At 53.2% G+C, this 65,918-nt stretch overlaps 2 protein-coding genes across 2 annotated transcripts in view; one reads left to right on the forward strand and one right to left on the reverse strand.

Moving 5' to 3' along the window:
• The first annotated feature begins 12,849 nt into the window (after nt 1-12,849).
• On the forward strand, nt 12,850-60,650 carry LOC140492653 (disks large homolog 4). Its single transcript, XM_072591692.1, has 19 exons — nt 12,850-12,900; nt 14,507-14,557; nt 17,905-18,053; nt 20,939-21,108; nt 24,215-24,351; nt 29,369-29,513; nt 30,892-31,030; nt 31,708-31,864; nt 34,734-34,836; nt 39,797-39,911; nt 43,106-43,282; nt 46,869-46,911; nt 50,726-50,762; nt 53,392-53,442; nt 54,006-54,107; nt 54,484-54,656; nt 56,069-56,178; nt 56,760-56,851; nt 57,585-60,650. Exons 3-19 carry the CDS (start codon nt 17,905-17,907, stop codon nt 57,689-57,691), a joined length of 2,007 nt encoding a protein of 668 aa, XP_072447793.1. The 5' UTR covers nt 12,850-12,900; nt 14,507-14,557; the 3' UTR covers nt 57,692-60,650.
• Nucleotides 60,651-61,477: 827 nt separating this feature from the next.
• dnah2 (dynein, axonemal, heavy chain 2) overlaps nt 61,478-65,918 on the reverse strand; it is a 330,858-nt gene continuing 326,417 nt past the window's right edge. Inside the window, exons 82-85 of the mRNA XM_072591365.1 lie at nt 65,381-65,557; nt 64,524-64,598; nt 62,193-62,343; nt 61,478-62,033 (exon numbers count right to left, since the gene is read on the reverse strand). Of these exons, the coding sequence (XP_072447466.1) occupies nt 61,879-62,033; nt 62,193-62,343; nt 64,524-64,598; nt 65,381-65,557 (558 nt within the window). The 3' untranslated portion in view covers nt 61,478-61,878. The remainder of the gene's footprint in view (nt 62,034-62,192; nt 62,344-64,523; nt 64,599-65,380; nt 65,558-65,918) is intronic.

Genomic DNA, 65,918 nt, shown 5'->3' on the forward strand with positions numbered 1-65,918 from the left:
GGGTGGATTGGCCATGGGAAATTGTCCCATAGTGCCCAGGGATGTGCAGGTTAGGGTGGATTGGCCATGGGAAATTGTCCCATTGTGCCCAGGGATGTGCAGGTTAGGGTGGATTGGCCATGGGAAATTGTCCCATAGTGCCCAGGGATGTGCAGGTTAGGGTGGATTGGCCATGGGAAATTGTCCCATAGTGCCCAGGGATGTGCAGGTTAGGGTGGATTGGCCATGGGAAATTGTCCCATAGTGCCCAGGGATGTGCAGGTTAGGGTGGATTGGCCATGGGAAATTGTCCCATAGTGCCCAGGGATGTGCAGGTTAGGGTGGATTGGCCATGGGAAATTGTCCCATAGTGCCCAGGGATGTGCAGGTTAGGGTGGATTGGCCATGGGAAATTGTCCCATAGTGCCCAGGGATGTGCAGGTTAGGGTGGGTTGGCCATGGGAAATTGTCCCATAGTGCCCAGGGATGTGCAGGTTAGGGTGGGTTGGCCATGGGAAATTGTCCCATAGTGCCCAGGGATGTGCAGGTTAGGGTGGGTTGGCCATGGGAAATTGTCCCATAGTGTCCAGGGATGTGCAGGTTAGGGTGGGTTGGCCATGGGAAATTGTCCCATAGTGCCCAGGGATGTGCAGGTTAGGGTGGATTGGCCATGGGAAATTGTCCCATAGTGTCCAGGGATGTGCAGGTTAGGGTGGGTTGGCCATGGGAAATTGTCCCATAGTGTCCAGGGATGTGCAGGTTAGGGTGGGTTGGCCATGGGAAATTGTCCCATAGTGTCCAGGGATGTGCAGGTTAGGGTGGATTGGCCATGGGAAATTGTCCCATAGTGTCCAGGGATGTGCAGGTTAGGGTGGGTTGGCCATGGGAAATTGTCCCATAGTGCCCAGGGATGTGCAGGTTAGGGTGGATTGGCCATGGGAAATTGTCCCATAGTGCCCAGGGATGTGCAGGTTAGGGTGGGTTGGCCATGGGAAATTGTCCCATAGTGTCCAGGGATGTGCAGGTTAGGGTGGATTGGCCATGGGAAATTGTCCCATAGTACCCAGGGATGTGCAGGTTAGGGTAGATTGGCCGTGGGAAATTGTCCCATAGTGCCCAGGGATGTGCAGGTTAGGGTAGATTGGCCAAGGGAAATTGTCCCATAGTGCCCAGGGATGTGCAGGTTAGGGTAGATTGGCCATGGGAAATTGTCCCATAGTGCCCAGGGATGTGCAGGTTAGGGTAGATTGGCCATGGGTAATGCAGGCTTACAGGGATAGGGAATGGGTCTGGGTGAGATGCTGTTTGGAGGGTTGATTTGGACTTGATGGGCTGAATGGTGTTTTTCTGCACTGTAGGGATTCTATGATTCTGTGTGCGTGTGTCTGTCTATGTGTGTGTGTGTCTGTCTGTCTGTCTGTGTGTGTCTGAGTGCATCTGTCTGAGAGTGTTTGTGTGTGTGGGATCATTATGATACAGCATGGTCTCAGTGATGGTGAAACCACCCAAGATTTGGGCTGTGAATATTGTGAGCACATCCCCAGTCAATCGGGTTGACGATGAGCCTGTGAACTGTCCTGCATTTCTAGCCTCGAACTTGAGTCCTGTTCACTGAGACAGTCTCATTTAAACTGATTTTTAATAGCAGGCTGTTATACTGAGGCATCTGCAAATGATTCATGCTGTGAGTTATTCTGTGAATGGGAGGGAGTGCTGATATACAGGAGAACACAGAAAAGCAGGATCCCACAGACAGCATCTTGCTGGTGCCAGTGATTGATTTCAGAAAGACAGGATTTGAATTTCTGCTGCATTTATCGTAGCCTTGACTCTTCACAGAGTGCTTCAGAACTGACAAAATGCTTAAAAAAAACCTCTAAATGGTAATAATGTAGGAGCACAGCAAGATCCCAATAAGACTTGTTTGATTTGTCCATTCATACAATGTGGCCATCTGTGGCAAGGTCAGCATTTGTCACAGTGCCCACTCCCTCAGCACTGACCCTCCGACAGTGCCCACTCCCTCAGCGCTGACCCTCCGACAGTGCCCACTCCCTCAGCGCTGACCCTCCGACAGTGCCCACTCCTTCAGCACTGACCCTCTGACAGTGCAGCACTCCCTCAGCACTGACCCCCTGACAGTGCCCACTCCCTCAGCACTGACCCCCTGACAGTGCCCACTCCCTCAGCACTGACCCTCCGACAGTGCCCACTCCCTCAGCACTGACCCTCCGACAGTCCGGCACTCCCTCAGCACTGACCCTCCGACAGTGCCCACTCCCTCAGCACTGACCATCTGACAGTGCCCAATCCCTCAGCACTGACCCTCCAACAGTGCCCACTCCCGGAGCACTGACCCTTGACAGTGCGGCACTCCCTCAGCACTGACCTTCCGACAGTGCAGCACTCCCTCAGCACTGACCCTCCAATAGTGTGGTGCTCCTTCAGCATTGACCCTCTGTTAGTGCCCAATCCCTCAGCACTGACCCTCCGACAGTGCCCAATCCCTCAGCATTGACCCTCCGACAGTGTGGCGCTCCCTCAGCACTGACCCTTCGACAGTGTGGCGCACCCTCAGCACTGACCCTCCGTCAGTGTGGCGCTCCCTCAGCACTGACCCTTCCGACAGTGCAGCACTCCCCCAGCACTGACCCTCCGACAATGTGGCACTCCCTCAGCACTGACCCTCCGACAGTGCGGCGCTCCCTCAGCACTGACCGTCCGACAGTGCCCACTCCCTCAGCACTGACCCTCCGACAGTGCGGCGCTCCCTCAGCACTGACCCTCCGACAGTGCGGCGCTCCCTCAGCACTGACCGTCCAACAGTGCCCACTCCCTCAGCACTGACCCTCCGACAGTGCGGCACTCCCTCAGCACCGACCCTCTGATAGTACCACTCCCTCAGCACTGACCCTCCGACAGTGTGGTGCTCCCTCAGCACTGACCCTTCGACAGTGTGGCACTCCCTCAGTACTGACCCTCCAACAGTACAGCACCACCTCAGTACTGACCATCTGACAGTGCAGCACTCCCTCAGTACTGACCCTCCGACAGTGCGGCACTCCCTCAGCACTGACCCTCCGACAGTGTGGCACTCCCTCAGCACTGACCATCTGACAGTGTGGCGCTCCCTCAGCACTGACCCTCCGACAGTGCGGCGCTCCCTCAGCACTGACCCTCTGACAGTGTGGCGCTCCCTCAGCACTGACCCTCCGACAGTGCGGCGCTCCCTCAGCACTGACCCTCCGACAGTGCGGCGCTCCCTCAGCACTGACCGTCCGACAGTGCCCACTCCCTCAGCACTGACCCTCCGACAGTGCGGCACTCCCTCAGCACCGACCCTCTGATAGTACCCACTCCCTCAGCACTGACCCTCCGACAGTGTGGTGCTCCCTCAGCACTGACCCTCCGACAGTGCGGCACTCCCTCAGCACCGACCCTCTGATAGTACCCACTCCCTCAGCACTGACCCTCCGACAGTGTGGCGCTCCCTCAGCACTGACCATCTGACAGTGTGGCGCTCCCTCAGCACTGACCCTCCGACAGTGCGGCGCTCCCTCAGCACTGACCCTCCCAACAGTGTGGCGCTCCCTCAGCACTGACCGTCCGACAGTGCCCACTCCCTCAGCACTGACCCTCCGACAGTGCGGCACTCCCTCAGCACTGACCCTCCGACAGTGCCCACTCCCTCAGCACTGACCCTCCGACAGTGCCCACTCCCTCTGCACTCTTATGTGTACCAGTTTCTGGAATGGGATTGCAATCTCATGACCTCCTACCCAGTTATGGGTAATATTGGGCTGAGCAAGTGGACTGAGTGTAAAGTGAGCAGGACCTTGCACAAAAACCAATCAGCTGTTGGTGCCGTTAACATATCAGCGGCTTAGCGAGGTGAGATTCATTGTCCATAGATTGTAAGGTGTTAACCAGCGAGTGAGTGAACATACTCATATTCCGAGTTCTACAAACTGATGACGATGGGCATTTGAAGATTGTGACTTTGTCAAGCTGTCATGAATCAGAATATGGCACAGAGCAACGTAAGGTTGAGATCAATACTTCCACGGTTGGGAAACATTCGTGATGAGAGTCAGTTGGAGAGTTTGGGACTGTTCTATTTGGAGAGGTCAGGTGGTGGGGTGGTGGGAGCCGAGAGGAGATCTGATTGAGGTTTTCAAGATGGTCAGTGGTGTGGACAGAGTAGGTCAGGCACAGCTGTTCCTGCTCATAAAGGGAACAATAACAAGAGGGATGTAGGTTGATAGTGGGTGCTGGAGAAACACCAGTGATGGTACTGAGGGATTACAGACAGAGAGATGTACAGCACGGAAACAGACCCTGTGGTCCAACCTGTCCATGCTGATCAGATATCCTAAACCGATCTAGTCCCATTTGCCAGCACTTGGCCTATATCCCTCTAAGGTCCTTTCCTCAGGTTGACCGAGTCTAAACCTACAGCGCACAGGTTTAAGGGGAAACATTTAACAGAGGCTACTTTTTCACATACACAGAGGGTGGTATGTGTATGGAATGAGCTGCCAGAGGAAGTGGTGGAGGCTGGTACAATTACAGCATTTCAAAGGCATTTGGATAGGTATATGAATAGGAAGGGTTTGGAGGGATAGGGGCTGGGTGCTGGCAGGTGGGACTAGATTGGGTTGGGATATCTGGTTGGCATGGACAGGTTGGGCCGAAGGGTCTGTTTCCGTGCTGTACATCTCTGTGACTCTCTGAGTGATGGGAAAAGTCCTGTCACAGGATTCCAAATGACGAGAGGTTTGGCCAGAAGCAGTACTTTTATGGGAGCCCTGTGCCTGAAAGGAAAGCCAGAACCCAGGGAGAAATATTTTGATACAGGGGGTTGCTATGATTGGAACTCTCAGTCCCTGAAATGAGGGTGCCATGCAGCAATCCTTTTGAGTCAGGCTGGGAAAAGCTTGTGTGTGAGAGATTACATTAGAAGAGACTGTGGAAGGGTTGAAATGTGCCACAATGCAGTGTTCTCTAGCTCTTGGTTTCTATGATCTCATGGCTCATGTGGCGTACCGGTGCTAGCACGGACTAGTCGGTCCAAATGGCCTCCTCTTGTGCTGTAGGCTCGATGTAACTGTCCCTTGTGGGAAGGCCCATCCTGCACCGCAAGGTTGCCAGGACCTGTTCGGGGAGTTGGATGTGGATATTTCTGGCTCCAACACTGCTACCAGTGTATCTGTAAAGTACACACTGGTTTGGGAACAAGGTGTTGCTGATCTGCTAATTGCATGATGCACTCTCATTCCGCTTTCACATCAGCACGGTTTTCAGAGCGTTCTGGCGGATGTCCTGTTCTCATAGTTTGAAGAGAATTGGTGTACATTTGGAGTCCGTTAGCACATTTCAGCGAGACAGATCTCACCTGAGCACATCCTGGAATTTAAATACACCGAATGAAATATCTAAAAGGTTGGTCTCACTGATGGTGACTCCTGGATTCTGATAAAACCCTCCAGCGTCAGTGTCCTGGAGGGAAGGGAATCTGCTGTCCCCGCCCAGTCTGGCCTCTGCAATACTCCAGACCCACAACAACGGGTTTCAATCTTACCTGCCGGTTGAAACGAAAACAGAAGTTGCTGAAAAAGCTCAGCAAGTTTGGCAGCATCTTTACAGAGAAATCAGAGTTACCATTTCGGGTCTGTTGACCCTGCCTCAAAACTGAGTCCGTCCAGTTCTGAGCAAGGGTGGCCAGGCCTGAAGCATTCATTTTGATTTCCCTTCCCAGACGCTGCCAGACCTACAGGCTTTTCGAGCAACTTCTGTGTTAGTTTCTGACTGACAGCACCCAGAGTTCTTTCAGTTTTTATTTACTGTAGTGCCCGTTGGAATAGTTGAGCGAGCCAGAAAGATGTGTTCAAGAAGGCAGCGAACAAAGCTGCTCAAGGAACAGAGGGAGGAGACAGAAACACTGGCCTCGTCAACAATTCACACACCCTGTGAATAAAGAAAGGAAGGTTCAATGCTATCTTCAGCAATGTCAAAGGAGGGTCAGTGCTGAGGGAGTCGGCACTGTCAGAGGGTCAGCGCTGACGGAGTGCCACACTGCCAGAGGGTCAGCGCTGACGGAGTGGGCATTGTCAAAGGGTCAGTGCTGAGGGAGTCGGCACTGTTGGAGGGTCAGTGCTGAGGGAGTGCCGCACTGTCGGAGGGTCAGTGCTGAGGGAGTGCCGCACTGTCGGAGGGTCAGTGCTGAGGGAGTGCCGCACTGTCGGAGGGTCAGTGCTGAGGGAGTGCCGCACTGTCGGAGGGTCAGTGCTGAGGGAGGGCCGCACTGTCGGAGGGTCAGTGCTGAGGGAGTGCCGCACTGTCGGAGGGTCAGTGCTGAGGGAGTGCCGCACTGTCGGAGGGTCAGTGCTGAGGGAGTGCCGCACTGTCGGAGGGTCAGTGCTGAGGGAGTGCCGCACTGTCGGGGGGTCAGTGCTGAGGGAGTGCCGCACTGTCGGAGGGTCAGTGCTGAGGGAGTGCCGCACTGTCGGAGGGTCAGTGCTGAGGGAGTGCCGCACTGTCGGAGGGTCAGTGCTGAGGGAGTGCCGCACTGTCGGAGGGTCAGTGCTGAGGGAGTGCCGCACTGTCGGGGGGTCAGTGCTGAGGGAGTGCCGCACTGTCGGAGGGTCAGTGCTGAGGGAGTGCCGCACTGTCGGAGGGTCAGTGCTGAGGGAGTGCCGCACTGTCGGAGGGTCAGTGCTGAGGGAGTGCCGCACTGTCGGAGGGTCAGTGCTGAGGGAGTGCCGCACTGTCGGAGGGTACTGTCTGTTTAACCTGTGCAGCTTGCTGTCCCATGCCGTTTATCAGGGCTGATGTTTCACTGTGATGCCTTTTCTCTGCCCAATGTTTGCATCTCCTGGACGTTGTCAGCATCAATAAATCACCCTGTCTGTCCTGAACACATTCAAGCACAGTCCCTGTACCTCACCACCCTTACTGTAATTGTACAAGGTGCTGGGGAGATCACACCAGGAATACTGTGAGCAGTTCCGGTTTCCTTATTTAAGGAAAGATATGATTTCATTGGAGGCAGTTCCCAGAAGGTTACCCGGGATGATCCTGGATCGGAGAGATTCTCTCATGAGTAAAAGTGAAACCGGCTTGGACTCTACTCCCTGGGATTCGATGAATCTCATTGAAACATATCAGATTCTTAGGGTCAATGCTGAGAGGATGGTTCCCTCATGGGAAGGTCTAGGACCAGAGGGCACAGTCTCAGAATACATTCATCACTGAGATGAGAAGGAATTTCTTCTCTGGGGGCTGAGAGCCTTTGGAACTCTTCGCCACAGAGAGCTGTGGGGGCCAGAGTCATAGACTAGACTGCCTACGGTGCAGAAAGAGGCCATTCGGCCCATCAAGTCCTCGCAGACTGTTCAAAGAGGATCCCACCAAGATCCAATCTCCCACACAATATACCCTACCCTGTACACTATAGAACGGCCAATCCACCCTAACCTGCACATCCCTGGACACTATGGGATAATTTCCCATGGCCAACCCACCCTAACCTGCACATCCCTGGACACTATGGGACAATTTCCCCATGACCAATCCACCCTAACCTGCACATCCCTGGACACTATGGGACAATTTCCCATGGCCAATCCACCCTAACCTGCACATCCCTGGACACTATGGGACAATTTCCCACAGCCAACCCACCCTAACCTGCACATCCCTGGGCACTATGGGACAATTTCCCATGGCCAATCCACCCTAACCTGTACATCCCTGGACACTATGGGACAATTTCCCTTGGCCAACCCACCCTAACCTGCACATCCCTGGACACTATGGGATAATTTCCCATGGCCAACCCACCCTAACCTGCACATCCCTGGACACTATGGGACAATTTCCCCATGACCAATCCACCCTAACCTGCACATCCCTGGACACTATGGGACAATTTCCCATGGCCAATCCACCCTAACCTGCACATCCCTGGACACTATGGGACAATTTCCCACAGCCAACCCACCCTAACCTGCACATCCCTGGGCACTATGGGACAATTTCCCACAGCCAACCCACCCTAACCTGCACATCCCTGGGCACTATGGGACAATTTCCCATGACCAATCCACCCTAACCTACACATCCCTGGGCACTATGGGACAATTTCCCATGGCCAATCCACCCTAACCTGCACATCCTTGGACACTATGGGACAATTTCCCATGGCCAATCCACCCTAACCTACACATCCCTGGACACTATGGGACAATTTCCCATGGCCAACCCACCCTAACCTGCACATCCCTGGGCACTATCGGACAATTTCCCATGGCCAATCCACCCTAACCTGCACATCCCTGGACACTATGGGACAATTTCCCATGGCCAATCCACCCTAACCTGCACATCCTTGGACACTATGGGACAATTTCCCATGGCCAATCCACCCTAACCTACACATCCCTGGACACTATGGGACAATTTCCCATGGCCAACCCACCCTAACCTGCACATCCCTGGGCACTATCGGACAATTTCCCATGGCCAATCCACCCTAACCTGCACATCCCTGGACACTATGGGACAATTTCCCATGGCCAACCCACCCTAACCTGCACATCTTTGGACTGTGGGAGGAAACCGGAGCACCCGGAGGAAACCCACGCAGACACAGGGAGAACGTGCAAACTCCACACAGACAGTTGCCTGAGGCGGGAATTGAACCCGGATCCATGTGCTGGGGGGCAGCAGTGTGAACCACTGAGCCACCGTGCCACCCATTGAGTCCTTACGTCAATTTAAGGCCGAGTTACTAGATTCTTGATCAATCAGGGAATTAAAGGCAGGAGTGATGGGAAAAGGGCAGGATAGTGAACGTGAGGAATGTTGGATCAGCATGACCCTGTTGAAAGGCAGAGCCATGGATTTACAAAGCCCCAAATAATTTAGACAGAAGGAGGGAGGGTCTGACCCTGTCCGCCGACCGTATGCTCCCAGTTCCAGTGTTAGCATGAATTCCAATCAATCCACCATCAGTGAAACTGTCCCCTCATGCTGCTAGGGCCTTCTGGGTTCAGGACAGTATTGACAAGCTCCTTCTACACCATCCACACTGGCACACCAGCAGGAGGAATCTACTGGCTCTGGGAAGCTTCAAAAGGGACTTGCATTTCTCTGGCACCTCTGACCAGCCCAGGACTCCCCTCAGAATCTCACAGTCAGAAAGAAACTTGTGGAGGTGCCCTCGCTGTTGCAATTGAATTAGCAGCCAATTGTACTACCAGCCACGTCCCAACAGCAGCAATGGGATCATCAGCAGTGGGCTTGTTCGGTGTGATGAATATTAACACCACCACAGTGAGGAGAAGGCTTCCCACCTCCTTCAACTCAGTAGCCATGGGTCTCGTGAGCCCCAGAGTGCCTGGGGAGATGGGATCCTGGTTTAATCTGAAAGCTACCCCCTCCTGACAGCTTAATTGTACATCATGCCAGTTTCTGCAGCTACAGGAGTCTGAGAGAGAGAGAGAGAGAGAGAGAGAGAGGGGTGAGAGAGATCTCCCCAGATACAGGAGTGTGTGTGAGAGAGAGGGGGTGAGAGAGATCTCCCCAGATACAGGAGTGTGTGAGAGAGAGGGGGTGAGAGAGATCTCCCCAGATACAGGAGTGTGTGAGAGAGAGGGCGGGGGGGGGGGGGGTGAGAGAGATCTCCCCAGATACAGGAGTGTGTGAGAGAGAGGGGGGGGGGGTGAGAGAGATCTCCCCAGATACAGGAGTGTGAGAGAGACCTCCCCATATACAGGAGTGTGTGTGAGAGAGAGGGGGTGAGAGAAACCTCCCCAGATACAGGAGTGTGAGAGAGAGAGAGGGTTAGAGAGACCTCCCCAGATACAGGAGTGTGAGAGAGAGAGGGGGTGAGAGACACGTCCCCAGATACAGGAGTGTGTGAGAGAGAGGGGGGGGGGGGTGAGAGAGATCTCCCCAGATACAGGAGTGTGAGAGAGAGTGGGGGTGAGAGACATGTCCCCAGATACAGGAGTGTGAGAGAGAGAGAGGGTTAGAGAGACCTCCCCAGATACAGGAGTGTGAGAGAGAGAGGGGGTGAGAGAGATCTCCCCAGATACAGGAGTGTGAGAGAGAGAGAGGGTTAGAGAGACCTCCCCAGATATGGGAGTGTGAGAGAGAGAGGGGGTGAGAGAGACCTCCCAGACACAGGAGTGTAGGAAGACAGTTAGTGCGACCTACTGAGATGCAGGAGTGTGAGGAAGATTGTTGAGAGACTCTTTCTGGGATCTGGGGGACATGTAAGTTTTAAATTACCTCATGACTTGTCAAATTGCCAGAAGCTGCGTGTGGGGAGCTGGGGGTTGGATTTCTCTGCAGAACACAAGAAACAACAATGAATTTCCTAGCATCTGCACTGAACCTTGGCAGGTCGTAATTTTCATCAACAGCTGATGTTGTGTTTGATTAAAAAGTGAGAACTGCATAATAATAGGGTAGGTGAGTATGACAAGACCAAGTCTTCCAATCACCACTCACCCTGTCACAGCAGGAGGAATGAGAACACTTTGTTTCCTCTGGTTCTCTTGAATAATTGAGTGAACAGCTTTAGAAAGATGATATAAAAATATACAAGGGAACACAGCCATTGTTTTCTCTTAAAGGAGCCAGCCTTATCCATCAGCTCCTTGTGAGCAGATTGCACACATTTCTGCTCGATGCCATTTCAATATCAGCTCTCAGTGACAGCAAGGTGGGATCCAGAGACTGGACACCTGAATCTCTGTGTTTATGTGTGTGTGTTTGTCTGTGTGTGTGTATATCTGTGTCTGTGTGTGTCCATGTGTGTCAGTGTGCGTGTGTGTGCCTGTGTGTATGTCTTAGAGTTTATATGTGTGAGAGTGCTTGTGTGTGTATGTGTCGGTGTATTTGTGTGTCTATGTGTGTATATGTGTCTGTGTGAGATTGTGTGTATCAGTGAGTGTGAGAGTCTGTGAGTATCTCCCTGTGTGTGTGTATCTGTGTGTGTGAGTGTGAGAATCTGTGTGTCTCCCTGTGTGTGTGTGAGTGTGAGAGTCAGTGTGTCTCCCTGTGTGTGTGTATCTGTGTGTGTGTGTGAGTGTGAGAGTCTGTGTGTCTCCCTGTGTGTGTTTATGAGAGTGTGCCTGTGAATCTGTGTGAGTGTGTGTTTCTGTGTGAGTGTGTGTATCTGTGTGAGTGTGTGTATGAGAGGGCTGTTTGTTTGAATATGAGTGTGTATGTGACAGAGTATCTATCTCCTGTAAACACAAGGTCATCCAAAGCCCCTACCCCTGTGTTTGCACTTGCTGGGAATATCGGAGCAGGAACAGGCCATTCAGCCCTTCTCACCTGTTCTGCCATTCAATGAGATCATCGCCGATCTGGTCTAACTCCATTAACCTGCCTTGGGCTATGCTTAATATCCTTGTTTAGCAAACATGTATTAATCTCTGATTTAAAATTAACAAAGTATCCAGCATCCATTGCAGTTTGTGAAAGAGAGTTCCAAACCTCTGTCACCGTTTGTGTGTGCAGAAGGGTTTCCTAATATCCCTCCTGAATGGTCTGGCCCTCATGCTCAGACTATGCCTCTTGTTCAAGAACCCCCTATCAGTGGAAATAGTTTATCTTTATCCACCCCGTCTTTTCCTGTCAATATCTTGAAGGCTAAATTCCAGAGAAAATGTTTGTATCATCTCTCCCCACAACCTAATTCCCTGAGATCCAGGTATCATTTGCTGCTTTTTCACATTGGCTCCTATCCAAAAAGGTGTCCCACTTTAAAATCCGCCATGATTACATTCACAAGTGGATGTGACATCAGTCGAGGGACAGGTGTTGGCACTGGGGAAAACTCTCAAACAAAAGCAAAAGTACTGTGGGTGCTGGAGATCTGAAATGAAAAAAAATACAGTCACAGAATTTGACAGCATCTGTGAGAAAGAAACAGAGTTAGTGATTCCAATCTGCTCTGAATGAAAGAGGGCTGGAGAGAATGTTTTTTAAGCAGTTGACGGAGGGAGATAAGGAAAACATGGTGATGGTGCTCCAGAGGAAAAGGCAATGGGAGCGCCAACAGTAATAGAGGAGAGATAGAGATGTGAAATAGGTATTAAAAGCAGGAAGTGGGTCAGCTGTGCTCAGCTTTCGCCCACTCCAGATCCTTTGTTGTACTGTGCCAGAGCAAAGTTATCTTGCAGTCACGTGAGCATCAGGAAATTCAGCTCCACAGAATAACCGGATATCATAAACTTCCCATTCCTCTTGATTGCTGACTTGTCTCTCTCTCTCTCTCTGTCTGTCTGTCTGACCATCACCAACAAATTGTTGGATGATTCTGGGAGGTGAGCCTTCATCCTTTCTGTGGGATGTTGATTTCCTCACTATCCCTGAACTGTGAGATGTACCTGGGCATTTTCAGAGGGGGTCTGGAATCATGTCCAGGCCAGACCGGATAAAGGAGCCAGAATTCCTGACCTGAAGATCACCAGTGAAGCAAAATAGTTCTATGGTTCCGACCCCTGGGACTAGCTTTCAATTCCAGATGTTAAGAATTGCATTTAAATTCTGCTGAGGTCTTGTGGACGGCATTTGAACCTGTGTTGCTTGTTCTGAAGAAGGGTCACTGGACCTGAGATCTTAACTGTGTGCTTTCTGTGTCAGTACATGCTGCTAGAGCTGCTGAGTTTCTCCAGCAATCACTTGCTGTGTTGGCAGAGTATCTGCCGGACTGTGTGGCTGGTGATATTGCTACGGCACCACTGTCTCCCGAGAGCTCTCCAATCTGAAGCTTCGCGTCCACGATGGTGTTGATTTTCCCTGAGAGAGGTTCATGTCTGACGTGATGTATCTGATTTCTTTCCTCAGGCTAACTCACCCCCAGTGATCGTGAACACAGAGAACCTGGAGGCACCCCCTTACGTAAGTCCACTTGGTCAGACCAACGCTGGAATGTCTGGGTCTTGCTATGTTTGAACACATGCATGTTAGTGCAGGAATCCTATCCCAGCATGCTCACTTCAGGATGGTACAGTTCCTAATCCCGGGGCTGAGGTCACAGACCGTTTGATTGGTCATCGATTGGCACAGGATTGGAATCGATGTTCGATCCAGAAGGGAACCTCTGCACAGCTGACCCTCCCAGAGCAGTGTCACCGAGTTGGCCAAATGGATAAATAGAGACATGTTCACTGTGTCCAGGCCCAGTGGGACTGCAGTTTGATAATCCTCACCATGGTGTTCACATCCCTCTGGGCTTTCACCCCCTCCCTATCTCTGTAACCCCCTCCAGTCCCTACACCCCCTCCCTATCTCTGTAACCCACTCCAGCCCCTACACCCCCTCCCTATCTCTGTAACCCACTCCAGCCCCTACACCCCCTCCCTATCTCTGTAACCGCCTCCAGCCCCTACACCCCCTCCCTATCTCTGTAACCGCCTCCAGCCCCTACACCCCCTCCCTATCTCTGTAACCCCCTCCAGCCCCTACACCCCCTCCCTATCTCTGTAACCCCCTCCAGCCCCTACATCCCCTCCCTATCTCTGTAACCCCCTCCAACCCCTACACCCCCTCCCTATCTCTGTAACCCCCTCCAGCCCCTACACCCCCTCCCTATCTCTGTAACCCCCTCCAGTCCCTACACCCCCTCCCTATCTCTGTAACCCACTCCAGCCCCTACACCCCCTCCCTATCTCTGTAACCCCCTCCAGTCCCTACACCCCCTCCCTATCTCTGTAACCCACTCCAGCCCCTACACCCCCTCCCTATCTCTGTAACCCACTCCAGCCCCTACACCCCCTCCCTATCTCTGTAACTGCCTCCAGCCCCTACACCCCCTCCCTATCTCTGTAACCGCCTCCAGCCCCTACACCCCCTCCCTATCTCTGTAACCCCCTCCAACCCCTACACCCCCTCCCTATCTCTGTAACCCCCTCCAGCCCCTATACCCCCTCCCTATCTCTGTAACCCCCTCCAGCCCCTACACCTCTCCCTGTCTCTATAGCTCCCTCCAGCCTCTGTAACCCTCCCTATCTCTATAACCCCCTCCAGTCCCCACACCCTCCCTGTCTCTATAACACCGTCCAGCCCCTAAACCTCCCCCTATCTCAGTTACCCCCTCCATCCCCTACACCCCCTCCCTATCTTTGTAACCCCCTCCCTATCTCTGTAACCCCCTCCAGCCCCTACACCCCCTCCCTATCTCTTTAACCCCCTCCAGCCCCTACACCCCCTCCCTATCTCTGTAACCCCCCTCCAGACCCTCTGGCTGCTATTTTGAGCTGAGATTTTGGAGGTCCATTCCTTTTGGCCAAGTGTCCTATTCCTACCTGCTCCAGAAGCTTGGGTATGGGTGAAACGGCTGAGATATTGTCGGGGTGACGATGGAACGAGACGCCCTTGCTCTGTTGGTGGTGTTTGTGTTCGATATCGCTCTGGGCTCTGTGTCAGAGGAGATCTCGTGCCTCTCCTTGAGTCCAGCCAAGAGCTCGGAAAGATGAATGTGACGCTGTCTGTTTCTATCTGACAGATCAATGGCACCGACGGAGAGATTGAATATGAAGAAATTACTCTGGAGCGAGTAAGTGACTGAGTGCCCTTCCAGCATTCCCTCACTGCCCCACTGCCATCAGCCCCACACAGCACTCTCACACTCGGTTCCTACACCCAGCTCACTCTCACACTCCTTCCCTCTCACACTCACATCACTCTCACCCTCACTTCACTCTCACACTCTCACTCTCACATTCACTTCACTCTCACACTCACTTCACTCACACTCACATCACTCTCACACTCACTTCACTCTCACATCACTCTCACACTCACATCACTCTCACACTCACATCACTCTCACACTCACTTCACTCTCACCCTCACTTCACTCTCACACTCTCACTCTCACACTCACTTCACTCACACTCACATCACTCTCACACTCACTTCACTCTCACATCACTCTCACACTCACATCACTCTCACCCTCACTTCACTCTCACACTCTCACTCTCACACTCACATCACTCTCACACTCACTTCACTCTCACCCTCACTTCACTCTCACACTCTCACTCTCACACTCTCACTCTCACACTCACTTCACTCACACTCACATCACTCTCACACTCACTTCACTCTCACACTCACTTCACTCTCACATCACTCTCACACTCACATCACTCTCACACTCACTTCACTCTCACATCACTCTCACACTCACTTCACTCTCACACTCACTTCACTCTCACATCACTCTCACACTCACTTCACTCTCACACTCACTTCACTCTCACATCACTCTCACACTCACTTCACTCTCACACTCTCACTCTCACACTCTCACTCTCACATTCACTTCACTCTCACACTCACTTCACTCACACTCACATCACTCTCACACTCACTTCACTCTCACATCACTCTCACACTCACATCACTCTCACACTCACTTCACTCTCACCCTCACTTCACTCTCACACTCTCACTCTCACACTCACTTCACTCTCACCCTCACTTCACTCTCACACTCTCACTCTCACATTCACTTCACTCTCACCCTCACTTCACTCACACTCACATCACTCACACTCACATCACTCACACTCACATCACACTCACTTCACATCACTCTCACTTCACATCACACTCACACTCACATCACACTCACTTCACATCACTCTCACACTCACTTCACTCTCACCCTCACTTCACTCTCACACTCTCACTCTCACATTCACTTCACTCTCACACTCACTTCACTCTCACACTCACTTCACTCACACTCACATCACTCTCACACTCACTTCACTCTCACATCACTCTCACACTCACATCACTCTCACACTCACTTCACTCTCACCCTCACTTCACTCTCACACTCTCACTCTCACATTCACTTCACTCTCACACTCACTTCACTCACATCACTCTCACACTCACTTCACTCTCACACTCACTTCACTCACACTCACATCACTCACACTCACATCACTCTCACTCTCACATCACTCTCACACTCACTTCACTCTCACCCTCACTTCACTCTCACACTCTCACTCTCACATTCACTTCACTCACACTCACATCACTCACACTCACATCACTCTCACACTCACATCACTCTCACACTCACTTCACTCTCACTCACTTCACACTCACACTCACTTCACTCGCTCTCACACTCACTACTCTCACTCTTACACTCTCGCATCACTGTCACACACATCTTGCTCACTCTTACACCCACATCACTCTCACAGTTGCACTCACTCTTACACACACATCACTTACACACCCACATCACTCTCTCACTCACTCATGTTCACTCTTATTCATTGAATCTCATTCACTTACTCACACACACTGTCACACTCATTTTCATTCACGCACACTCATATTCTCTCACTCACTCCATCACTCACTCTCACACTCACTCTCATTCTCTCACACTCCCTCAACCTTACTTACTCTCACACTGACTCCCTCACTAACTCACTCACTCTCATGCTCACATCACCTTTACTGTCACACTCACATCACTCTCGCTCTCACACTGACTTCACTCTCGCACTCACATCACTCTCATTCACAATCTCTCATACACACACTTGCTTTCACTCACTCTTGCACACACTCACTCACTCTCACACACACTCCCACTCACTCATTCCCCTTCATTCACTCTCTCTCTCACACTGTCACATTTCACATTCTCATAAAGTCTCTCACACTCACTCACTCTCACATTCTCGCTGTCTCACACTTTCACACACATGCGTTCACTCACACGCACACTTTCACTCACTCTCACACTTGCACTCATACACCCATTCAATCACTCTCTCTCACTCACTGTCACAGTCTCACTCACACCTACACTCTCATGCACTCATGCACACTCTTACACTCTCTCCCATACTCAAACACTCACACACACACACAGACACACACTCACACACACAGACACCCATCCAGACACACACAGACTCACACACACACACACACACATTCACACACACACAGACACATACTCACACACACACAGACACAGAAACCCACATACACACACACACACACACTCACTCACACACCCACCCACACACACACTCACACACACACACGCACAAAGACACACACACACTCTCACACACCCACTCACACACCCACACAATCTCACACGCACAGACACCCACCCTCACACACACACACACACCCACACACACACACACACACCCTCACACACACACACCCACACACACACACACACACACCCTCACACACACACACACACACTCTCACACACCCACTCACACACCCACACACCCACTCACACACCCACACACTCTCACACGCACAGACACCCACCCTCACACACACACACCCACACACACACACACACACACACACCCTCACACTCACACACACACACCCTCACACACACACACACACACAGACACATACTCACACACACACACCCACACACACACCCTCACAAACACACACACACAGACACACACCCTCACACACACAGACACACACACACACTCTCACACACCCACACACACACACAGACACATACTCACCCACCCACACACACACACACACCCTCACACACACACACACACACACCCTCACACGCACACACACACTCCATTCTCAGCCAGCAGCTCCTTACTCAGTGACTGGTCGGGGGTTATGCTGTTGAGTGAGACTCAGTCTCTCTTTGTCCTGTTGCAGAGAACACAGTTTGTTTTCTTCATAAAACCACAATGACAGGGGTCAGCAGGAGGCCATTTGGCCAATCCTGCCTGCTCGCCCGATCAGTAATTTTGTAATTAACCTTTGACCTCATCTCCATTCTCCCTCTTATCCTTTGGTCTTCCTTATTTTAGAATCTAAACCTCTCTCGATGCTTGTGAAACTCTGCAGATGCTGTTTTCTGGCTTTTCCCAGGGGAACTCAGGCCTTGGATTCAGTATCGCAGGAGGGACGGATAACCCCCACATTGGAGATGATCCCAGTATCTTCATCACAAAGATAATCCCTGGAGGTGCAGCGGCTCAGGATGGCAGACTCAGGTACACCTGGCCCACTCAGTGGGATGGGCTCTTATTGAATCCTGCTCAGTCAGGGTGGGCAGGATGGTCAGAGACACTAAACCCCAATCAGACAGTCAGTCACACAGTCAGAGTCAGTCAGTCAGACAGTCAGTCAGACAGTCAGTCAGACAGTCAGTCAGTCAGACAATCAGTCAGACAGTCAGTCAGTCAGACAATCAGTCAGACGGTCAGTCAGTCAGACAATCAGACGGTCAGTCAGTCAGACAATCAGTCAGACGGTCAGTCAGTCAGACAATCAGACGGTCAGTCAGTCAGACAATCAGACAGACAGTCAGTAAGTTAGATGGTCAGTCAGAGTCATTCAGTCAGACAGACTCAATCAGATAGTCAATCAGTCAGATGGTCAGTCAGGCAGGCAGTCAGTCTGTGGTTGTGTGTATTTCGAGATGAATGCTCCATATGTACAAAGGAAACTTTACTCTGTATCTAACCCCGTGCTGTCCCTGTCCCTGGGAGTGTTTGATGAGGGGACAGTGTAGAGGGAGCTTTACTCTGTATCTAACCCTGTGCTGACCCTGTCCTGGGAGTGTTTGATGAGGGGACAGTGTAGAGGGAGCTTTACTCTGTATCTAACCCTGTGCTGACCCTGTCCCTGGGAGTGTTTGATGAGGGGACAGTGTAGAGGGAGCTTTACTCTGTATCTAACACCGTGCTGTCCCTGTCCTGGGAGTGTTTGATGAGGGGACAGTGTAGAGGGAGCTTTACTCTGTATCTAACCCTGTGCTGACCCTGTCCTGGGAGTGTTTGATGAGGGGACAGTGTAGAGGGAGCTTTACTCTGTATCTAACCCCGTGCTGTCCCTGTCCTGGGAGTGTTTGATGAGGGGACAGTGTAGAGGGAGCTTTACTCTGTATCTAACCCTGTGCTGACCCTGTCCTGGGAGTGTTTGATGAGGGGACAGTGTAGAGGGAGCTTTACTCTGTATCTAACCCCGTGCTGTCCCTGTCCTGGGAGTGTTTGATGAGGGGACAGTGTAGAGGGAGCTTTACTCTGTATCTAACCCTGTGCTGTCCCTATCCCTGGGAGTGTTTGATGGGGGGACAGTGTAGAGGGAGCTTTTCCCGGGGATTAGCTCAAATGGTAGAGCGCTCGCTTTGCATGTGAGAGGTAGTGGGATCGATGCCTGCATGCTCCACTTCCTTTATGGGTGACACGGTGGCACAGTGGTTAGCACTGCTGCCTCGCAGCGACCAGAGACCCGGGTTCAATTCCTGCCTCAGGCGACTCTCTGTGTGGAGTTTGAACATTCTCCCCGTGTCTGCGTGGGTTTCCTCCCACAGTCCTAAAACGTGCAGGTCAGGTGAATTGGCCATGGAAAATTGCCCGTAGTGTTAGGTGAAGGGGTAAATGTAGGAGAATGGGTCTGGGTAGGTTACCCTTTGGAGGGTCGGTGTGGACCTTTGGGCCGAAGGGCCTGTTTCCACACTGTAGGGAATCGAATCTAATCTAACCCCGTGCTGTGCCTGATATGTATCTTAACTCTATTTGCATATCTTTGCTGTCTATAGCTCCCATTGTCCTGACCTACCCTGAATCCTTTGCTTTCTGACAGACCACATGGCAGAGCCTGTAGCATCTGTGCAGTTAGCTGATGTTCACATGCTCACATCCACACACACACACACACATAAACACACACACACACACACACACATAAACACGCACACACACACACACACACACACTCACATACACAAGACACACACACAAACACACACACATACTCACATACACACATACACAAGATACACACACAAACACACACACATACTCACATACACAAGATACACACACAAACACACACACACACTCACACACACATACACAAGACACACACACAAACACACACACATACTCACATACACACATACACAAGACACACACACAAACACACACACATACTCACATACACACATACACAAGACACACACACAAACACACACACATACTCACATACACACATACACAAGATACACACACAAACACACACACATACTCACATACACAAGACACACACACAAACACACACACATACTCACATACACAAGATACACACACAAACACACACACACACACATACACACACTCACACATACACACACACTCACACATACACATAAACACACACACACACATACACAAGACACACACACAAACATACACACATAAACACGCACACAAGCACACAAATACACGCACGCTAACACACACTCACACATACACATAAAACACACACAAACACGCGCACACACACACACACAAACATACACACAAACACACACACACACATACAAACACACACTCACACACAAGCGCACACACATACTCACACACAAGCACACACATACACACACTCACACACACAAACACAAACACACACACATAAACACACATATACACTCTCTTTCACGTGCACACTCTCTCACACACACACTCAAATACTGACACACAAACACTCAGACATACACACACAGAAACACACACTGAAACAGACACACTCACAGACACACACAAACACACACACTCACAGACATATACGCACACTCTCTCACACACACCTACATACACACACCCACAGACACTCTCCCTCACGCACACACTCTTTCTCCCTCACACACACTCTCTCTCACACACACACTCTCACACATACACACTCTCACCCTCACACACACACATACTCTTTCCCTCATACACACACAGTCCCTCTCACACTCTCTCTCTCTCTGATATACACATACTCGTTCCCACACACACACACACACACACACACAGGGTGTAACTGTTTAATTTGAAGTGGCTGATTCTGTGAACTGACTGGAACATACTTTCTCCCCGTGTGGCAGGGTAAATGACAGCATTTTGTTTGTGAACGATGTGGATGTGAGGGAGGTGACCCACAGTACTGCTGTTGAGGCTCTGAAGGAAGCCGGCTCCATCGTCCGTCTGTATGTGATGAGGAGGAAACCAACTGCAGAAAAACTGATGGAGATTAAACTGATCAAAGGACCGAAAGGTAACCGCCCTCCACGGGGAATAATTTCGTGCCGAAACCATGGACAAGTTCTCGAGTGTATTCTGCTGAGTCTATACCTGCCAAACTGTCCCATCCCCACCCCCGCCCCATCCTCCTGCTATTACAGTCTGCACTGAGACCATACTGTTCTCCCCCCCCCTCCGAGTCAGACTTGTGGTGGAGTTCACTCTCAGCTTGAAGGAGACAGGAGTGCGGCTCACATCAGTGTTTTAAATGTCACTAACAGGAATTATGAAGGTGTGAAGTTGGTAATAACACCTGGAAAACTTAAGTCAAAGGTTGGATGCAGTGACCGGCATTGAAGAAGCAAACATTGTATTTAACTAGCACCTGAGGGGAGGATCAGATTGGAAGAAAAAGCTTCATTCTACAAAGAGCAGCAGCAGCTCAGAACGTTGGTCAGATATACGAAACAAGCAGCAAGGAATAATGAAATTACGCTCGAAATATACAAACAGATAGCGAGAGTTTCCACAGGTGTTAAAGAATAAGTAAAGAGGCTGTTGATCATTTAGAAGGTGTGTCTGGGAATGCAACGATGAAATGAACAAGATATTTTGTGTCTTTCATGAGTTTAGAGAATACAAATCCCATCGCAGTGTTTGTGGTGAATCATGAGATACACAGAAGTGTAAGACAACAACAATGACCAGTGAAGGGCTCTGAAAGGAAGTGACTCCCTGCTTTTGTTTTTCACAATTCCCAAGTTTATGAAAAGCTGCCTTCAGGTTGTGAAATAGCGACCATAACGAAGGAAAAAAGAGTTGGACAGGAAACCAGACGCTAGTTAGTGTCACACCAGGCATTGTTATAGCCCCAGAATCTGTTATTATGGAGGTTACGGCAGGACACTGAAAACAACCTGAATGTCCACTCAGAGTCAACGTGGTTTTGTATGAACACGTTTAAATAATGTCATACAGAGTTCATTCAGAAAGTAGCCAGTACCAAACACAGCGGGAAAACTGCAGCAACTCAGATTTGCAGAACCCATTTGATATAGCACTGTCAGAGGGTCAGTGCTGAGGGAGTGCGTACTGTCAGAGGGTCAGTACTGAGGGAGTGCTGCACTGTCAGAGGGTCAGTACTGAGGGAGTGGGCACTGTCGGAGGGTCAGTGCTGAGGGAGTGCCGCACTGTCGGAGGGTCAGTGCTGAGGGAGTGCCGCACTGTCGGAGGGTCAGTGCTGAGGGAGTGCCGCACTGTCGGAGGGTCAGTGCTGAGGGAGTGCCGCACTGTCAGAGGGTCAGTGCTGAGGGAGTGCCGCACTGTCGGAGGGTCAGTGCTGAGGGAGCGCCGCACTGTCGGAGGGTCAGTGCCGAGGGAGCGCCGCACTGTGGAAGGGTCAGTGCTGAGGGAGTGCCGCACTGTCGGAGGGTCAGTGCTGAGGGAGTGCCGCACTGTCGGAGGGTCAGTGCTGAGGGAGCGCCGCACTGTGGGAGGGTCAGTGCTGAGGGAGTGCCGCACTGTCGGAGGGTCAGTGCTGAGGGAGTGCCGCACTGTCGGAGGGTCAGTGCTGAGGGAGTGCCGCACTGTCGGAGGGTCAGTGCTGAGGGAGCGCCGCACTGTCGGAGGGTCAGTGCTGAGGGAGCGCCGCACTGTCGGAGGGTCAGTGCTGAGGGAGTGGGCACTGTCGGAGGGTCAGTGCTGAGGGAGCGCCGCACTGTCGGAGGGTCAGTGCTGAGGGAGCGCCGCACTGTCGGAGGGTCAGTGCTGAGGGAGCGCCGCACTGTCGGAGGGTCAGTGCTGAGGGAGTGGGCACTGTCGGAGGGTCAGTGCTGAGGGAGTGGGCACTGTCGGAGGGTCAGTGCTGAGGGAGCGCCGCACTGTCGGAGGGTCAGTGCTGAGGGAGTGGACACTGTCGGAGGGTCAGTGCTGAGGGAGCGCCGCACTGTCGGAGGGTCAGTGCTGAGGGAGTGCCGCACTGTCAGAGGGTCAGTGCTGAGGGAGTGCCGCACTGTCAGAGGGTCAGTGCTGAGGGAGTGCTGCACTGTCGGAGGGTCAGTGCTGAGGGAGTGCTGCACTGTCAGAGGGTCAGTGCTGAGGGAGTGGGCACTGTCGGAGGGTCAGTGCTGAGGGAGCGCCGCACTGTCGGAGGGTCAGTGCTGAGGGAGTGCCGCACTGTCAGAGGGTCAGTGCTGAGGGAGTGCTGCACTGTCAGAGGGTCAGTGCTGAGGGAGTGCTGCACTGTCGGAGGGTCAGTGCTGAGGGAGTGCCGCACTGTTGGAGGGTCAGTGTTGATGCAGTGCTGTTCTGTTGGGAGATGTTAAATGTGAGTGCTGTTTAGTCTCTTGGGAGGCTGTGGAAGTCCCTGATAGCTGATTGAAGCTGTGTGAGGCTGAGGCTCCTTCCTAGAATACACATCTTGTGGAGATTGTGCCTTTCCTGGGGTGTGTGTGTGGTCCAGCAGAGAGGGTGGTTACTGTGGACCACAATCAGCTTCTCTGACCAACCACTCCAACCCATGGCTTCGCAGTTTCAACAGTGAGAACATCTCAATCATTGAGCTGCTAACATCGTCCCCAAATAGTTTCCTGCTTCTGCTCTGACTGGCTTTGTTGCAGCAATTGTTGATTTTGTGGAATCTCTCAACCAGCAATGAAACCGTCCTCATCTTCTGTATCTGTGAGCCAGAACAACAGTGTGCTGGCTGGGCTGTTCTCAATAACCCAGCAAAGGCACCAGGTCCGAATACCGGGTTCTTGGCTCGGATTGCAGCATCTCCCCGGGGGCGGGGGTTGAGCTCAGATCCCTGTGTCTCGGTTCGGAGTTGTTGGACAACTCACCTCGTCCTATCTTTGACCATCCTGGTTAGGGTCTTGAGACTCAGCATCCCCTACCATGACACTCCGTGCCCTCACTCAGTCCCTGAAGGGAAGGCGATCCCAGACTGTTCCCATCACTGTTAGCCTGTCATAAACGCTATTTCTCTGGTGCTCCAGAGTTTTTGGGAGGTTTAATCCATGGGGTTTGGGTATCGTTGGCGCTGAGTGTGCCCCCACCTCTGGGTGTGCATGTCCTTCTGGAAGTTTCCAGTGATCCCGTTACTCACTGCTGTGCACGCTGAATGTTTTGTGTCCTGCCAGGCCTTGGATTTAGCATAGCTGGTGGGATCGGAAATCAGCACATTCCCGGAGATAACAGCATATACGTCACAAAGATCATCGATGGGGGAGCAGCTCATAAGGATGGCCGTCTACAGATCGGAGACAAGATCCTGGCTGTGAGTCCATCCCTGAACTGTGTATCGCAGAGCTCCAGACCCGTACCAACCTCTCCCCCAACACCCCAACCATGTGCAAATTCACTACTGAGGGAACATTCCCTCCAGTCAGTGCAAGCATTCCCCTGAACCTGCTCTCTCCCTGATGGTTGGCTCAGGGTCAGGATACCCACTGCGCTCTGTTTCTGGTCACAGCCCTCCAACTTCACACCGGTCTCTCATTGGCACAGAATCCATTCACAGTAACCTCTGCTCAATCCAGACCGCACTGTTCCAGCCCACTGCACTCTGACCACTCCCCATTCCATCCTCTGTATTCCCACAGTCACCAAGAACACTGCTGTCCCATTTCCGAACTCCCAGGAACACCCACTCCCCTGATTCCTCACGTTCCGATGATGGACACCAACTTCTGCTCCAGCGGCAACTTTCAATATTTACAAAACCCTCCATTCACCCCCTACACCCCCTCCCTATCTCTGTAACTCCTTCCAGCTCCTACATCCCCTCCCTATCTCTGTGACCCCCTCCAGCCCCTACACCCCCTCCCTATCTCTGTGACCCCCTCCAGCCCCTATACCCCCTCCCTATCTCTGTGACCCCCTCCAGCCCCTACACCCCCTCCCTATCTCTGTGACCCCCTCCAGCCCCTACACCCCCTCCCTATCTCTGTAACCCCCTACACCCCCTCCCTATCTCTGTGACCCCCTCCAGCCCCTACACCTCAAGCCCCTACCCCTCCAGCACCTACACCCCTCTCCCTATCTCTGTAACCCCCTCCAGCCCCTACATCCCCTCCCTATCTCTGTAACCCCCTCCAGCCCCTACATCCCCTCCCTATCTCTGTAACCCCCTCCAGCCCCTACACCCTCTCCCTATCTCTGTAACCCCCTCCAGCCCCTACATCCCCTCCCTATCTCTGTAACCCCCTCCAGCCCCTACATCCCCTCCCTATCTCTGTAACCCCCTCCAGCCCCTACACCCCCTCCCTATCTCTGTGACCCCCTCCAGCCCCTACACCCCCTCCCTCTCTCTGTAACCCCCTCCAGCCCCTACACCCCCTCCCTATCTCTGTAACCCCCTCCAGTCCCTACACCCCCTCCCTATCTCTGTAACCCCCTCCAGCCCCTACACCCCCTCCCTATCTCTGTAACCCCCTCCAGCCCCTACACCCCCTCCCTCTCTCTGTAACCCCCTCCAGCCCCTACACCCCCTCCCTCTCTCTGTAACCCCCTCCAGCCCCTACACCCCCTCCCTCTCTCTGTAACCCCCTCCAGCCCCTACACCCCCTCCCTATCTCTGTAACCTCCTCCAATTCCAGCCCCTACACCCCCTCCCTATCTCTGTAACCCCCTCCAATTCCAGCCCCTACACCCCCTCCCTATCTCTGTAACCCCCTCCAGCCCCTACACCCCCTCCCTATCTCAGTAACCCCCTCCAGCCCCTACACCCCCTCCCTATCTCTGTAACCCCAACCGGCCCCTACACCCCCTCCCTACATCTGTAACCCCCTCCAGCCCCTACCCCCCCCTCCCTATCTCTGTAACCCCCTCCAGCCCCTACACCCCCTCCCTATCTCTGTCACCACCTCCAGCCCCTATACCCCCTCCCTATAGAACATAGAACATAGAAGAATACAGCGCAGTACAGGCCCTTTGGCCCTTGATGTTGCGCCGATCCAAGCCCACCTAACCTACACTAGCCCACTATCCTCCATATACCTATCCAATGCCCGTTTAAATGCCCATAAAGAGGGAGAGTCCACCACTGCTACTGGCAGGGCATTCCATGAACTCACGACTCACTGAGTGAAGAACCTACCCCTAACATCTGTCCTATACCCCCCCTTAATTCAAAGCTATGCCCCCTTGTAATAGCTGACTCCATACGTGGAAAAAGGTTCTCACTGTCAACCCGATCTAACCCCCTAATCATCTTGTACACCTCTATCAAGTCACCCCTAAACCTTCTTTTCTCCAATGAAAACAACCCCAAGTGCCTCAGCCTTTCCTCATAGGATCTTCCTACCATACCAGGCAACATCCTGGTAAACTTCCTCTGCACCCATTCCAGTGCCTCCACATCCTTCCTATAGTATGGCGACCAAAACTGCACACAATACTCCAGATGAGGCCGCACCAGAGTCTTATACAACTGCAGCATGACCTCAGGACTCTGGAACTCAATTCCTCTACCAATAAAAGCCAGTACGCCATATGCCTTCTTCACAGCACTATTTACCTGGGTGGCAACTTTCAGAGATCTGTGTACATGGACACCAAGATCCCTCTGCTCTTCCACACTATCTCTGTAACCCCGTCCAGCCCCTACACCCCCTCCCTATCTCTGTCACCCCCTCTGGCCCCTACACCCCCTCCCTATCTCTGTAAACCCCTCCAGCCCCTACACCCCCTCCCTCTCTCTGTAACCCCCTCCAGCCCCTACACCCCCTCCCTATCTCTGTAACCTCCTCCAATTCCAGCCCCTACACCCCCTCCCTATCTCTGTAACCCCCTCCAATTCCAGCCCCTACACCCCCTCCCTATCTCTGTAACCCCCTCCAGCCCCTACACCCCCTCCCTATCTCTGTAACCCCCTCCAGCCCCTACACCCCCTCCCTATCTCTGTAACCCCAACCGGCCCCCACACCCCCTCCCTCCATCTGTAACCCCCTCCAGCCCCTACACCCCCTCCCTATCTCTGTCACCACCTCCAGCCCCTATACCCCCTCCCTATAGAACATAGAACATAGAACAATACAGCGCAGTACAGGCCCTTCGGCCCTCGATGTTGCGCCGATCCAAGCCCACCTAACCTACACTAGCCCACTATCCTCCATATACCTATCCAATGCCCGTTTAAATGCCCATAAAGAGGGAGAGTCCACCACTGCTACTGGCAGGGCATTCCATGAACTCACGACTCACTGAGTCAAGAATCTACCCCTAACATCTGTCCTATACCCCCCCTTAATTCAAAGCTATGCCCCCTTGTAATAGCTGACTCCATACGTGGAAAAAGGTTCTCACTGTCAACCCTATCTAACCCCCTAATCATCTTGTACACCTCTATCAAGTCACCCCTAAACCTTCTTTTCTCCAATGAAAACAACCCCAAGTGTCTCAGCCTTTCCTCATAGGATCTTCCTACCATACCAGGCAACATCCTGGTAAACTTCCTCTGCACCCGTTCCAGTGCCTCCACATCCTTCCTATAGTATGGCGACCAAAACTGCACACAATACTCCAGATGAGGCCGCACCAGAGTCTTATACAACTGCAGCATGACCTCAGGACTCCGGAACTCAATTCCTCTACCAATAAAAGCCAGTACGCCATATGCCTTCTTCACAGCACTATTTACCTGGGTGGCAACTTTCAGAGATCTGTGTACATGGACACCAAGATCCCTCTGCTCTTCCACACTATCTCTGTAACCCCGTCCAGCCCCTACACCCCCTCCCTATCTCTGTCACCCCCTCTGGCCCCTACACCCCCTCCCTATCTCTGTAAACCCCTCCAGCCCCTACACCCCCTCCCTATCTCTGTAACCTCCTCCAATTCCAGCCCCTACACCCCTTCCCTATCTCTGTAACCCCCTCCAATTCCAGCCCCTACACCCCCTCCCTATCTCTGTAACCTCCTCCAATTCCAGCCCCTACACCCCCTCCCTATCTCTGTAACCCCCTCCAGCCCCTACACCCCCTCCCTATCTCTGTAACCCCCTCCAATTCCAGCCCCTACACCCCCTCCCTATCTCTGTAACCCCCTCCAGCCCCTACACCCCCTCCCTATCTCTGTAACCTCCTCCAATTCCAGCCCCTACACCCCTTCCCTATCTCTGTAACCCCCTCCAATTCCAGCCCCTACACCCCCTCCCTATCTCTGTAACCCCCTCCAATTCCAGCCCCTACACCCCCTCCCTATCTCTGTAACCCCCTCCAGCCCCTACACCCCCTCCCTATCTCTGTAACCCCCTCCAGCCCCTACACCCCCTCCCTATCTCTGTAACCCCCTCCAATTCCAGCCCCTACACCCCCTCCCTATCTCTGTAACCCCCTCCAGCCCCTACACCCCCTCCCTATCTCTGTAACCCCCTCCAGCCCCTACACCCCCTCCCTATCTCTGTAAACCCCTCCAGCCCCTACTCCCCCTCCCTATCTCTGGCTCCCCCCTCCAGCCCCTACACCCCCTCCCTATCTCTGTAACCCCCTCCAGCCCCTACACCCCCTCCCTATCTCTGTAACCCCCTCCAGCCCCTACACCCCCTCCCTATCTCTGTAACCCCCTCCAGCCCCTACACCCCCTCCCTATCTCTGTAACCCCCTCCCGCCCCTACACCCCCTCCCTATCTCTGTAACCCCCTCCAGCCCCTACACCCCCTCCCTATCTCTGTAACCCCCTCCAGCCCCTACACCCCCTCCCTATCTCTGTAACCCCCTCCAGCCCCTACACCCCCTCCCTATCTCTGTAACCCCCTCCAGCCCCTACACCCCCTCCCTATCTCTGTAACCCCCTCCAGCCCCTACACCCCCTCCCTATCTCTGTAATCCCCTCCAATTCCAGCCCCTTGACCATTCCCCGATTCCCATCGCTCCACCATTGGGGGAAGTGCCTTCAGCTGCCTGAGCCCTGAGCTCAGGGACTATATCTCCCTAAATACTCCCATCTTTCTCTTTCTTTCTCTCTCTCTCTCTCCCTCTCTCTCTCTGTCCCTCCCTCCTGTGAGATGTGCCTTAAACCCAATGTCCTGGACCAAGCCGATGGTCATGTGACCTGTGTATTTCCTGCTGTGACTCTGAATCGAGTCGTGTTTGATTGACAGGCAGCCTGTTAGAAATTACCACTGAAGACCATGTTTGGGGAGGTAACTGTCAGTTCTCTGTGTGCTAACTGTGTACCCAGAGAGTTTGAATGAGCTGCTAATGGTTGGTCCAGATGAGAGAGTTATTGGTGGAGTCTCTGATTGTGAAATTCCTGCAGTATTTCTGCACTGTTCTCTCTGTTCGTTCCTTCAGGTAAATAACGTCGGGCTGGAGGATGTCATGCACGAAGATGCAGTGGCTGCTCTAAAGAACACGTCTGATATTGTGTACCTGAAAATCGCCAAACCCACCAGCCTGTACATCAATGACAGCTACGCACCTCCAGACATCACCACCTGTAAGCCCAGGCTGGGACTGGTGGGGGGGGGGGGGGGGGGGAATTACAGTGAAATCCTCTCTCCTCACCCCTCACCTCCAACCCCTATGGTCTCTCGGAGAGAATTACTGTTCACAGACACACTGGAAAAAAACTGCATTCCTGCTCCGGACTCAGGAATGTGTAATGGGGGACAGTGTAGGGGGAGCTTTACTCTGTATCTAACCCCGTGCTGTCCCTGTCCCTGGGAGTATTTGATAGGGGGACAGTGTAGGGAGAGCTTTACTCTGTATCTAACCCCGTGCTGTCCCTGTCCCTGGGAGTGTTTGATGGGGGGACAGTGTAGGGGGAGCTTTACTCTGTATCTAACCCCGTGCTGTCCCTGTCCTGGGAGTGTTTGATGGGGGGGGACAGTGTAGAGTGAGCTTTACTCTGTATCTAACCCCGTGCTGTCCCTGTCCCTGGGAGTGTTTGATGGGGGGACAGTGTAGGGGGAGCTTTACTCTGTATCTAACCCCGTGCTGTCCCTGTCCTGGGAGTGTTTGATGGGGGGGACAGTGTAGGGGGAGCTTTACTCTGTATCTAACCCTGTGCTGTCCCTGTCCCTGGGAGTGTTTGATGGGGGGGACAGTGTAGAGGGAGCTTTACTCTGTATCTAACCCCGTGCTGTCCCTGACCTGGGAGTGTTTGATGGGGGGACAGTGTAGGGGGAGCTTTACTCTGTATCTAACCCCGTGCTGTCCCTGTCCCTGGGAGTGTTTGATGGGGGGACAGTGTAGGGGGAGCTTTATTCTGTATCCAACCCAGTGCTGTCCCTGTCCTGGGAGTGTTTGATGGGGGGACAGTGTAGAGGGAGCTTTACCCTGTGTCTAACCCCATGCTGTCCCTGTCCTGGGAGTGTTTGATGGAGGAATCAGTGTAGAGGGAGCTTTACTTTCAGAATGAGGAGGCTGAACCTTTGGTTTTGATCCCCATGTTACTGTTCCCCGGGCCGCGTAGTCACACAAACAGGGCGGGAATCCCGATCTGTCTCCTCCCCGCTGGGGAAGAGGGGAAGTGGGAAATCCACCCGGAGATTGATGCATTTCAGTGGGGGACGGAGAGACTTGGTTAAGGGAATGGGACTGGTGAGGTGGAGTGCAGACTCTGAGTAGCCCAGCATCTCATTGAATGGTGGGATAGTCTTGAAAGGGGCTGAGTGGCTCCTTTCTCTCTGCCAGTGAGCTACTCCCTGTTGATATCCTGGTTTGCTGTCCATACTTCCAAGTGATGGCTGTGGGATGAACCAGGGTAATATATTTGAGTCAGCTGAGACTGGGAAGCCAGTCTGATTGGGAGTGACCAGTGCACTGTCTTGTTCTGAACTGCTGATCTTGTTAATCCGTCTGTCTTCATTCAGCGTACTCACAGCACCTGGACACGGAGATGGGTCATTCCAACTACCTGGCGACGGATTACACACAGACCCTGACACCGACGTCTCCACACAGATACTCCCCGCTTCCCAAAGGCCTGATGGGAGACGATGACATTCCCAGGTCAGCTCATCGCCAGCTTCAGGACAACACACTGTTTTGGGGTTTCTGCCAACTGCCCTTCATTGCTCTGTCTCTGTGATTCCCCCCGGGACGGGGGTCTGTGTCTGTGATTTCCCCCACACGGTGACGGGACGGGGGTCTGTATCTGTGATTCCCCCACATGGTGACGGGACGGGGGTCTGTGTCTGTGATTCCCCCACACGGTGATGGGACGGGGGTCTGTGTCTGTGATTCCCCCACACGGTGACGGGACGGGGGTCTGTGTCTGTGATTCCCCCACACGGTGATGGGACGGGGGTCTGTGTCTGTGATTCCCCCACACGGTGACGGGACGGGGGTCTGTGTCTGTGATTCCCTCACACGGTGACGGGACGGGGGTCTGTGTCTGTGATTCCCCCACACGGTGACGGGACAGGGGTCTGTGTCTGTGATTCCCCCACACGGTGACAGGACGGGGTCTGTGTCTGTGATTCCCCCACACGGTGATGGGACGGGGGTCTGTGTCTGTGATTCCCCCACATGGTGACGGGATGGGGGTCTGTGTCTGTGATTCCCCCACACGGTGACGGGACGGGGGTCTGTGTCTGTGACATATTGAGGTTTTGTCCTGTGAGTGGAACATTGTGCTCATGGCTGGCTCGTTAAGACTCTGTGTTTGAACCATCTCTCTCTGACAGGGAGCCCCGGAGAGTGATCATCCACCGGGGTTCGACAGGCCTGGGATTTAACATTGTGGGTGGTGAGGATGGAGAAGGAATCTTCATCTCCTTCATCCTGGCCGGTGGTCCAGCAGACCTCAGCGGTGAGCTCAGGAAAGGAGACCAAATCCTCTCGGTAGGTGACCATCGCAGTGTGCGAACTCTAACCTCTCTCAAACTCATTCACCCAAGGCATGCTCCCCATTGCCCCCATTGAGGAGGTGGGGTTGGTGATGGTACCCACTGCTGCTACTGAGTGTGGGGTAGCAGAGGGAGTGGGTGGTATTTCCCTGGGGACAGGGTGGAGGCTGAGCTGCAATGGAGGCCATCGATGACACAAAACCAAACTCGAGTTGACGTGTTTCGGTATCAGTGTGAAACATTCTTTCAGCCCGAGCTGATCGGTTGTGGGCCCCGCGTATGTGGAAGAATTGTGAGAAGGCAGAGAGGGAGGTGTTACTCAAACACACCTCGGGAGTAAGGACGTGAGTGAATGTGGCATGTCCTGATCAGTTCCCCTCTGAGTACAGAAGGTAAAGCGGGAGATTGAATTGGAGCGTTTGTCCATCGTGACAGCTTTGGATGGAGTGAATCAGGGGAAGCTGTTTCCAGCAGAATTCCTAGATAAATCCTCAAAGCAGCTCCCAATGGGCGGAACAGTGCCTCAGGGGTTAGCAACACTCCCTCCCAAAACCAGGGACCAGATTTGATCGCACCCTAGGGTGACTGTCAGTGTAGAGTTTGTACATTCTCCCCTCCCCAGGGTCTGCCTGGGTTTCCTCAGGGTGCTCTGGTTTCCTCCCACAATCCAAAGATGTGCAGGTCAGGGTGGATTTCCCATGGCCAATCCCACCCTAACCTGCACATCCCTGGACACTATGGGACAATTTCCCATGGCCAATCCCACCCTAACCTGCACATCCCTGGACACTATGGGACAATTTCCCATGGCCAATCCCACCCTAAACTGCACATCCCTGGACACTATGGGACAATTCCCCATGGCCAATCCACCCTAACCTGCACATCCCTGGACACTATGGGACAATTTCCCATGGCCAATCCACCCTAACCTACACATCCCTGGGCACTATCGGACAATTTCCCATGGCCAATCCACCCTAACCTGCACATCCCTGGACACTATGGGACAATTTCCCATGGCCAATCCACCCTAACCTGCACATCCCTGGACACTATGGGACAATTTCCCATGGCCAATCCACCCTAACCTGCACATCCCTGGACACTATGGGACAATTTCCCATGGCCAATCCACCCTAACCTGCACATCCCTGGGCACTATGGGACAATTTCCCATGGCCAATCCACCCTAACCTGCACATCCCTGGACACTATGGGACAATTTCCCATGGCCAATCCACCCTAACCTGCACATCCCTGGACACTATGGGACAATTTCCCATGACCAATCCACCCTAACCTGCACATCCCTGGACACTATGGGACAATTTCCCATGGCCAATCCACCCTAACCTGCACATCCCTGGGCACTATGGGACAACTTCCCATGGCCAATCTACCCTAACCTGTACATCCCTGGGCACTATGGGACAATTTCCCATGGCCAATCCACCCTAACCTGCACATCCCTGGGCACTATGGGACAATTTCCCATGGCCAATCCACCCTAACCTGTACATCCCTGGGCACTATGGGACAATTTCCCATGGCCAATCCACCCTAACCTACACATCCCTGGGCACTATGGGACAATTTCCCATGGCCAATCTACCCTAACCTGCACATCCCTGGACACTATGGGACAATTTCCCATGGCCAATCCACCCAAACCTGCACATCCCTGGACACTATGGGACAATTTCCCATGGCCAATCTACCCTAACCTGCACATCCCTGGGCACTATGGGACAATTTCCCATGGCCAACCTGCGCATCCCTGGACTGTTGGAGGAAACCGGAGCGTGGAGGGAACAGGGACAAGGTACAAACTCCACACAGTCGCCTGAGGGTGGAATCTAACCTGGGTGCCTGGGGCAGTGTGTCAGCAGTGCTAACCACAGGATCCTCTTGGTGCAGCCTGCATGGATCGAGAGGAGAGAGGGTTTCATCCAGGTGGATCAGAGAAGGTCAACATACAGAGAGAGAGAGAGGAGGAGAGAGAGGGAGAAGGAGAGAGGGGGAGAGGGGGGTGTGGGAGAGAGAGGGGGGGAGAGATGCAGAGAGAGAGGGATAGAGAGAGAGAGAGAGAGGCAGAGAGAGATGGAGAGAGAGAGGCAGAGAGATGGAGAGGAAGAGAGAGAGGGAGCAAGAGGGAGAGGCAGAGAGCGAGGGAGAGAGAGGGAGACAGAGGGAAAGGGAGAGAAGCAGAGAGAGAGGGGTGGGGAGAGCGAGAGAGGGAGGGAGAGAGAGGGAAAGAGGCAGGGAGAGGGAGAGAGAGAGGGAGAGAGGCTGAGCGAGAGGGAGAGAGAGAGGGAGAGAGAGGGAGAGAGGCAGAGCGAGAGGGAGAGAGGCAGAGCGAGAGGGAGAGAGGCAGAGGGAGAGAGAGAGCGAGAGAGACGGAGAGGGAGAGAGAGAGAGGGAGAGGGAGAGGGAGAGAGGCGGAGAGAGAGGGAGAGAGCCTCTTCCCTGGGGCATGGGGGAGTCCTGACCGAGGTGGCGAGGAGGGCGATGAATCTTAAAATCTGAGCCCAGCCTCAGCAGAGGGACCTGCCCTCACTACGGAGGGGGCTGGAGGTGTGTAGGAATGCTTAAACTCCTCCCTTCACACCCTCCCCCATCCCATCCAAAACCCAGCACTGAGGCTGGGGGGGTGTGTGGGAAATTTACAGCAAAAGTAGATCGATGTTTGTTGGGTCGAGGGGATTGAGGGTCACTGACCAATAGCAGGAGACAGCATTAACCCCTCAATCAACCAACATATGTTGAAGCAGATCCAAAGGGGTACGTGGCCTCTGATTGGTCACTAGTGAACCAGTAGGAAGGGGGATCTGTGCAGTGATGATCTCTATGATCTGGTGCAGGTGAACGGAGTGGATTTACGGAATGCGACTCACGAGCAAGCAGCAGCTGCCCTGAAGAATGCTGGACAAACGGTCACTATCATTGCTCAGTACAAACCCGAAGGTAGGTCCCTCCACTCTCACACTCAACTCCCCACAGTCACTAACCCCTTCACTGGCTTCCCATTCTGATTGGATGCTGTGAGAGGGTCAGTACTGAGGGAGCGCCGCACTGTCGGAGGGTCAGTGCTGAGGGAGTGGGCACTGTCGGAGGGTCAGTGCTGAGGGAGTGGGCACTGTCGGAGGGTCAATGCTGAGGGAGTGCCGCGCTGTCGGGGGGTCAGTGCTGAGGGAGTGGGCACTGTCGGAGGGTCAGTGCTGAGGGAGTGCCGCACTGTCGGAGGGTCAATGCTGAGGGAGTGCCGCGCTGTCGGGGGGTCAATGCTGAGGGAGTGCCGCGCTGTCGGGGGGTCAGTGCTGAGGGAGTGGGCACTGTCGGAGGGTCAGTGCTGAGGGATTGGGCACTGTTGGAGGGTCAGTGCTGAGGGAGTGGGCACAGTCGGAGGGTCAGTGCTGAGGGAGTGGGCACTGTCGGAGGGTCAGTGCTGAGGGAGTGGGCACTGTCAGAGGGTCAGTGCTGAGGGATTGGGCACTGTCGGAGGGTCAGTGCTGAGGGAGTGGGCACAGTCGGAGGGTCAGTGCTGAGGGAGTGGGCACTGTCGGAGGGTCAGTGCTGAGGGAGTGCCGCACTGTCGGAGGGTCAGTGCTGAGGGAGTGGGCACTGTCAGAGGGTCAGTGCTGAGGGAGTGGGCACTGTCAGAGGGTCAGTGCTGAGGGAGTGGACACTGTCGGAGGGTCAGTGCTGAGGGAGTGGGCACTGTGGGAGGGTCAGTGCTGAGGGAGTGCCGCACTGTCGGAGGGTCAGTGCTGAGGGAGTGTCACACTGTCGGAGGGTCAGTGCTGAGGGAGTGGGCACTGTCGGAGGGTCAGTGCTGAGGGAGTGCCGCACTGTCGGAGGGTCAGTGCTGAGGGAGTGCCACACTGTCGGAGGGTCAGTGCTGAGGGAGTGGGCACTGTCGGAAGGTCAGTGCTGAGGGAGTGGGCACTGTTTGAGGGTCAGTGCTGAGGGAGTGGGCACTGTTGGAGGGTCAGTGCTGAGGGAGTGCCGCACTGTCGAAGGGTCAGTGCTGAGGGACTGGGCACTGTCGGAGGGTCAGTGCTGAGGGACGCCGCACTGTCGAAGGGTCAGTGCTGAGGGAGTGGGCACTGTCGGAGGGTCAGTGCTGAGGGAGTGGGCACTGTCGGAGGGTCAGTGCTGAGGGAGGCCGCACTGTCAGAGGGTCAGTTTGGAAGGTGAGTCTTGGAATTATTAAGCACGGAAACTGACCCTTTGGTCTAACTTGTTCATGCCAATCAGATATCCTAAACCGATCTAGTCCCATTTGCCAATGTTGGCCCATATCCCTTTCAACCTTTTCTTTGAGTGGTGCATGTATGGAATGAGCTGCCAGAGGATGTGGTGGAGGCTGGTACAGTTACAACATTTAAGAGGCATTTGGATGGATATATGAATAGGAAGGGTTTGGAGGGATATGGGCCAGGTGCTGGTAAGTGGGACTAGATTAGATTAGGATCTCTGGGTACGCATGAACACGTTGGACCAAAGGGTCTGTTTCCAGGCTGTAAATCACTATGACTCTATTCATATACCCATCCAGATGCCTTTCAAATATTGTAACTGTACCAGCCTCCACCACTTCCTCCTGCAGCTCATTCCAATCACGTACCATTCTCTGTGTGAAAATGTTGCCCCTTAGGTCTTTTTTATATCTTTTCCCCTCTCACCCTAAACCTACGCCCCTCTAGTTCTGGACTCCCCAACCCCAGGGAAAAGACCTTGTCCATTTACCCTATCCATGCCCGTCATGATTATATAAACCACTATAAGGTCACCCCTCAGCCTCCGACGCTCCAGGGAAAACAACCCCAGCCTGTTCAGCCTCTCCCTATAGCTCAAATCATCCAACCCTGGCAACATCCTTGTAAATCTTTTCTGAAATCTGTCAAATTTCACAACATCCTTCCGAAAGAAGGGAGACCAGAATTGAAGACAGTTTTCTAAACATGGCTTAACCAATGCCATGTACAGCCACAACATGACCTCCCAACTCCTAAACACAATGTACTGACCAGTAAAGACAAGCATACCAAACGCCTCCTTCACTACCCTGTCTACCTACGACTCCACCTTCAAAGAACTATGCACCTGTACCCCAAGGTCGCTCTGTTTGGCAACACTCCCCAGGGCCCGAGCATTAACTTATAAGTCCTGCCCTGATTTGCTTTACCAGGCCAGCGCGGTGTCTCAGGGGTTAGCACTGCTGCCTCACAACACCAGGGACACGGGTTCAATTCCAGCCTCGGGTGAGTGTCAGTGTCTGCGTGGGTTTCCTCCGGGTGCTCCAGTTTCCTCCCACAATCCAAAGATGTGCAGGTTAGGGTGGATTGGCCATGGGAAATTGTCCCATAGTGTCCAGCAATGTGCATGTTAAGGTGGATTGGCCGTGCTAAATTGTCCCATAGTGTCCAGGGATGTGCAGGTTAGGGTGGATTGGCCATGGGAAATTGTCCCATAGTGTCCAGGGATGTGCAGGTTAGGGTGGATTGGCCATGGGTAATTGTCCCATAGTGTCCAGGGATGTGCAGGTTAGGGTGGATTGGCCATGGGAAATTGTCCCATAGTGTCCAGGGATGTGCGTGTTAGGGTGATTGGCCATGGGTAATTGTCCCATAGTGTCCAGGGATGTGCAGGTTAGGGTGGATTGGCCATGGGAAATTGTCCCATAGTGTCCAGGGATGTGCAGGTTAGGGAGGATTGGCCATGGGCAATGCTGGGTTCCATGGATAGGTATTGGGATTGGTCCGGGTGGGATGCTCAGTGTGGATTTGTTGGGCCAAATGCCTGTTTCCACACTGTTGGGATTTTGTGAAAATGTAACTCCTCCTATTTATCTAAATTAACCTCCATCTGCCACTCCTCAGTCCTTTGGCTCATATGATCTAGGTCCAATAATACTCTGAGATAACCCTCTTAACTCTCCACTGCACCTCCAATTTTGGTGTCATCTGCAAACGTTCTAATCATACCTTCCAAATTCACATCCAAATCATTATTTATAACGATGAACAACAGTGGACCCAACACCAATCCTCATGGCACACTGCTGGTGATAGTCCTCCAGTCCGAAAAACTACCCTCTCCTCCCACCCTCTGCCTCTTACCTTCCAGCTTATTTTGTGTCCAATTGGCTAAGCACAGTGGCTCAGTGGTTAGCATTGTTGCCTCACAGCATCAGGGTCCCAGGTTCGATTCCAGCCCTGGGTGACTCTCTGTGTGGAGTTTGCACCTTCTCCCTGTGTCTGTGTGGGTGTTTCCTCTGGGTGCTCTGGTTTCCTCCCACAGTCCAAAGATGAGCAGGTCAGGTGGATTGGCCATGCTAAATTGTCCCATATTGTTATGTAAATTAGTCAGAGGGAAATGGGTCTGGGTGGGTTACTCTTCGGAGGGTCGGTATGGACTGGTTGGGCCAAAGGGCCTGTTCCCACACTGTAGGGAATCTAATCTAAACTTGCTAACCAGTCTATTGTGTGAAACCTTGTCAAACGCCATGCTGTAACCCATATCGACAACATCCACCACACTGCCTTCAGCAATCTTGGAAGAGCCGGTGTTGGACCGGGCTGGACAAGGTTAAAAATCACACAACACCAGGTTACAGTATACTCCACAACCACCTGTTGGACTATAACCTGGTGTTGTGTGACTTTTAACTTCATCAACCTTCTTTATCATTTAAAAAAAAACTCAGTCAAGTTTGTGAAACATGACTTCCCACGCACAAAGCCACGTTGACTGTCCCTAATTGGTCCTCACCTTTCCATCTTCATGTACATCCTGTCCCTCAGGATTCCCTCCAACAACTTACATCAGGCTCACTGGTCTATAGTTCCCTGGCTTGTCCTTACTGCCCTTCTTAAACAGTGGAACCACGTTCGCCCCCCCCAGTCTTCCGGCACCTCATCTGTAACTACTGATGATACAAATATCTCAGCAAGAGGCCCAGCAATCACTTCTCTGGCTTCCTACAGAGTTCTCGGGTACACCTGATCAGGTCTTGGGGATTTATCTACCTTTGTGCTTTAAGACGTCCAGCACTTCCTCCTCTGAAATGTGGACACTTTTCAAGTCATCACTGTTTATGTCTCCAAGTTCCCGAGCTTATGTGTCTTTCTCACAGTAAATACTGACAGGAAATATTGGTTTAGTCTCTCACCCAGTTCCTATGGCTCCCACCTTCTGTCCCTACTATTTTGTCCTTAATGTAGTGATAGAATCCCTTTGGTTTCTCCTTAACCCTATTTGCCAAAGTGGTCTCAAGTCCCCATTTTGTCCTCCTGGTTTCCTTCTTATACTTCTGCTGCCCTTATACTCCTTGAGGGATTCACTCGATCCTAGCTGTGGATTTGTTGGGCCAAATGCCTGTTTCCACACTGTTGGGATTTTGTGAAAATGTAACTCCTCCCATTTATCTAAATTAACCTCCATCTGCCACTCCTCAGTCCTTTGGCTCTTCTTTATCCCGACCAGAGCCCCTGGCCATCCACCACAATCCTGGAGTGTCAGTTTTTCAGGAAGTTGCCGTGTGCCTGATCTGACCTCTGGCGGGAAAGGAAAGCTCCCCAGAGCCAAGATTTGCCCCTGGCATTGCAAAGTCAAACAATCAGACCACTGTCACATTGCTGCCTGTGGGATCCTGCTGTGCACACGTTGGCAGCTGCTGTTTCATCTTTACAGAAATGAGAACTCTTCAAACAGCAGGAAAAAACAACAGCCATGCTTGAGTGGCTAACATGGTGCCATTGTTTAAGAAAGGTGGTAAGGACAAGCCAGGGAACTATAGAGACAGATGGCACTATGCTGGGGATGCAACAGGCGCAGTGGAAATGCAGCTGTTTGTGTGTTGTTGTTTTAGTTTGGCTGGTTAAGAGTGATGGTGTGCTTTCCCCCCACTGTGTTCCCACAGAGTACAGTCGGTTCGAGGCAAAGATCCATGACCTGAGAGAGCAGCTGATGAACAGCAGCATCGGCTCCGGAACCAGCTCACTCAGGAGTAACCACAAACGGGTTTTTTACATCAGGTGATGGTCAACCCCCCAACCCCTGGGCACAACTGACCCATCGTCCCAATGGGGAGAGGGGAGTGGGGTCCATGGGTAGGACTGACCCATCATCCCAATGGGGAGGGGAGTGGGGTCCCTGGGCAGGACTGACCCATCGTCCCAATGGGGAGGGGAGTGGGGTCCCTGGGCAGGACTGACCCATCATCCCAATGGGGAGGGGAGTGGGGTCCCTGGGCAGGACTGACCCATCGTCCCAATGGGGAGAGGGGAGTGGGGTCCAAGGGTAGGACTGACCCATCATCCCAATGGGGAGGGGAGTGGGGTCCCTGGGCAGGACTGACCCATCGTCCCAATGGGGAGAGGGGAGTGGGGTCCATGGGTAGGACTGACCCATCATCCCAATGGGGAGGGGAGTGGGGTCCCTGGGCAGGACTGACCCATCGTCCCAATGGGGAGAGGGGAGTGGGGTCCATGGGCAGGACTGACTCATCGTCCCAATGGGGAGAGGGGAGTGGGGTCCATGGGCAGCACTGACTCATCGTCCCAGTGGGGAGAGGGGAGTGGGGTCCCTGGGCACAATAGACCCATCGTCCCAGTGAGGAGGGGGGAGTGGGGGCCCTGGGCAGGACTGACCGATCATCCAAATGGGGAGAGGGGAGGGGTGTCCCTGGGCAGGACTGACCTATTGTCCCAATGGGGAGAGGGGAGTGGGCTCCATGGCAGGACTGACCGGTCATCCTAATGGGGAGAGGGGAGTGGTGTCCCTGGGCACAACTGACCGATCATCCCAATGGGGAGGGGGATGGGAGCCCTGGGCCGGACTGATCCATTGTCCCAATAGAGAGGAGGGTGGGGACACCAGGGCACGACTGATCCATTGTCCCAATCAAGAGGGGGATGGGGACCCTGGGCAGGACTGATCCATTGTCCCAATGGAGAGGGGGGTGGGGTCAACAGGGCAAGACTGATCCATCATCCCAATGGGGGGGGAGCATTCTCTCTCTCTCTGTCCAACACATCCATGAAGTCCCTCCCACACCACCCCCCCAACCCCCGCCACAACGCTCCATTTCCCAGTCCATGTTCACCCCCCTCCCCCACCCCCTGGGGCCAGCAGTCTGTAAGGATTCCCTACAGAGAGCAGACCATTCTGTCAGTCTGTGCCTGTTTTGGATCTTGGAGTTTTCTCCCCCAGTCCCACCCCTGGGGGCACTTGATCACTTCATTGTCAGGAGGTCAATGGGTTGGGGTCATTGCTGAGGGTCAGGGGTCACCAGCCACTGTTTTGGGGCCTCACATTGGATCATGGGCTGGGGTCACTGCAGGTCATTAGCAACAGGGGGTCAGTGTGTGACCAGCCCAGAGCAGCCTGAGCTCCTGTAATACCCTCACACTCTCTCTCTCCCTCACACTCTCTCTCCCTCACACTCTCTCTCTCCCTCACACTCTCTCTCTCCCTCACACTCTCTCTCTCTCCCTCACACTCTCTCTCCCTCACACTCCCTCTCCCTCACACTCTCTCTCCCTCACACTCACACTCTCCCTCACACTCACTCTCTCCCTCACACTCACACTCTCTCTCCCTCACACTCACACTCTCTCTCCCTCACACTCTCTCCCCCTCACACTCACACTCTCCCTCACACTCACACTCTCCCTCACACTCACACTCCTCCCTCACACTCCTCCCCTTCACACTCTCTCCCCCTCACACTCTCCCTCTTCCCCCACACTCTCTCCCCCTCACGCTCCTCCCTCTCACACTCCTCCCTCACACTCTCTCTCCCTCACACTCTCTCTCTCCCCCCCTCTCTCTTTCCCCCTCACACTCTTTCTCCTGCACTCTCTCTCTCCCCACATACTCTCTCTCACTCCTCCCTCTCACTCCTCCCCTCTCACACTCCTCCCCTCTCACACTCCTCCCTCTGACACTCCTCCCTCTGACACTCCTCCCTCTCTCACTCCTCCCTCTCTCACTCCTCCCTCTTACACTCCTCCCTCTCCTCCCTCTCGCACTCCTCCCCTCTCACACTCCTCCCTCTCACACTCCTCCCCTCTCACACTCCTCCCCTCTCACACTCCTCCCTCTCACACTCCTCCCTCTCTCACTCCTCCCCCACACACTCATCCCCTCTCACACTCCTCCCTCTTACACTCCTCCCTCTCGCACTCCTCCCCTCTCACACTCCTCCCTCTCACACTCCTCCCTCTCCTCTCTCTCTTCCCTCTTACACTCCTCCCTCTCACACTCCTCCCTCTCACACTCCTCCCTCTCCTCCCGTCTCACACTCCTCCCGTCTCACTCTCCTCCCGTCTCACACTCCTCCCCTCTCACACTCCTCCCCTCTCACACTCCTCCCTTCTCACACTCCTCCCTCTCACACTCCTCCCTCTCCTCCCCTCTCACACTCCTCCCCTCTCACACTCCTCCCTCTCACACTCCTCCCCTCTCACACTCCTCCCTCTCACACTCCTCCCCCTCACACTCCTCCCCCTCACACTCCTCCCCCTCACACTCCTCCTCCTCACACTCCTCCCCTCACACTCCTCCCTCTCACAGTCCTCCCTCTCACACTCCTCCCCCTCACACTCCTCCCTCTCACACTCCTCCCTCTCACACTCCTCCCTCTCACACTCCTCCTCCTCACACTCCTCCTCCTCACACTCCTCCCCTCTCACACTCCTCCCTCTCACACTCCTCCCCTCTCACACTCCTCCCCTCTCACACTCCTCCCCTCTCACACTCCTCCCCTCTCACACTCCTCCCTCTCACACTCCTCCTCCTCACACTCCTCCCCCTCACACTCCTCCCTCTCACACTCCTCCCCCTCACACTCCTCCCCTCTCACACTCCTCCCCTCTCACACTCCTCCCCTCTCACACTCCTCCCTCTCACACTCCTCCCCCTCACACTCCTCCCTCTCCTCCCTCTCACACTCCTCCCCTCTCACACTCCTCCCTCTCACACTCCTCCCCTCTCACATTCCTCCTCTCTCACACTCCTCCCCTCTCACACTCCTCCCTCTCACACTCCTCCCCTCTCACACTCCTCCCTCTCCTCCCTCTCACACTCCTCCCCTCTCACACTCCTCCCTCTCACACTCCTCCCTCTCCTCCCCTCTCACACTCCTCCCTCTCCTCCCTCTCACACTCCTCCCCTCTCACACTCCTCCCTCTCACACTCTTGTCTGCTCTCTCTCTGGTTTGCACAGAGCTCTATTTGATTATGACAAAACCAAGGATTGTGGATTCCTTAGCCAAGCGCTCAGCTTCCGATTTGGTGACATCTTACATGTCATCGATGCCTCAGATGAGGAGTGGTGGCAGGCGAGAAAAGTTCATTCAGATGGAGAAAGTGAAGAGATTGGATTTATTCCCAGCAAGCGGAGGTACGGTAAACAGGGAGCTCAATGTCACCATTAACAAAAGGCAAGTGTCTATCAGTGCGGGGGGAGCCGGCACTGTGGGAGGGTCAGTGCTGAGGGAGTGGACACTGTCGGAGGGTCAGTGCTGAGGGAGTGGGCACTGTCAGGGGGTCAGTGCTGAGGGAGTGGGCACTGTCGGAGAGTCAGTGCTGAGGGAGTGGGCACTGTCGGAGAGTCAGTGCTGAGGGAGTGGGCACTGTCGGAGAGTCAGTGCTGAGGGGGTGGGCACTGTCGGAGGGTCAGTGCTGAGGGAGTGGGCACTGTCGGAGGGTCAGTGCTGAGGGGGTGGGCACTGTCGGAGAGTCAGTGCTGAGGGAGTGCCACACTGTCGGAGGGTCAGTGCTGAGGGAGTGGGCACTGTCGGAGGGTCAGTGCTGAGGGAGTGGGCACTGTCGGAGGGTCAGTGCTGAGGGAGTGGGCACTGTCGGAGGGTCAGTGCTGAGGGAGTGGGCACTGTCGGAGGGTCAGTGCTGAGGGAGTGGGCACTGTCGGAGTGTCAGTGCTGAGGGAGTGCCACACTGTCAGAGGGTCAGTGCTGAGTGAGTGGGCACTGTCGGAGGGTCAGTGCTGAGGGAGTGCCGCACTGTCGGAGGGTCAGCGCTGAGGGAGTGCCGCACTGTCGGAGGGTCAGTGCTGAGGGAGTGGGCACTGTCGGAGGGTCAGTGCTGAGGGAGTGGGCCCTGTCGGAGAGTCAGTGCTGAGGGAGTGGGCACTGTCGGAGGGTCAGTGTGGAGGGAACGGGTGCTGTCGGAGGGTCGGTGCTGAGGGAGTGGGCACTGTCAGAGGGTCAGTGCTGAGGGAGTGGGCACTGTCGGAGGGTCAGTGCTGAGGGAGTGGGCACTGTCGGAGGGTCAGTGCTGAGGGAGTGGGCACTGTCGGAGGGTCTGTGCTGAGGGAGTGAGCACTGTCGGAGGGTCAGTGCTGAGGGAGTGGGCACTGTCGGCGGGTCAGTGCTGAGGGAGTGGGCACTGTCGGAGGGTCAGTGCTGAGGGAGTGCCGCACTGTCAGAGGGTCAGTGCTGAGGGAGTGCCCCACTGTTGGAGGGTCAGTGCTGAGGGAGTGGGCACTGTCAGAGGGTCATTGCTGAGGGAGTGGGCACTGTCGGAGGGTCAGTGCTGAGGGAGTGGACACTGTCGGAGGGTCAGTGTGGAGGGAACGGGTCAGTGCGGAGGGAGTGGGCACTGTCGGAGGGTCAGTGCGGAGGGAGTGGGCATTGTCGGAGGGTCAGGGCTGAGGGAGTGGGCACTATCGGAGGGTCAGTGCTGAGGGAGTGCTGCACTATCGGAGGGTCAGTGCTGAGGGAGTGCTGCACTGTCGGAGGGTCAGTGCTGAGGGAGTGCTGCACTGTCGGAGGGTCAGTGCTGAGGGAGCGGCCACTGTTGGAGGGTCAGTGCTGAGGGAGTGGGCACTGTCGGAGGGTCAGTGCTGAGGGAGTGGGCACTGTCGGAGCGTCAGTGCTGAGGGAGTGGGCACTGTCGGAGGGTCTGTGCTGAGGGAGTGCCGCACTGTCGGAGGGTCAGCGCTGAGGGAGTGCCGCACTGTCGGAGGGTCAGTGCTGAGGGAGTGGGCACTGTCGGAGGGTCAGTGCTGAGGGAGTGGGCCCTGTCGGAGAGTCAGTGCTGAGGGAGTGGGCACTGTCGGAGGGTCAGTGTGGAGGGAACGGGTGCTGTCGGAGGGTCGGTGCTGAGGGAGTGGGCACTGTCAGAGGGTCAGTGCTGAGGGAGTGGGCACTGTCGGAGGGTCAGTGCTGAGGGAGTGGGCACTGTCGGAGGGTCAGTGCTGAGGGAGTGGGCACTGTCGGAGGGTCTGTGCTGAGGGAGTGAGCACTGTCGGAGGGTCAGTGCTGAGGGAGTGGGCACTGTCGGCGGGTCAGTGCTGAGGGAGTGGGCACTGTCGGAGGGTCAGTGCTGAGGGAGTGCCGCACTGTCAGAGGGTCAGTGCTGAGGGAGTGCCCCACTGTTGGAGGGTCAGTGCTGAGGGAGTGGGCACTGTCAGAGGGTCATTGCTGAGGGAGTGGGCACTGTCAGAGGGTCAGTGCTGAGGGAGTGCCCCACTGTTGGAGGGTCAGTGCTGAGGGAGTGGGCACTGTCAGAGGGTCATTGCTGAGGGAGTGGGCACTGTCGGAGGGTCAGTGCTGAGGGAGTGGACACTGTCGGAGGGTCAGTGTGGAGGGAACGGGTCAGTGCGGAGGGAGTGGGCACTGTCGGAGGGTCAGTGCGGAGGGAGTGGGCATTGTCGGAGGGTCAGGGCTGAGGGAGTGGGCACTGTTGGAGGGTCAGTGCTGAGGGAGTGCTGCACTATCGGAGGGTCAGTGCTGAGGGAGTGCTGCACTGTCGGAGGGTCAGTGCTGAGGGAGTGCTGCACTGTCGGAGGGTCAGTGCTGAGGGAGCGGCCACTGTTGGAGGGTCAGTGCTGAGGGAGTGCAGCACTGTCGGAGGGTCAGTGCTGAGGGAGTGGGCACTGTTCGAGGGTCAGTGCTGAGGGAGTGGGCACTGTCGGAGAGTCAGTGCTGAGGGAGTGGGCACTGTTGGAGGGTCAGTGCTGAGGGAGTGCAGCACTGTCGGAGGGTCAGTGCTGAGGGAGTGGTCACTGTTCGAGGGTCAGTGCTGAGGGAGTGGGCACTGTCGGAGGGTCAGTGCTGAGGGAGTGCTGCATTGCCGGAGGGTCAGTGCTGAGGGAGTGGGCACTGTCGGAGGGTCAGTGCTGATGGAGTGGGCACTGTCGGAGGGTCAGTGCGGAGGGAGTGGGCATTGTCGGAGGGTCAGGGCTGAGGGAGTGGGCACTGTTGGAGGGTCAGTGCTGAGGGAGTGCTGCACTGTCGGAGGGTCAGTGCTGAGGGAGTGCTGCACTGTCGGAGGGTCAGTGCTGAGGGAGCGCTGCACTGTCGGAGGGTCAGTGCTGAGGGAGTGCTGCATTGCCGGAGGGTCAGTGCTGAGGGAGTGGGCACTGTTGGAGGGTCAGTGCTGAGGGAGTGCTGCACTGTCGGAGGGTCAGTACTGAGGGAGTGCTGCACTGTCGGAGGGTCAGTGCTGAGGGAGTGCTGCACTGTCGGAGGGTCAGTGCTGAGGGAGCGGCCACTGTTGGAGGGTCAGTGCTGAGGGAGTGCAGCACTGTCGGAGGGTCAGTGCTGAGGGAGTGGGCACTGTTCGAGGGTCAGTGCTGAGGGAGTGGGCACTGTCGGAGAGTCAGTGCTGAGGGAGTGGGCACTGTTGGAGGGTCAGTGCTGACGGAGTGCAGCACTGTCGGAGGGTCAGTGCTGAGGGAGTGCTGCATTGCCGGAGGGTCAGTGCTGAGGGAGTGCTGCATTGTCGGAGGGTCAGTGCTGAGGGAGTGGGCACTGTCGGAGGGTCAGTGCTGATGGAGTGGGCACTGTCGGAGGGTCAGTGCTGAGGGAGTGGACACTGTCGGAGGGTCAGTGCTGAGGGAGTGGGCACTGTCGGAGGGTCAGGTGGGTGTGGTGAGACAGTTTGTGATGTGTGAGGTTTGTTCTGATCCAGAATGCTCCCTGTTCTCTATTTCTTCACTGACCACGTTTTAATGTTTCTGACAGAGTTGAAAGAAAAGAATGGCCAAGATTAAAGAACAAGGAGAGGGTGAGTGAGGTGAAGTGCTCCTGAGACAGGGAATAAAGCGAAGGTGCTGTGTTGTGTGAGAGGCCGGCTGTAGCGTACCGCCTCACTGCTCTCCTGTAACCAGCTCAGCAAGCTGGTACTGACCAGCACAAAATACCAGGGGCTGGCCTGCCTTCAGGACGGTGGATCTCCGGTGGCTGTGACTTCAGTATCTCAGCCACAAGCTCTGCAATTCCCCATCGAAACCTTTTCCCTTTCCCTTCTCTGTTTCTGTCTGTCATAGAGTCATAGATCAGTACAGCATGGAAACAGATCTTTCAGCTCGACTTGTCCATGCCACCCAGATATCCCAACCCAAACTAGTCCCATTTGCCAGCACCCGGCCCATATCCCTCCAAACCCTACCTATTCATATACTCATCCAAATGCCTCTTCAATGTTGTAATTGTACCAGCCTCCACCACATCCTCTGCCAGCTCATTCCATACATGTACCACCCTCTGTGTGAAAAAGTTGCCCCTTTGGTCCCTTTTATATCTTTCCCCTCTCCCTAAACCTCTAGTTCTAGACTCCCCCACCCCAGGGAAAAGACTTTGCCTATTTACCCTATCCATGCCCCTCATAATTTTATAAACCTCTATAAGGTCACCCATCAGCCTCTGATGCTCCAGGGAAAACAGCCCCAGCCTGTTCAGCCTCTCCCTGTAGCTCAAATCCTCCAACCCTGAAAATCTTTTGTGAACTCTTTCCAGTTTCACAACATCCTTCCCATAGCAGGGAGACCAGAATTGAACGCAATATTCTAAAAGTGGCCTAACCAATGTCCTGTACAGCCGCAACATGACCTCCCAACTCCTGTACTCAATACTCTGACCAATAAAGGAAAGCATACCAAACACCTTCTTCACTGTCCTATCTACCTGCAACTCCACTTTCAAGGAGCTATGAACCTGCACTGCAAGGTCTCTTTGTTCAGCAACACTCCCTAGGATTTGTGAGATGATTGTATACAATCCCACTCAGGAACCAGCAGCACAGGAGAGTATAGATGAAGAAGGGAGAGCTTGTGAATAAGGGACAGCAAGAATGACTGGAGATTTAAAACCAAGAGTACAGGGCTACGCTGGGACATGGGGCTTGTATCTATGAACCAAAACCAGACATTGCTGGAAAAGCTCAGCAGGTCTGGCAGCATCAGTAGCAAGAAATGAGAGTAAACCTTTCAGGTCCAGGTACCCTTCCTCAGAACCCCTCACCCGACCTGAGTGAATTTTCCAGCAATTTTTGTTTTTGTTTCTGTTGGAGAAATTTGCCCAATAAAGGAGAGACCACACAAACCAGCCCGGGTGAAATTGACAAGCTGTTTATTACAAGCGATATGGCTGGAGGAGAAACTGATTAGGCTGACACAGCACTGACAGTCTGTATCGGTAGATCAGAATCTCTCTTCCCAGAGCTGAGGTCGAGACCAGTCTTTGTAATAATGCTGTACAATAAGGCTAATTAGAAATGGGGAAATACAATATATCTGGTAATCTAGTTACAATAATGTGAATTGGAAAATAGTTATCGGAGGAATGTTATGATTCTCTACACAACATCCTTCAGTATTAATGGTTCTCTTCACAAGTTGGTGTTAATGTCTCCTCTGAGGTGGTGAGGTGCTTCCATTGTCCTGTTCCTGGAGCATGTCCTTACTGGAGCCTCTCTGTCTGACCTGCTCTTTGTGTGGTTTCAGTATTGCTGGGTTGTGAAACTGCTCTCGGGGCTTTGGGATAACTGTGTTGCTCTGACACTGTTGGTGGGAGCTTGAACTGTATTCCCTTGTCTGTGAGTGCTGTGTGGTTTGGCTTGTCAGTCTGCTTGGTCCCTGCTGAGGCATTCTGGGTATATTTTGGTACCGTTGGCCAATTTTGCTTTTGTGGGCCTATCGTGGGTTGGCAGGGTGGCAGATCCTTTCCCACAGTTTCTGATTTACAGCCTCTGGTTTTATGAAGAATCAACACAAGTTTGATGACAGGCACAGATACAATGGGCCGAAGGGCCACAGTCCATTGCTGACTCTGACTTGAATGTAAAATCCCACCATGTTCAGATACAAACCCGTATCCCTAAGTACCAGCCTGAGGCCTCTGAGTTACTAGTCCAGAGGCACCATCTGTGGAGCAGTCACTGTAGTGAAGGGGTCTGTTACTGACTCCCCTGGATAGATGGGGTCACAGTCCCTCAACACTGCTAATTTGTATCAGAGTAAATCCAAGGACTTGGTGATAAAACAAAGCCACAATTGCTCGTTTTGAACAACTGACAGTCCATGACAATACAACGCTAGAATCTGCAATACTTGTATAACTTATTTCTGACACTCAGAATGAGCACGTGGTCAGTATGGGTAATAAACTATCAACAAACTCCACACGGTGCACATCAGATAACAAAGCAATTGAGACGGATTCCATGGCTATCTCAGTAACTGCCCCCCCTCCCTCCAAAGCCCAGCTTAGGCACCATGGTTATTAAACTTCACAAGGGACTGCACATTTTCCCTTTTACTGGAACAGCCTTAAACCCCATTCCCAGGAGTGACTGCATCAATGACCTGCCTCAGGATCTGTTTCTCTTCTGGTGGATGCATCTCATTGTCCAGGACTCGCACACTGCACCCCATGGACTGACCCCTTCACAAGCAGCTCTCCAACATTCCAGCACCAAGAAAGTCACACTGAGTCTGTCCAATCCCATGGTCCACTCTCTCAGCTGCACTGAAACATTAAAGCCTCCAGATTTCCCCGAGAGCCTCTCACAGCTTTCCCTAGCCTTAATGCTTTCTCCCCAGCCTTTTGAGCTGGGTCCTGTCAGAGCTCCAGGTAATTCCTACAGCTCATTCTTGGCTTTTGTTTTAGCAGGATAGAACATAGAACATAGAAAACTACAGCACAGAACAGGCCCTTTGGCCCACGATGCTGTGCCGAGGGTGAATCCTAATGTAAAATATAGTAACCTAACCTACACACCCCTCAACTCACTGCTGTCTATGTGCATGTCCAGCAGTCGCTTAAATGTCCCTAATGACTCTGCTTCCACCACCACCACTGGCAACACATTCCATGCATTCACAACTCTCTGCATAAAGAACCTTCCTCTGACGTCCCCTCTACACCGTTGTTCTAATATCTTAAAACTATGACGCCTCATACCAGTCAATCCTGCCCTGGGGAAAAGGCTCTGGCTTTTGACTCTATCTATTCCTCATTAGTTTGTACACCTCGATCAGGTCTCTCTTCCTCCTCCTCTCCAGAGAGAAAGGTCCGAGCTTATTCAATCTCTCTTCATAAGGCAAACCCTCCAGTCCAGGCAGCATCCTGGTAAACCTTCTTTGCACCCTCTCCAAAGCCCCGAATCTTTCCTATAGTAGGGCGGCCAGATAGAGCTGCTCTTGACCTGTCACGGGGTCCCCAGCGTGCAGTCTCTTTGGTTTACTTGCATTTCCAGCTCCACAGCTAACTGCAACACTCCTACCGTTGGGTCACTGTCTCCAACACACGATTTCTAATGAACTACTCTGCGGTGGCCCCCAAACTGTCCTGAGTGATTTATGAGAAAACCTTTCAATAAACTGTTGGCCAAGTGGTGAACAGGATAGAGTGTCACCAGTGTTCGGGGGACTAACACTTCTGATCTGAGAGAGTAAACAGGTCAATCTCATTGCCGTGGGAGGGTGGGGGTGGGGGCTGCTCAAATGTTATTCCACACGTACTCTCAGGAACAGCAGGGGGTGAAGGTGCCTGGTTCTGCTTGTTAGTAAACAGTGTGCATCTTTCTGTTTCCCAACCAGGAGATCGCAGGCCTTGGTGATGGTGCAGCGACACAAGGTAAGGTCTTCGTCCTTGCTCCAGCGTCTCCATCGCAGGATCGGGTCAGACAGAGAAACGCCCTCCATGTTCACTGACACAGAAACTGGACAGTGACTGTCCACATCAGGAACACAGATACAGGAGGAATCCAATCAGCACCTACACTCCTCCCTATCTCTGTAACCCCCCTCCAGCCCCTACACTCCTCCCTATCTCTGTAACCCCCTACACCCCCTCCCTATCTCTGTAACCCCCTCCAGCCCCTGCACCCCCTCCCTATCTCTGAAACCCCCTCCAGCCCCTACATCCCCTCCCGATCTCTGTAACCCCCTCCAGCCCCTACACCCCCTCCCTATCTCTGTAACCCCCTACACCCCCTCCCTATCTCTGTAACCCCCTCCAGTCCCTACATCCCCTCCCTATCTCTGTAATCCCCTCCAGTCCCGACACCCTCTCCCTATCTCTGTACTCCCTCCAGTCTCTACACCCCTCCCGATCTCTGTAGCTCCCTCCAGTCCCTACACCCCATCCCTATCTCTGTAACCCCCTCCACCCCCTATTTCTGTAACTCCGTCCACCCCCTCCCTATCTCTCGAACCCCTTCCAGCCCCTACACCCCCTCCCTATCTCTGTCACCCCCTCCAGCCCCTACACCCCCTCCCTATCTCTGTCACCCCCTCCAGCCCCTACGCCCCCTCCCTATCTCTGTAACCCCCTCCAGCCCCTACACCCCCTCCCTATCTCTGTAACCCCCTCCAGCCCCTACATCCCCTCCCTATCTCTCTAACCCCCTCCAGCCCCTACACCCCCTCCCTATCTCTGTAACCCCCTCCAGCCCCTACACCCCCTCCCTATCTCTGTAACCCCCTCCAGCCCCTACACCCCCTCCCTATCTCTGTAACCCCCTACACCCCCTCCCTATCTCTGTAACCCCCTCCAGCCCCTACACCCCCTCCCTATCTCTGTAACCCCCTACACCCCCTCCCTATCTCTGTAACCCCCTCCAGCCCCTGCACCCCCTCCCTATCTCTGTAACCCCCTCCAGCCCCTACATCCCCTCCCGATCTCTGTAACACCCTCCAGTCCCTACACCCCCTCCCTATCTCTGTAACCCCCTCTAGCCCCTACACCCCCTCCCTATCTCTGTAGCTCCCTCCAGTCCCTACACCCCATCCCTATCTCTGTACCCCCCTCCAGCCCCTACACCCCCTCCCTATCTCTGTCACCCCCTCCAGTCCCTACACCCCCTCCCTATCTCTGTAATCCCCTCCAGTCCCGACACCCTCTCCCTATCTCTGTACTCCCTCCAGTCTCTACACCCCTCCCGATCTCTGTAGCTCCCTCCAGTCCCTACACCCCATCCCTATCTCTGTAACCCCCTCCACCCCCTATTTCTGTAACTCCGTCCACCCCCTCCCTATCTCTCGAACCCCTTCCAGCCCCTACACCCCCTCCCTATCTCTGTCACCCCCTCCAGCCCCTACACCCCCTCCCTATCTCTGTCACCCCCTCCAGCCCCTACGCCCCCTCCCTATCTCTGTAACCCCCTCCAGCCCCTACACCCCCTCCCTATCTCTGTAACCCCCTCCAGCCCCTACATCCCCTCCCTATCTCTCTAACCCCCTCCAGCCCCTACACCCCCTCCCTATCTCTGTAACCCCCTCCAGCCCCTACACCCCCTCCCTATCTCTGTAACCCCCTCCAGCCCCTACACCCCCTCCCTATCTCTGTAACCCCCTCCAGCCCCTACATCCCCTCCCTATCTCTGTAACCCCCTCCAGCCCCTACACCCCCTCCCTATCTCTGTAACCCCCTCCAGCCCCTACATCCCCTCCCTATCTCTGTAACCCCCTCCAGCCCCTACACCCCCTCCCTATCTCTGTCACCCCCTCCAGCCCCTCCCTATCTCTGTAACCCCCTCCAGCCCCTACACCCCCTCCCTATCTCTGTCACCCCCTCCAGCCCCTCCCTATCTCTGTAACCCCCTCCAGCCCCTACACCCCCTCCCTATCTCTGTAATCCCCTCCAATTCCAGCCCCTTGAGCATCTCCCAATTCCCATCGCTCCCCCATTGGGGGCAGTGCCTTCAGCTGCCTGGGCCCTGAGCTCAGGAACCCCCTCCCTGAACCCCCTCCCTGAACCCCCTCCCTGAACCCTCTCTGTCTCTGTCTCCATGAATGATGTGAAGGAGCTGGTGTTGGGGTGGACAAAGTTTAAAATCACACACCCCCAGGTTACCGTCCAACAGGTTTATTTGGAAGCACTAGCTTTCGGAGCGCTGCCCCTTCATCAAGTATACTCCACAACCACCTGATGAAGGAGCGTCGCTCCGAAAGCTAGTGCTTCCAAATAAACCTGTTGGACTATAACCTGGTGTTGTGTGATTTTAACTTTCTCAATGAAGGCATTTCTTAAATGCCCCCTCATTTAACCAGGCTTAATATCTTTTAATGCTATTTGCTGTCAAATTGTGTTTCACTTTCTGCTTTTGTGAAGCTGTTTGGAGTATTTTACTGTTTTAAAGACGTTATGTAAATACAGACCTTTGTGTTATTTAGTCCTCAAAAATTTCCATCTGTTCAGTTGTGAAAGCAGCATTCAGCTGTTCCCACTGTCAGCTCATTAACAATGTTTTGTTTTTGATCAGGGAGCCGGGACGAGAGGGTGTTGAGCTACGAAGCCGTTTTGCAGATGGAAGGTGAGTTACAGAAACCAACTCTAAATAATGCGCAGCCAGGGCTCAGAGTTCAGGAGCCAATACCTCGGCACAGAATCCAGGTCAATACTGATGCAATATTGAGGGAGTGCCGCATTGTCGGAGGGTCAGTGCTGAGGGAATGGGCACTGTCGGAGGGTCAGTGCTGAGGGAGTGGGCACTGTCGGAGGGTCAGTGCTGAGGGAGAGGGCACTGTCGGAGGGTCAGTGCTGAGGGAGTGGGCACTGTCGGAGGGTCAGTGCTGAGGGAGTGGGCACTGTCGGAGGGTCAGTGCTGAGGAAGCAGGAACGGCACTTTGTCTGTGGTGTGCTGATCAATAATTTATCTGTGATGATTATCACTAGAAACCGAAGGCTGTATCATATTCACATCACTTCCTTTGGGGGTCTACCTGTCAGCCATCTGGCTGCTACGTATCTCACACTGTTACAGTGAGTCGCTATAAGAATTTCACTGGCTGTGAAACTGCTGTTGGATATTCTGAGGATGAGAGAGGTGGCATCGATATATAAACGTTTGCTGTCTTTGTTATTTGTTATTTCTAGTGCACTATGCCCGTCCAATTATCATTCTGGGGCCAACCAAGGACAGAGTCAACGATGACTTACTCTCAGAATTCCCGGACAAGTTTGGATCCTGTGTTCCCCGTGAGTGTATTAAACAAAATCTGCAATTATATTTCTCCATGAGGCAGCAGCCCGGGCTCTGTCTGACCGTCAGACAACAGACAGAGTCTATTTATCCATCATATACTCGATAAGCTGCTGTTTAAAGTGCTTGTGACTACAGGCACACCAAAGCCCCCTAATAAAAGCGAGGTGATTTCTCGAGCAGTACGGGACAAATATTGGGTGTGAAATAATTCCTGGTCACTTTGGAGTGACAGCAGTTACTCGGTAGTTACCCGATCACCTCCCTCCCTCTGGTCAGGAGGTTTACAATGAAGATGACTGTCACTGGACTGTGTTCATTCCTCTCCCTGTGACCCCCAGTGTTGGAGTAACCCATTGTCTCTTCCCTCAGATACGACCCGACCGAAACGGGACTACGAGGTGGATGGACGTGACTACCATTTTGTGGCGTCACGTGAACAGATGGAGACGGATATTCAGAGTCACAGGTTTATTGAGGCGGGCCAGTACAACAGCCACCTGTATGGGACCAGCGTCCAGTCTGTGAGGGAGGTGGCGGAGCAGGTAAACACAGCGGGGGGGCTTGGGGACACCAGCACGGAGAGAACCAACTGTGGTCTACCATCAAATAATCCTAGATTAAAGTGGTGCTGGAAAAGCACAGCAGGTCAGGCAGCAACCGAGGAGCAGGAGAGTCAACGTTTCAGGCAGGAACCCTTCCTGCTCCTCAGATGCTGCCTGACCTGCTGTGCTTTTCCAGCACCACTCTAATCTAGACTCTGATCTCCAGCATCTGCAATCCTCACTTTCACCTATCAAATAATCCCGCAGAGTTTGGAGCAGGGGCTATAGGAGTCATGCCTGTAGCTCAGCAGCGACAGAGGGAAGGGGAGTGATTGTGTTGTCTATGTAGGGAGGATGCTTGCTTGTTGGGGGACAGCACAGCTCCTGCAGAAAATTACAGGCTCCAAGGAAACTTCCAGCTTTGAGTTTATTGGCATTCTGATGACCAGTGCTGCTCCCCAGTGGTGAATGTGTGCATTGCATGGGGCCTTGTTCTGTACATACAGGAATACAGGGAGTGATTCACTCCTTAAACTGTTACAGGCGAACTATTGCTGTGGTTAGTGGCTGCTCCATTTGATCAAGTGAATGGAAATGTGAGTGAGTTAAATGATCGTCTGAGCGTTTGATCGAGGCAGATTCAGTTGTCTTACAAAATTGGATCAGATCATATCTGATGGGAGGGAATTGCAGGAGTACAGGGAAAAGGTCAGAGAGTACCTCAAGATGATTTGATCATGCAGAGGGTTAGTTGGAAAGGTGTGAATGAATAGCTGTTGTACGCCAACCAGTCGATGATTCGACTCACTGAGATACACTCAGTGTTAGGTTAACTTTCTGCATAACGGTCTATTGAATATTGATAGTTGTTTCCACCTGGTAAAAACAATGACTGCAGATGCTGAAAACCAAATACTGGATTAGTGGTGCTGGAAGAGCACAGCAGTTCAGGCAGCATCCAACGAGCAGCGAAATCAACGTTTCGGGCAAAAGCCCCTGATGAAGGGCTTTTGCCCGAAACGTCGATTTTGCTGCTCGTTGGATGCTGCCTGAACTGCTGTGCTCTTCCAGCACCACTAATCCAGTATTTGATTCCACCTGTCTGTTCTCTCTGACTGTGTTTGTGTTTCAGCTTCTCCCTGCCCGGCATTGTCTGATTTCAGCTTTCATTTGTCTTTGTCTTTCAGCTCGTCCCCTCCTTTTTCTGTCACCTCTCTCTCTATTTGAATATATTTCTGATTTGAGCGATTTTGTCTCTTCCATTGGTCCTTTAGTGCTTTTACCTGTGGCCCTTGCACACATACCCCCCTGCCCCTTGGTGTGTGCCAGCTGCTACCCCCTGCCCCTGTCTGCTCCTCCTGTGCCCCCCTGCCCCGAGTGGGCCTCAGTAAACGTTGTTTCCCATGTTTCAGGGGAAGCATTGCATTCTGGATGTATCAGCCAATGCGGTGCGGAGGTTACAGGCAGCTCACCTTCACCCTGTCGCCATTTTCATCAGGCCGAAGTCTCTGGAGAACATCCTGTAAGTATTCAAATTACTGGTGACCACACTCCCTGTACAGCCCCAGGAGCATTTGTATTAAAACCTGCGAGAGAACAGGCCATTCAGCCCAATACATGCTAGCCTGTCTTATGTCCCTACACCTGGTTAACCACATTCCTTGGCAGCCCCCATCCCCGTCTTTACTCCAGACAAGTCGCACAGTAACTGCCTCACCTCTCAATCAGAATATTATGTGTTAAATTCACAATCTAGAAATGTAATTACAAAATATGGGTTTACATGCTCAGTGCACCATGATCAGAGGGAGCACCGCACTGTCGGAGAGTCAGTGCCGAGGGAGCACCGCACTGTTGGAGGGTCAGTGCCAAGGGAGTGCCGCACTGTCGGAGAGTCAGTGCCGAGGGAGCACCGCACTGTTGGAGGGTCAGTGCCAAGGGAGTGCCGCACTGTCGGAGGGTCAGTGCTGAGGGAGCACCGCACTGTCGGAGGGGTCAGAAATATAGTTCCTGTGATTAAAGTGCTCAGATTGTCTGATTGGTGCTGTCATCGTGTGAAAGGAATGAACGGTTTTCTCAGTTGGTTTGTGATTTCTGTTACAGGGAGATTAACAAACGCCTGACAGATGAACAGGCACGAAAAGCCTATGAGAGGGCTGTGAAGTTGGAACAAGAGTTTACAGAGTGTTTCTCAGGTGTGTGAGCACCTTATAACCTACTTGTCTCATCTGTGTTCAGCCCTGGGGGATGCTTTGTGATATTGTGGAGGAAGCCCCTGCCCCTCAGCAGACCCCTGACCCAGAATCTCTTGAGTTGCAGATGAGGGATGAATGATGTAATGGATATTGACAAGAATCTGGGCTGGGGAAAGAGGAGAGTGAGACCCAGTGAGCCTTTAATATTCAGGATGGGAGAGAGCAACCCAGATTTTCTGATGACCAGTTGTTATTCCCACTGTTGATGGGCAGTCCCCATCGTAGCAGATTCTGAAGGGATTGCCTGAGAAATGTAACCTTCCACTCAGCAATTCCTATCTGCCTGGAACCATTAATTGGAGGGCTCCGATCAAATTAAGTGAAACTGATACCCAGGAAAAGACGATTTAATATTATTGCCTCGATCCTGGGTAACGCTGAAAGTGACCCATACTTGGCTCACCCTACCCCAGACCTCTCTCACTTCCTGAGACTCCCTGAAGCCAGAGGCTGGAGTCAGCTGGAAATTTCAAAGCTGAGTTTGTAAGACTTTTTTCTATGAGGTAGTTATGGAGTGAAAATCGAGGGTTACATTGCCCCATGTTGTGATTGTGCTGGGAAGGGTGTGTTCTGTTGGAATACAGGATGGGGAAAGAGTCTGTTGGTGGCTGCTTGCAGTTTCTCTTCAAAGGGAACCTAGCCCTTATATGTCTTTCCCTCTGTGTGTTTGCAGCAATTGTGGAAGGGGACAGCTTTGAAGAAATCTACATTCGAATAAAGCATGTCATTGAGGACCACTCTGGGCCCTACATCTGGGTCCCTTCTCGGGAGAGACTCTAAGGACAACCCCCTGAAATCCTCATCCCACCAACACTCCCCCACCACTGACCTCATCCACGCTACCTGCCCCTTCCTGAGCTTCGACAGCCGCTATCGTCTCTTGCAGGACCTGACCCTCCCGCTCCTCCTTGTCACAAACACACAGTTTTCATTCTTTCAATCGCTCGGTTATGGGATGGGCAAAGGAACTAAAACATAAGAAAACATGTTTTTTTAAAAGAAGAACAAAGAGGACAGCCTTGCGTGTGATCTGTTTGTTTCCGCACTGTGCAAAACTCGCTTGTGCATGCTTTTTTGTGTAAAGCAAGGAACTAACAAGGATCCTACAATAGAACTTTTCAAAAACTAAATCCTGACCCCCAACCTCAACTTGCGATGCACGAGAGGGGCATAATGTCTGTGAAGCCTGAGCTGTCAACTGTACAAATTTTGGCTTGTCTCCGGGTGACTGTAAATAACTTCCTTATTTTAAAAAAAACTCATGCAAACAGAAAAAATACAGCGACAATGGAAAAAAACACAAAAAAAGACTTTAAAATATTGCTTTTTCTGTTCTCTATTCTTTCCTTCCCTCCCTCGTATTGTCTGGTTTCGCTGCCTGCACTCGAAAGAGAAAATAAAATAAAAATAATCTTTAAAAGTTAAACAATCTGAAGGTGGCTGGCAATGGACAGAATGCAGCATGAAATACAAGCCTGGTTGGTGAAACATTACCTTGCTCACTCAATGCACCTTGTGGAGATGCTTCCTGTCTTCTTTGGTGAGATGTGGACGATGTCCATCTCTCTCTCTCTCTCTCTTCACCTCCCTATGTACACCTTCATTGGAAGAAGAGGCCTCATCCATTGCTGCATGGAAACCGTGACTGTAAACAGGAGCAGGATGCCTCCTTCCCTCTGCCTTTCGGACAGTTTGTGGCTGAACCACCTCAACTGCACTTGGTGTCCCTTCATCGTTGACTTTCTCAGTCTCGGTCTCGAACATCCCTTGGCGACCCCATGCTCCGGGGAAGAGAATTCCAAAGATTCACCACCATCTGATGTTCCAAGATGTTCCTTCTCCATCCTGAAAGATCGGGCCCTTGTCCTGAGACTCTTCATTGTGTCTGTACCAGTCAAACTCCTCCAGAATCTTCTTTCTGTGAGACCACTTATTCTACTTCAGGGCGTCCCTGTTTTCTCAATGTCTGACTTTATGAGCACTTGGACTGATGAGCAAGATCCCATATTAATAATCATTGTAAAGCCTGACCAGATGAAGGTTCACCTGTACGTACAAATAGCTATTTTATATTGTATTGTATTGTGTTCGACTTACATACAGGAATGGGACCCATTTGTACCCTGGGGGCTTCCTGTAGTGTCCAGAGAATGTACTCAATCTTTTGAGCCTCAATGGAAAACGATCCAGCAGATGCTGATTGCTTGACTGTTCCTGACTGTTGTTTTCATCCTGCTTTATGTTGCTGCTGGAACCAATGTTCTCCCCTTTTAGCCACCGGTGAATTTAATTGACTTCTATTTATTTATTTATTTATTTATTTCGGATTAGCTCCGAGTGTCCTGCTCCACAGAATGGTGCGGTTTCTCAGCAACTCCCCTAGAGTTGCTCAACTTTCATTTCGGGTCATGGTGGGAGGAGGGCTGAAGGTCTTACTCTGGGGTTGGGGTGGGGGGAGGCTGGTGTGTGTGGTCGCTGTGAACTTGCCAGGGCTGAGAGATGGTGGGTTAGGGGACACCCTGCAATTGAAGGAGGAAGGGCCAGGGTTTTAATGGGAAAGAATAGAGATAGCAGGGTCTCTTTCGATCTCCCTTTCACACTCCTGATTGGCCCCAGTCTGACCCCGGACTCAGGCCTCTGAGTGAAGGGGAGGAACTGTCATGTCACATTTGGGCATGCTCACTGGGGTCACCCATGAGTTGGCTGTGCCCTTGACAACAGTGCAGTGATAACATTAGGTGCTTTGGGATTCATACATGGTGGTATCCCTAACTGTGGATTGGTACTGGCAAGCCTGGGGGAGGGGAGATGGAGTCTCCAAACCTGTTAGAGTGTTACAGTGAGGAACCTCATTGTAGGAGTCAATGGCAAAGAGGAGTTGGAGGAAGAGCAGGTTCCACAGGTCTGCAAAAACATTGTGACTTGGAATTCCATTTTCCTTCAATCACTAAGTGTGGGAATGAACAAAACGAGGTTAAAAAGAAGCAATGACCAGGATCGAAGCAGTGAATTGTTGACCGATTCCCTGTCCTTGAGTTTCTGTGGGTGGCACGACAGGGAGAGATGGAGAAGGGGCTATTGTTGTTGCTGATGGGTTAGGAGAGAGGAAGAGTGCTGGGAACTGGCTGCAGGGGGCAGTGATGTTCACGCTTGACTGGTTATCAAGGCCAGTCCTCTCGACCAAGAGTTCCAAGGTTACTACAACCATCATGGTAGACATAACCCTGGGCAAGCGATGTGCATTCTCCTGCCTTGGAGGGTTCTCACAGTGAAAGCAATACTCCCAGCAGGTCTCTGCTGGTGGTTTCAACCTGTTTGGGAGAGTGTAACTCTGAGCAAGTGAGAAAGCAGGTTCCCTGAGACCAGTGGGCAGTCTGGGTGCCCTTTCTCCACTCCAAACCCATCCTGACCCAAAATCCTGGGAACAGGAATATTCCTAAACACCCCAAGAATCACACCCAGAAGCAGGGTTGTACTACATGGTGCCTCAAGAGGATGCATGCTTATACCTGGTACCACCCTCCCAACCTGTCCCGACAAATTCCCATCTCAGACAGATTCAGGAGGTGAATGCTTGCTGTCAGGATTGATTCAGGCATGTGTGGGTTGTAAAACTAACCTCTCCCCTCCCTCCTTCACACTCCCCCGCGGCCCCATTTCCCCCCTGTGATGTCATGATGGACTGGATGCTGTTGTAAGTGGATGAACAAAAAGTTATAAAGGTTTTATTTTAAATGTTTTTCAAAGTTCTATGTCTCCTTTACTACTGAGTTGTTGATGGAGCTTTACTCTGTATCTAACCCCGTGCTGTCCCTGTCCTGGGAGTGTTTGATGGGGGGACAGTGTAGAAGGAGCTTTACTCTGTATCTAACCCCGTGCTGTCCCTGTCCTGGGAGTGTTTGATGGGGGGACAGTGTAGAGGGAGCTTTACTCTGTATCTAACCCCGTGCTATCCCTATCCCTGGGAGTGTTTGATGGGGAGGACAATGTTGAGGGAGCTTTACTCTGTATCTAACCCCGTGCTGTCCCTGTCCCTGGGAGTGTTTGATGGGGAGGACAATGTAGAGGGAGCTTTACTCTGTATCTAACCCTGTGCTGTCCCTATCCTGGGAGTGTTTGATGGGGGACAGTGTAGAGAGAGCTTTACTCTGTATCTAACCCTGTGCTGTCCCTGTCCCTGGGAGTGTTTGTTGGGGAGGACGATGTACAGCGAGCTTTACTCTGTATCTAACCCCGTGCTGTCCCTGTCCTGGGAGTGTTTGATGGGGGACAGTGTAGAGGAAGCTTTACTCTGTATCTAAACCTGTGCTGTCCCTGTCCCTGGGAGTGTTTGATGGGGGGACAGTGTAGAGGGAGCTTTACTCTGTATCTAACCCCGTGCTGTCCCTGACCAGGGAGTGTTTGATGGGGAGGACGATGTAGAGGGAGCTTTACTCTGCATCTAACCCCTGTACTTCCCCTGTCCCTGGGAGTGTTTGCTGTCTTCAGGTATTTGAGAACTGAAACTATTTCCTGTCGTTTTGAGCCGAATTCTGGAAGGTGAGGGAGGTATTCATTACTGTTTAGTGTCTCCCCTCTCTGCGTGCATTCCTCACTTGGTAACCCAAATTGTGGGGATTCACAATGGTCACCATGCTGTTGAAGGGGAGATAGTTGGGTTCCTTTATCCGAGAGGATTATTGCCGAGCTTCCGCATGGTACAAATATTCCATCAGATACTGTGGCACCACACAAAGTTATAAAAATATTTATTGGTGCAGTATCTAATTAAAAATGACCTTTGATTGTGGAGCTGGACTGGTGATTATACGAGGAGCAACATTGAAATACACTGTGCCGGTAAGGTGTTACACACAAGAGTTTTTCTTTGGCTTCCTCAGAAATGATTTCTGTATTCCCTCCGGGTGTGTAGCAGCAGTCTGGTGATGATCAAATCCTCCTCAGAGTGGGAGGATTCCTCAAAGGTCCTAATAATCAAGACTCAGTAAAAGTGCAGTCCCCCGTTTGATCCAGTGATCGGGTGGCTTGTCTCCAGTTTTCAGCTCAATCCCCACCACAAACGACGTGTGTCGGCTGCTTCCTGATCTCTGGGAGTAGTAATAACATGGACAGGAATAGATCCCTAGAGGAATAATGGAATAAATATGATTTGTGGCCCTGGGGATGTCCAAGAGCAAAGCTCTGCCTGTTCCTGTATGAACCTGGCCCTCTCTGGCAATGAAGAACTCTCACCTTGTGTGTTACCCTCCTCTCAAGACCACACCCAGCCCCTCGCCATTACCTTTGCCAGACTTTTTCTTGTTTTCCACTGGTTTGAAATGAATCGATGGCATGGCACAGACCAGTTGCATGGGTTCAGCTTCCACCAGGCAGGCATTCCTCTTGTCCCATCCTGCTCCTTGGAGGAACATGCCCCTCACATAGACACCATCCTGTGGAAGAGAGGGCAGACCGATGAGCAGCTGGCAGTGCCAAACATTCATGGCAGCACCGATATTACAAAGAGGGGATGGGGTGGAAACAGAAGGCAGAAAGGGATAGGAGAGGAGCAAGGATGGGAGTGGACTTGGACTCTGCTACACATTGAGGGTGAGGTCCGGTGGAACGCAAGCTCATTCACACTAAGACTGGACAGTAAGTTAAATCTGACTTTGACATTAAATTACAAGAGCTGATTGAAATCCATTCTCCTTCAGCATTTGCTCACAGTTTAAACTCACATTTTGCCCTGAGTGGGACTTGAAGACCTACCCTAATGTTCAGGGAGCACCGCATTGTCGGAGGGTCAGTGCTGAGGGAGCGGGCACTGTCGGAGGGTCAGTGCTGAGGGAGCAGGCACTGTCGGAGGGCCAGTGCTGAGGGAGCGGGCACTGACGGAGGGCCAGTGCTGAGGGAGCGGGCACTGTCGGAGGGCCAGTGCTGAGGGAGCGGGCACTGTCGGAGGGTCAGTGCTGAGGGAGCGGGCACTGTCGGAGGGTCAGCGCTGAGGGAGCGGGCACTGTCGGAGGGTCAGTGCTGAGGGAGTGCCGCACTGTCGGAGCGTCAGTGCTGAGGGAGTGCCGTACTGTCGCAGGGTCAGTGCTGAGGGAGTGCCACACTGTCGCAGGGTCAGTGCTGAGGGAGCGTTGCACTGTCAGAGGATCAACACTGAGAGAACGCTGCACTGTCGGTGGGTCAGTGCTGAGGGAGTGCCGCTCTGTCGGAGGGTCAGTGCTGCACTGTCTGAGGGGTTAGCGCTGAGGGAGCGCCGCACTCTCAGAGGGTCAGTGCTGAGGGAGCGCCGCACTGTCAGAGGGTCAGTGCTGAGGGAGCGCCGCACTGTTGGAGGGTCAGTGCTAAGGGAGCGCCGCACTGTCGGAGGGTCAGTGCTGAGGGAGCGCCGCACTGTCGGAGGGTCAGTGCTGCACTGTCGAAGGGGTCAGCGCTGAGGGAGTACCACATTGTCGGAGGGTCAGTACTGAGGAAGCGGGCAGTGTCAGGTGGTCAGTGCCCACAGCGTGCCGCACTGTCCGAGCTGAGGGCACGCCACACTGTCGGAGGGTCAGTGCTGACGGAGTGCCGCACTGTCGGAGGGTCAGTGCTGAGGGAGCGGGCACTGTCGGAGGGTCAGTGCTGAGGGAGCGGGCACTGTCAGAGGGTCAGTGCTGAGGGAGCGGGCACTGTCGGAGGGTCAGTGCTGAGCGAGTGCCGCACTGTCGGAGCGTCAGTGCTGAGGGAGTGCCGTACTGTCGCAGGGTCAGTGCTGAGGGAGTGCCACACTGTCGCAGGGTCAGTGCTGAGGGAGCGTCGCACTGTCAGAGGATCAACACTGAGAGAAGGCTGCACTGTCGGTGGGTCAGTGCTGAGGGAGTACCGCTCTGTCGGAGGGTCAGTACTGAGGGAGCGCCGCACTGTCGGAGGGTCAGTGCTGCACTGTCTGAGGGGTTAGCGCTGAGGGAGCGCCGCACTGTCAGAGGGTCAGTGCTGAGGGAGTGCCGCACTGTCAGAGGGTCAGTGCTGAGGAAGCGCCGCACTGTCGGAGGGTCAGTGCTGAGGGAGCGCCGCACTGTCGGAGGGTCAGTGCTGCACTGTCGAAGGGGTCAGCGCTGAGGGAGTACCACATTGTCGGAGGGTCAGTACTGAGGAAGCGGGCAGTGTCAGGTGGTCAGTGCCCACAGCGTGCCGCACTGTCAGAGCTGAGGGCATGCCACACTGTCGGAGGGTCAGTGCTGAGGGAGTGCCGCACTGTCGGAGGGTCAGTGCTGAGGGAGTGCCGCACTGTCGGAGGGTCAGTGCTGAGGGAGCGCCGCACTGTCGGAGGGTCAGTGCTGAGGGAACATTGCATTGTTGGTGATGAATTATTTCAGCTGAGGTTTTCAACTAAGGTACTGACTGTGGCCTTGGGACCTGTTTGAGTCATGATGAAACTGCTCAGATCACTATCTGTGCCTCAGCCAAAACCATCAAATATAGATGACAAGTTATGTGCCACCCTTGGTGCCTGTAGGACCCTGCAGTGTCCAGTATTTTTTATGTTCCAGTGCCGATTAAACTCCATTTGCTATAAAATGTTTTGGGATTGTACAGTGAGCTCAGACCATGTGGTATTGTGTGAAGTTAGTCTTTACTGTACCTTGGGTGGTTCCAGCAGGTTATTATCATCAACCACAGAAACTATAAATTCCCAGGACAGTGAGTCCACTGATATCTTGTGGGGAAGGAAGAGGTGAAAAAAATTATTTTTCTCATTGTTGAATTGAATTGCTGATAAATTCAATAAATTATAGAGTCTTACAGCACAAAAAATCCTCATCTCCACTGAGTTCTTTTGTTGATTTTGTATTGATCTGTGCTGTGCCCCTTTGATTACTGACCCTCGTGAGTCCCAACATCTCTGTTGTGTTGAGATCATCCCAATTTCCCCTCTTGACTAAAGAACCTCACCCCCATGTGCCATTCTCTGAAATCTGATGGAAACCCTTTCTGACGTCCCTCCAGCCAGCACTGACAACCCTGGGGTGTTCCACCTCTGTTCACTGTTGACTAGACCTCGGCAACTTTCAGCCAGTAGATTGTCAAACATCTCCGCTTGCCATTCTGAACTGTAGACAGCGATAGGCACAGGAAATCAGATAAAGTCAGAGCGATGTACAGCACAGAAAGACATCCTTTGGTCCAACTCGTCCAAACCAACCAGATAATCTAGTCCCATTTGCCAGAACTTGGACCATATCTCTCTAAACCCTTCCTATCCATATAACCATCCAGATACCTTTTAAATGCTGTAATTGTACCAGCCCTTAGGTCTCTTTTATATCTTTCCCCTCTTCCCCCTAAACCTTTGCCCTTGACTTCTGGACTCCCTTAGCCTGGGGAAAAGACCTTGCCTATTAACCCTATCCCTGCCCCTGATGACTTGATAAGCCTGTATAAGGTTAGCCCTCAGTCTCTGACAGCTCCAGGAAAGCAGCTAGTGCAGGATATGCTTACCGTGTTCTTGCGAGCTGCCAGCTGTAACACTGCAGTGAGGAATCCCGTGGGGAAGGTGAAACCAGAAATCCAGAAGATGATAGGTGGGTGTGTCGTCTCAGCCCATTTGGCCAGCTGCTCCACTCTGTGAACCAGGTCACGAGTCCAGGCTCCAAGTTGCTTCATTGAGGGGTAGGCCTGAAGGAAATGGATGGCAAGGCTGATGGCAGAGCCAAATGAACACAGAATGTGGGCTGAGGAACAAGCCTAAAACATGGGAAACTGTATGCTGCTGAGTATGTTGACTGATCAGATTGATTCATTCTAGCTACACAGCAGCTGCTATGATTAGCCCCACATCCACAACCATCCCCCACCGACCCTCAGTAACAGCAGTGTGTACCAGCTACAAGATGCACTGCAGAAACTCACCAAAGATCCTCAGGCAGCACCTTCCAAACCCACGGCCACTTCCATTCAGAAGGACAAAGGGGCAGCTGATACATGGGAACCCCACCCCCTGCAAGTTCCCCTCCGAGCCCCTCACTATCCTGACTTG

Source organism: Chiloscyllium punctatum, chromosome 21 (assembly GCF_047496795.1).
Source record: "Chiloscyllium punctatum isolate Juve2018m chromosome 21, sChiPun1.3, whole genome shotgun sequence".
Classification (NCBI taxonomy): Eukaryota; Metazoa; Chordata; class Chondrichthyes; order Orectolobiformes; family Hemiscylliidae; genus Chiloscyllium; species Chiloscyllium punctatum.

Coding starts and splice junctions, on each gene's coding strand:
- LOC140492653 (XM_072591692.1), top strand. CDS start 17,905: ATGCTGTTTTCTGGCTTTTCCCAGGGGAACTCAGGCCTTGGATTCAGT. Junction 18,054..20,938: donor GCTCAGGATGGCAGACTCAG/GTACACCTGGCC, acceptor CCCGTGTGGCAG/GGTAAATGACAGCATTTTGT. Junction 56,852..57,584: donor GTTTACAGAGTGTTTCTCAG/GTGTGTGAGCAC, acceptor GTGTGTTTGCAG/CAATTGTGGAAGGGGACAGC.